Source organism: Mastigoproctus giganteus, chromosome 6, assembly GCF_048544385.1.
Source record: "Mastigoproctus giganteus isolate SK-2022 chromosome 6, ASM4854438v1, whole genome shotgun sequence".
NCBI classification, from domain to species: Eukaryota; Metazoa; Arthropoda; class Arachnida; order Uropygi; family Thelyphonidae; genus Mastigoproctus; species Mastigoproctus giganteus.
In genome coordinates, this window is record NC_143580.1 from 134960183 (window position 1) to 135032271 (window position 72089).

Genomic DNA, 72089 nt, shown 5'->3' on the forward strand with positions numbered 1-72089 from the left:
GCTGCATACATTGCGTCCCTTTTGCGTAGGGAGAAGGAGAGGAGGGTCGCTTATCTAAATATTTGAAAGCAGAGCATGCGCGTAGACTGCTTCAGGGAGAAGACCTGCCAACATTTTTAGCTTCAAACATGTTTAGATGGCTTTAAAGTTGATTTTTAAGCTAACGGTTTTATATAGGAATTATGCTGAACCAATCGACGAAACAAATACCACTCAACCCCCTCAAACATGGTTTACTTCTAAGAAATTCCGCTAGAGGGTTTCTAAACTTGTGTAATAGAAAAAATAATCGCAGCAAATCATAACGGAACACTCGCAGGTCTAACGATAACACAACTCGAGACTCCTAGTTTAGATTAACGATCCAGCGCCCTCTAGCGAATGCTTTCTTTTAGAAAATAAATTCGTGGTTGTAGGAGTGAGATTTTTTTTTCGAATTTGCACACCTGTTGCCACGAGATTACTCTTAAGTCATTGAACATTACAATAGCCCTACATTAACGACTGGTGAGAAGTTATGCATACGTATAAGTCAAGTGCCCGGATGAATAAAGCAAATGAGATGATGGAATCCCAAAACACTGAGTGGCTACACAACCACGCTGTCAGGACTGCAAAATTTTCAGTTACCACATCATTGCATGCAATATTCTATGACACGGTCAAATGAATAGTTCCTGATTGTTAATACACGTGACTGCAGACCAATATTTCTGTACAAAACAATGCTTTCATACGTGCTGTCTATACATGCCGAGACTCGTTGCACAGCAACGTGTGTTTGTGCAAGTGTGACATCATCTGGAGCCATGGCACCGGTGTAACAAACAACACATCGCCTACTTCTGCCGTGTTTGTTTCTGCGGTCCAACTTTTTTTCTTTTGACCTCTCCTCGCACATTCTCCTCTGCGGCACATACGAGACACGATCTGCGCATATCGTCATCGCGACAGAAATCGATACCGCAAGAGCAAAAGGGAAGGCGGGAATTCGTGTATTTTCCAATAAGCGCATGGCGCGTGTGGCAGAGTTAAAGCCGCTTGGCTGTTACAGTTAAGAAAATGACAGTATAACATGGGTTTTCTTGTGTCTTTGCAGTGTTCAGAAGCCGTCCATCGACTACCTCATCGCCAAGGTTATTCTCCACAGAAGTCTGCCATCATCAGTCATCTGTAACTTATGGCAACCAGCAACGGCACTCGAACAAATGAACCGATTCGGACAATGAGGATGCCCCCGTTGGATATGTCCGATGTCTATGCCAGGAGGTTGGTGCCTCCGCCTATACGGCCGCCTGTTACAAATGGATTCAAAGAATCCTATAAGCAGCCGATACCGTCTGAAACTGCCTCCCACGCCAAGGACGACGAACTGCAACCCCTCGACTTCTCGAAAAAGAAGATCAGCGCTCCGGAACTCATCATGCCAGAGCCGACTTACACCCCCTCCCCAACTCCTCCAGAGCCTTCTCATCTCATGAGGAACTTTATGACCCCCGAAAGAAGTCTCGTGCACGGGACACCTGGAACAACTATTCTGCCATCGCCACCTTCGGAAATCAACGGTGGCTTAATGGCATCTCCGACATCTAGTTCTCATCTTCCTGTAGATGGTATTCCATCCATTCCCCTGCCAAGTTCGGGGGTTACACTACAGCCATTTAACCTCGGATTTCCAAGCATGGATTTAAATATGAACGGCGGAGTGGACAACTTCGCACAGGGTCTCCTGGCTACAGTGCCGACAATGAATTCCCTTTCACTGGAGCCCCGCAAGTCCACCAAGTACACGAGACCCTTCAAGGCCTACCCAAGAGATCCCCTCAGTGTGCCTGTTGGCTATTACGGAATGCCTGTGCAACTTCCGCTTAATACCGTCGATGCTGTGAACAATCGCAGTCTGATGATATCGCTGCATTCCGACCCCGCCTACACTCGGTTCAGGGAGCAGATGTTGGCCACGCGACGAAACACTGCGGAGCAGCGGAAAAGCAGTCCCCCCAAATCCCAAGGGGAGGAGCAACTCAAGTTTCAACTGTGCGACACCGGATGCGTGCCCTCAACGGAGAAGATGTCCCACACGAATGTGCACTCGAACGGCACGGTACCCGACGCTGTTTCGCCAGACTCAAACGGCAGTACGGACGGCGAAGCTAGTTCTGCTGGTAGCGGGATGGCAGCAGATAACGAGAACTCTTCTCCTTCGTCTTCCGCACAGGGCGTTACGGCTGCCATGAGAAAACGGGGACGATCACTCCCGGAAGAACTGAAAGACGAAGCTTACTGGGAGAGGAGGAGGAAGAACAACGAAGCCGCGAAGCGTTCCAGAGATGCCCGCCGAGCCAAAGAGGACGAGATTGCCATCCGGGCTGCGTACCTGGAACAGGAAAATATACGCCTCCGTGTCGAACTATCGGCCCTGAAAAACGAAACTGTGAAATTGCGATGTCTGTTGTATAACAGCTGATAGAAGATACCAGAATCCACGAGTTTGCGTGGCGTGCGTCCGTGAAGAAGTTTGCGTCCCTCATCCCTTTGCCTCGTGGATTCCATGTTGCAGCACGTCTCCCACCACCACCTGTATACGGAATGTCTGCTTCACAACATCCCCCAGTCACTCCTTCGTTTTCTTCTTGCACACGCAGTCGTGTAAGCATTGATCATTCAGTGAAAACCTTTGGAGAAGTTTAATCCATCCACACTGGGGAAGATGAACTTCCCGTTTCCATAGCAACGTAGTGGGCAGAACCGTCCCAAACGAATGCAGCAGCATCCCTGAGCATCGCCAGATGACAGTACCTGTTGCCTCGTGGTAGGAGCACTATCATTATTTTCTGCACAGGCCACTGGAGCCTTAATTTAACCCCAGGGGGGTTAACTCTACTCAATGCAGTCTTCTTCACAAATATTTTATCTTAAACTACAAACAATATCAGGGCTTATTTTAACTGTTTGGGTGGAAGCTTATACAGCTGAGTGGTCACCCTCATCACGCAAACAGATTCGACGCCTGTGAGCCACGAGTTGGTGATTATTTTCGAAGCAAGGATGAATGTTTGCTGAGGGCCAGCGGCGAGTAACAGATTTCCACTGATTTACATTTGTTATTTACACTCATCGTTAATTATTGTAAACATTGAGTCAGATACGTGAAAGTAATGGAGTTTTGCAGCAGTAATGCAGGCTAATTACACGAAGTCAAATCCTAAATTATAAAATTTCCTAAATTCCTTTAAAAAGCCATAATTCATCCGTTTGTCTAATTTCACCAAAACATTTTTAAATTTATTTTTAAAACAATCCCTTTCCTGTAGTTTGACGCACTTAGTGCTCACTGCACGCTATGCTCCCTCCCCCCACTTAGTAAAACTAAGCATTTAATACTGGAATCTTTGAATCGGATCTTAGCTAGTACATGGCTTAAACTACGGTTTCGATTCCAGGAGACTCGAGGCAGTGCCTTGTCCCTATCCAGTATAAATTACAGAAAGATTGGAGATTATCTAGCAGAAAAAGCGGTTTGTTACTGACGACCGCAGCTTCCAATCAAGGATACACCTCTTGCACGAAAGGGGGAGGAAAGAGTTTTCAAAAGGCTCCATTACGTTTCACTATTTGATCTAGCGCATTTAAGGCCCTGTTACTCTTTTATTTTGTTGTATGTTATTGTGAGCACCACAAATGCATGTTTTTAAGGTATATGGGTGATGAAATTAAATCTCAACCGGACATTGCCATATTACGAGGTGCCATCTGAAATCAAGATTGTCCCATCGCTGCAGCAAACGAGAGAACAGTAAGCAGTCTACAATCTTTCCCGTTTGACATCATGTAAAGAACGCCCTGTTCAACTTTTGAAGTCGCTCTTCTGAATTAGTAAAACCAGTCGTTGGGAAGTGACAAATGTATGAATTTCAGTATCGATTAACAACATCCCGTAATATTCCTTTAAGCTTTTGGAGTTCACATTGCGATGTATTCATGACTGCGGCATGTGTCCCCATGGACTGGAAGGAAAGCGATTCAACGCAATTCTTTGATATTGAAATTCATAGCGAATCTTCCAACTCTTGAGCCACTATCAGTTGAATGATACGCAGTTGTTTAGACCGCACACCATTTGGATTCAAGCGTTGTAGATCAGCTACTGTTCTCTCGTTGCTGCAGCGAGGAAGCTGAAATGAAGTGATTTGCATCTTGTAAATGGTGATACCCATGATGTCCTTGCCACATTTGCTTAGCCAAAGTTCAGTATACTAATTTGGTCCGTACAGTTAATTAAACATTCGGGAATGATCACACGTGAAGGAAGCTAGAGGTATTGACCTCCAGTCCATTTTTTTTCGAGTTTAATTGCTGTTTTACATTTAGCGTCTTAGGAACTGCTCTTTAGCTGGTAAATGTCCAAGGCTATTAACGATGGTAAAATTTGTGGTGTTGTCCTAAAAAAAAAAATTAAATTTACAAGAGTGATTTACTAATTAAGAAAACTAATACAAAAACGTATTGGGTAATTACATAAAGCATTAATTCACGAATTGAGTTAAATTTTGGTGATTGAAGAATTAAGTACTCAGATCATGTACTTAATTAATGCAAGCTTTTATAAATGAGTTTGAACATGTTACGAACGCCAGTTTTAAACTGTACTGGTACATTATTTTAATAAGTTTTAAAATTGATGGTTGTTTAAATCACATTTTCATTTACAAGAAAATAATGGCATTATTGGGAGAAAAAAAAATGTTAGACATCGGTTGCTTAAGAAGACCGATGCTCTGAAAAGCTACTTTACTACTTACTGTAGTAAACTGTATATATAATTTTTAAATGTGTTTTTAGAACTGTTGGTATTACTTTTTAGGGATGAAATTTCATGGTTTTAATGAGGAACAAAACTTGGAGAAAGCTGAGTGAAATTTATCAAACCTTTACCTTCATTTGTATTCTTTTCCTACTAGAGGAATTTTAATCCCTATCAACTACAAAAATAGGATACTGTATATAACACAGGCCCATGTAACTCTCTCTTAGAACTTTCTTCAGAATACTAAGAAGAAATTGGGATGGAAAGCGAGTATAACTGTCGCAGGAGGCATCAGGAAATAAATTCTTAAAAGTTAATACAATAGAGGTTTAACAAATCCGACTTTCTCTTTTAGGTTTTTTCTTAATGATTTTATTTCTCCTAATTTAATAATGAGAACTCTGCTCTGTATATAAAAAGAAAAATGCAACCATTTCGTTTCAACACTCCACCTCTTAAGATACCAGCGATTCATCGTATTCCAAATCGCAATAAGACACTGTATAATACTATTCCAGATATGCATGTCATAAATTAACTAACTTTTTCTAAACAAACGATAATAGCTGGATCGGTTATAAGAAAGTCATTTAGATGACAACCTTATAGAAGTTTTTCCGTTAATACGAAAATCTGGAAGATAATGAAACCTCAATGCTTTCTGAGTTTTCAGGACACTGATCTGATGTCCCAAACGTATGCATTTCATTTTTCTTGACATTCCCGGTATACATCTCCGACAACATTCAAGTTTGGCTTAACGAAGAAGAAATTGTTTCTTTATTCTATTCTTATTTCTTGTTAATTGGATGCTTATGTTGGTGCAACAACTCCATCAGACTCGATCCCAACAACGACCGAAGTTTGAGGCATTTTCTAGTCAATTTTGAGGTGGTTTAGCGAAACCAAACAGTACGTGTGTAACATTCAAGCCTCAGCATGAGTGAGTTTGGCGGGCCTCTTTATTTAGTGTTTAACTCCTGGGAATTTCACATTTGAAAGATTTTTCAGATTCTTGTAGAGCACCAACTTTATTGTACATAATGTTTATCGAGGAAAGTTTTTGTACATAACTGCGCAGAATGGTTAAAATTATACAAGGTATGTATTTAAATTCTTTCACCCCTTGCCACTCTGCATCAAGATAGCGGTCTACTTGACAAATGGTATTAATACCCGCTTTTAGATTTAAGTTCGTTGTCTTTTTATATATTGGAGTGCTTGGTGCCTTATCCAGAAGAGATATTTTTTATATTAGTCTACACTGTTTAATTGCTAGATCTGTGCATTGCTATCAGATATGGGACGAAGTATTTCTGTGTCAGGGCAGCTATTCAGAAGTGCGCTGCAACCAACCAAAAGTCCTTGATAGTGCCTCCTCGTCCATGCTCTTTCGAATTTTATTCTCAATTGTTTTGAGCTGACCTTCAGTTCATTGTATATATTGTACAAAACTACATTGACGATGTTAACTCGGAGTTTGTAGGCTACTTATGCATACCGACAGGATCAGATCAGTGTTCATTAAGGGCAACCATCAATTCTGGATTCGTAATAGCGGGTTGCTTAAGTTTCTATTGATGCTAGCAGAAATCTACCAAGCGCAAACGAGGTTTAGAGAATGAACGAATTTTAAAATGGAACTAGAAATCCTCAATCTTAGTTTCTTTGGGCTAAACTTAAGCAGAATTTAAAATCACTTCTTCAGATCTATTCAGAGTCAATTAGAATACTGATTTAATTAAATATTGTGACACAAAAGTTGTACGCTGTTAATGTCTTTGTTAAAATTAGTTGACTCTTTTAAATAGCTGTGATAGAAATCATTGAACTTCATACCGTCTGTTTATAACATTAATTTTTTTAAAATTAAGTGGTCTCTTTTTATGTTTATACGAAGAACAGTTGAGAAAGATGTTATTTATTTTACTAAAATAAATATTTTTATTTAAATTAAAGCTTAGTAGAAATTACTATTTGTGGTAACTGTAATGTCATTTTAATAAACTTACCGAGTTTCGAAGTGGAGAATACAGTTAGGAAAGCAGACTGAACTGCAATAAAGGTAGCTTGCAGATAATGTCTCTTCTGTAAACCCCCCCCCCCCAGTAGTGGAAAAGAATCGTTTGCTATGTTGATGTGGATTAACTGTAAGCAAGTGTACTGCAAAGCTGGTTTCCACTCTTTACTCTGGCCTTAATAATATATTCAAATGAATTCTGATACCAACAGCTGGAGGTATTTTATTACTTGTATATTTTACTAAGTTATTGTTAATAATGCTAAAAAAATGTATAGTATTCATTTTCTTTTTATTCGATGAAATGTAATGTTTACTGCAACATTAAAATGTATATATATGCTGGAAGTTTATTGTCCCACTTACTATTACTTGATGATCAGGTCTTATGTTTAGTAACAAACACTGAAAAGCATGAAATTCTATATTCCAATCTAAGAATTATACCACTTTAAAAAGGAAAAACATTCGCAATCAGCATAATAGTATGGTCATTTCGATATTATGTGAAACAAGTCACTAGAAACAGATTACATTAAATAATTATGTTGTATACTGGTGTCAATGTCCTTAATTTCTCTGCTAAAATAAAACTGCATTATGAAGGCTCGGTGTGCCAAGGAACTCATTACATCAAGTGTTCATAGCTAAAGGTTTTACAGTAGAGTTCCAGAAGTGTGCAGAAAATTCTGCATACTTTGGAAACTCGCATTTTAGACTTCGTTTGCTTAAAGGTAATATCTAAAGGTTAAACTCCAGAATAAGACCCACCGACCGGGCTAGCCGGGTGGGTAAAATGCCTATGTGGCAACCCAAAGGTCGCGGGTTCGGATCAAAGTACTGCAAAAACCTTGGGAGGTGCATTATGGTCACAGAAGCCTATGCACCAACAACTACCAAAAAAAGAATAAGACCCATCGATCTTTGCAACACGGCACAATGGATAAATTTAGCTCTTCCTACTTTGCAGTGATTGCACGGTCTATTCTTTCGTGTAATTTTGTTTCCCGAATTAAAACCAGTGGTAAAGAGGGGACCCTAACTCGTTTGTTGGGGAACGACTTTCTTTCCCTTTCGGCGCTGGTTTAAAATCGGGAAACGATTCCCTCCCTTTACCGCCAAGAGCATCCATTGCTCCGTATCGCAAAGATGGATGGATAAGTCTTTATTCTGAAGATTAACCAATTTAAATATTTGGTTAGAAAACACGTGTGAGTACACACATTCTATCCTTAAACAGTGAAGGTCTCTGAAGGACACAATGTAACATTCACAAAACCTTGCAGGGAGATGTGATTTTCGCACGTCAGTGAGTGAAGACGTTGTAAATGATCCGGTTAACCGTACCGGAACGTACGGTTAAAGATATTTATTATATGGTGATGTGGATTCAGTTCAGGAAGTAAGCTCACAAAGCTGTCATTACCTATGAATTCAAATATTGGAAAAAATTATAGAAGTGCTGTTTGTGATAATGCTGTAAAAAGAAAAAAAAAGCTTAAGTTATTTGTCAACTGAATTAAAATGTTTGGCCAATGACTTCAGAATTCCCGCTGTTTCTAACAGATGTTGGTTACTGTAAAAGCATACCAAAAATTTGTTTAGAAAACACGTGTGCACTTTTTTTTCTAAAAATTTGTTTAAAAAACAAACAAAACCAGCTGATTCTATTCCTCTGCATTGCTAAAAGTAGTCCTTAGAAACGTTATTAAGAACTGCACAGTAGGAAGTAGTTGCTAATCTTCAGAAAGGCGAATTAATAGTCAGTAAGGGTGAATAGAGGATTTGGAAAGTGAGGTAGGGGGGAAAACGTGTCAGTGACATCACACAAGAAGAATGTTTTAGGGTTGGTAAAGGAAGTGTCAGAAACTAAGCAAGAAGTGCAGACTGTGTCGAATCATGTTATCGGCCATTCTGAATAGTATCCACATTTTAAATATTCTCTTAATTATTCTGCAATACTAAAGTGTCCTATTTTCACTTAGATATAATCAGATAAGATTAACTGTCGTGATTTTTTTTCTAATTAGTTGCAAAGAGAACAAATTCCATTTGCGCTTAAATATAAACTAATAACACCCAGTAGAATACAAGGCAGTACTTAAATCGTCATATAATCACAGAAATATGATATGCTAGTAACCGCCGACGCAAAGCTGCTCTGTACAAAGTCCTATCGTTTAATTATAAACAAGAGATACAGAACTCATCTACTGCATTTTACTATCAGGATATTTAATGCAACAGAAATTAATAGCTTACTTACCCTTAAACGGACCTTGCATTTGCGAATAAGTTTTATTAGCACTAATCGGAAAGGACAATCCACCAACGGAGAAGAAAATTGGAGGAATGAAGTTGTACGGCAAACACTTTCCACCCACTGAATGTCTGCTATTCCAATCTCCACTAGAACATCGGGGCTAATCCGTAACCCGCCTTTATTTAGCATTTTGGTCCACTACTGGGAGTTAGAGGGGGTAGCAGGTATTATATCGCGAATGATTGGTGCGGAGTAGGCTCGAATCTGGGGGTGCATAATCCGCTGTTGGTGAGGTGAAAGTTTATGGACGTGCATTTTTAATGAGAATGCTTATAGTTAGTAATTCAATCCAGCAAAAAGTAAGTCGATCACAGTTCCGGCATTCTGTGGGGAAAAAAAAGCCCAATTCAGGTAGTTTATGGGCCCTAGTGCACGTATTTTTATCGGTCCCTTTTTAGTGTTTGCTATGTGCACAAGCTCGCAAAGTATTTTAATATGAATCGGATGCAGGAGAATATAAATAAACATTTAAGCGAAAAGAGCAGCGTTTTTAATAATTGCAGAAAATGAAATGCAATTAAAAGCAAAAACAAACCTCACCCCTTACAGTAACTTTATTCTCCCATGGTCCTTGGGGCCCCCCCTGGAGCAAATGCTCCACTGAATTTTGCTAAATCCGGTCTTTACTGGGGAGGTCTGCAAGCAATATTAAAAACGACCTCAACCTCGGGTGTTTATTAATCTAAAAATATAAAAAACAGCGTTTAGAAAAGTATGTTATTCTTTGTATCAACGAAGGCGATAATACAACTTATTGCTAGACTGGTTATAACACAGTTGAGCACTTATAGCGAATTTACGAGTATAACGACTGAGTTTCATTTTCTCGTTATTTAGAGCTTAAATGTGTGTTAAAAACGGTTGCCAAATGTCTGTTAAAAGTCCTTTTTTCCTTGTAATGTGCTCTATCCGGAAGGTATTTTAAATTTCAATCACTTGGCTTTTCACTCTCCGATCACCATTCACTAGATACGGTTTTGGCTTTGTTAGGGTTGTCACGAAAACCTTATCAATAAGACAAAGATAAAGCGAAGTTAATATTTTTGGCAAAATATTAATTGTACAATATAAATTCAGAAAGCAAAAGTTAATATTTTAATTAAATATCTCAGTATTTCAATTAATTAAATATTTTAATTAAGCAGTACAGAAATCAGTTGAAGCAGTGAATGAACAGCATAATAAACTTAAATATAATTGAAAGCAAATTACATGATTTATAACATATTACATTACAGCATATAAAATTACATGAATAATCACCTTCCTTCCCACACCAGGTGGAAAATACCTGAGCTCAAATCCCGTCAATGATATGAGCAATTTTTGTCTTTTTTCCCCACAACGTGGCTGAGTTAGTCGGTGTCAGGGTTTTTTCTCCCAGATTGTTTTAAAAAACATTAGATACTGAAACTTAACGAATCTTTTTTTAAAAGCCTTCTTAGGCGCAATGCTAATGGTGAAAAAAAAAAAAAAAAAACAATTACTGACTCAAGAGTATAATCCTAACTCAGTATTTTACGAAAGACGCCTTGAGCATACTTTCTCCCATATTATCTTCAGAACAAAGTTTCCTGAAAAAGATAACTTCAACAGAAAGAAAAACATGAAAACCGGGGAGTTATTTTGCGTAAGAACTTTAAATTAAATAAAATTTAATAAAATAAAATCCTATGTTCGTTTCTGACGTCCTTTTAAATCACTGATGTCTGATAGTACTAGTTAAAAGTATTATCTTAACTAACTACTGGAAATAGCACCTACTACCATAGCGAAAAATTTTAAGGAACTTTGCAATTTTTGGTTAACCCTTTGCTAATCATGTTTTAATTGTTTCTCAAAAACGTAATCTTCTGTTTGACAAAAAAGGCAGCAATTTGAACAGATGCCAAAAATAAAATTATATATATATATAAAAATGATATCGAAAAGAACACGGAATTAAAAACAGAACTCAAATTCTTCCTGAAATCTAAAGAAGCTGGAAGGAGAAAGAAGAACCGCTTGTATCCTGTTATTCAAGGGGCCCTTTTTAAAAGGACTAATTCCAAGCCATAGCTCGCGAACTGTGGTAAATCTCAGGTCGTGAAAATTGAACTAGAAACTCGCTAACTGCAGCGATTCAAAGCATGACACAACATATATTGCAAACCTATGACTGGTGTATCAGATGAATCCAGTGCATCTTAAGTGGTTATCCCTTAGCAGACATCTTAGTCTGACGAAATTGGACTGATTATTAGATGTTGCATTCTGAGATTGTAGTTCCGAGGTATGAAAAGGATAAAGCAAGCAAGGAAACAACGCGTCACGGTTCTTCTTTGGTTCATATGGACGCCAGCGACAAAAGAAAATCGTCCATAAATAAGCATATCTGTAATACCTCTTTGTTTTAAGAGCACAAAATACACTTGATTGGACTTTGCTACGTAATGGCGCAACACATTCAGTCAATGGCTATCAGGAAAAAAGGTTTCGTTGATGCTTGACAAATTCACAGCACCTTGTGTTCCCTCTCTTCACTTTAACTGCAGTCCTTTGTGACACCTTAGTCGGCACGCTACATCGCAAGCTGTCACTCGTTTGGACAGTTCTAGGTTCGATAACTGGAGGAATTTCTGAAATTGAAATTCTCTTTAAGGAGGTAGTTAGCCGATCTCAGGGAGATGGAATAGTTTTTTTTCCCCGTGAGCTATATATTTCAGGTTTTGAAGCCCACCCAAATTGCAAATTGGACCGTGAATGTACACTTCTACAGACAACTATGGATATGAATAACAAGCTCCGGTTGCTTAAAAGAATAATTTTTCTAAATTTACTTTACGTAGAGTGAAATTAGACATTTTTTTTTCACCAAATATTACTTCAAAGATTCAGTTGCTACACCAAAGCATAATTACAAGTTTTAAATGCTATTTAAACCGGAGGAATAGAGCTACCACTTCTAATTCTGAACAAAGGCATGTACCTGAAGACTAATGTGAAAATGCCCATTGAGTTCGTGCGTAAAGAATGGAACTTTGTCAAAACAGTTTTGACTTTGTGAAAAACTTATATTTACGCAAATGCTATGCTAATGAAAATGTATACTCGTTTTTCCATGACAAAATAATACATTTTATGAGATTTTATAATCATCTGATCATTCTGAATGTCATTTACTGACCAAACTACAATTAACTAAAATAAGGATGGTTGTTTGTTCGTTGTAGGGCTAAGTTACTAATGCGCTTAAAGCGCATTAGTAACTTAGGCCACATTGCGTCGTATATAATATGTTTGAAAATTGCATGTGTTCCATGGTGTTTGCTGGATGAAAAACCCTGGTTTCCGAGAGAAAAAATCATGCTACCCTCGCCTGAGACAGACTAACTCAGCCATATGAAAAAGGTCCATAAAAATTCCTCGCTTCATTGACGGGATTCGAACTCAGGTATTTGCCACCCAGTGTGGGGGGAGAGAGGGTGATAATACCACCTGTACTGCCCACGAGGGCCTAAAAGAAGGAATTTGAATGCAATTAAGGTTAATTTGAATTAAACTTTTTTTTTTGCTCTTTCACATTCCGTAGAATCCAAGTTCTGCTCTGTACTAACTAACTATACAACCCACACATTTTACAATTTAATATACTGACGTTTATTTTCTATTACCAAATAAATTTTAAATCTCCACATGAAATTGGAAACTGTTTGACCTTTCATTTCGAGGGGAATTCAAAGCCGAGGTGAAGTCATAACGAAACTGGTCGATTATTTAGTTAAAAATTAAATAACGAAAAATGCACTTTTCTTCCTGGTACATTTTCAACAGCAAGTTCTGTACAAAACATACAAAAGCTGCACGTGGAAGTATCCATTCACGATTTAATGTCAACTTCTATAAACGCATCCAAATTTATTTCAGTTTCCTAAGGTTTTTAAAAATTTTCCAGTCCAGCGATTATACGAAAGGAGCGATCACTAGATTTAAATTTGTTCAACGTATCACATTTATATAGATTTAGTTAACTGCACATGCACAGTATTTTTGATTTTTTGAAAAATTCTTAATGAATTCTGTTGGACTTTTAAGTATAAAATGCTAAAGTCAAAACCTGAGGCCTGTTTTGTTTCATTACATTATTATAAAAGGGATATTTTTTCCTGTTACTTTTTACCACATGGTATGGAACGACAGCGATTGTAACCACTCCATTATCCGCGAGAACTCAAAATATGCAAATGAACAGGTGAACAAACATAATACAAGACAATCCATATGAAGAGTGCGGCATCATCCTGCAGGGGGCTTCCAAGGGAACGTGGGGCCCGGGTACAAATCGCAATTTGGCGTCCCCCTGTAAAATCTTCTTCATATATGTTTCAGGTTTTCAGGAGCCCCTTGAACGTTGGCGCCCAGGTGCAGTGCACCCCTGCACACTCAGGACCAGTGCCGGACGAAGGTCCGGCACTGGTCCTGAGAATTTCTACACCCTGAGCAGAATGATTTTTCGGCGCCCTTTACTAAGGATATATTTTTTACCCTGTTCTTCTTTTGTTTTTGGCGCCCCTTAAAGAATGGCGCCTAGGGCAAGGGCCCTGCTAGCCCGTACCTTAATCCGGCACTGCTCGGGACGGCCAGCATCACAGGATGCCAGGGGCAAGCGGTACAGTTTCAAGAAGACCCTTGAACTCGTTGGGGAAGGAATAAAATAAGGAAGCTACAAAAAAAAAAATAATAATAATTACGTTGCACCAGCGTCTAATCTAGTTTTGATACGCCACTGCATGAACTGGCACACTAAGATAACGTGCCGAAGAATCAGCACTTCAAAATAAAAACAACGAAAATTTCAAAGTTTGTACGTCTGGTAAGTGGCGCCATCTTCTGTTAAACTACAGATATAATATTTCAAAAAATCCCACCAGCACTCACCACGGACACCAAATGTGCTATTCTTTATAAGAAAAATTTAAAAAAAAAGAAAAGAAATGGGCCTGTTGTACTAGATTCCAATGCATAAAGAGATAAATACTGTATGGCGTGAAGCTTTCAGGATTAAACGGGCCCCTTCATCAGCAAATTCTAACGGGATAAAATAAATTTTAGTGAATACATAAAAATAAATACAGATTATAAGAAGTCTTTCACATCTCTGCTTATCTGGAATACGTGTTTAGATGGTTCCCAATTTGTCTAGGCATCCTTAATTCGTCAGATCCCTTGGCAACTGGCCCTGGATCTATTGCGTTAATCTGATTATATTTTGAAATTAAATATTGGTAAGCAGTTGCCAAAGTACGTTCTACAGTGATTATGCAGTTTAATTTTTAATTAAATAAAATTTGCCTCCTGTTAATGTTTCAAGAATCATTATTTGAAAATTTTTTCTCGGGACTCCCCTATAGGAGTATGTATATTTTGTCGGGGCCGCCAATTTATAAATGCGCTCCTACCTACTCTATGTTTGAATTGAGATTAATTGAGATTGAGATTCAGATTTATCAATATTAAACAATGCTACGCATTGTTTGCTGCACTTAATGCTGCACTTCTGGCAGTTTTTTAAAGGAAAAAACTTAATTTCTAAAAGGAAATCAATTAGGTATTGTTTATTTTCATTTAGTTTTGTTGGATTATGAAAGTTTTTGAAGTGGTGAATTTTTGCGTTAGAACCAACCCCTTTTTTAATGGACGTTCAATTAAAAAAATGCGGTATTTAAAATACTAACTATTAAAGGTAAGGATTGAGTACAGTTTTTTTTTTAACTTTTGATAACTTAAGAAAGCTAAAAAAGCTTCGCCCCCGGGTGGGCTCGAACCACCAACCTTTCGGTTAACAGCCGAACGCGCTAGCCGATTGCGCCACGGAGGCCTTGAAGAAAAAACTTCTTATTCATCACTTTCCGGATTACTCACTGACCACTGGTTCAAGTTTTTTCTGTTTTAGTGAGGCTGATATGTTGCCTATAAAGTAAAAGCCATTCCAACAGCCAAAAGGGATTGAGATGAACGTACAGGTTAAGAGAAATCTCTAAAGGGAAACAACTTATTAAATTATTAATGAATTACATTTCCAATAGACGAAACTCATAAACCATTTTACAGAAATAAAACATTTTCCCATAAAACATGAAAGATTATGACATTATACATAATCGTATTTCATCTGTTTCTCCATATGAATCATGTTAAATCCAAACTCGACGAATTTAGGGCAAAAGGCCTTATGTATTGGAAAACAATTGTACAAGTAGGACATAGCCTCAATCTTTACTTAGCACTGAATAAACTAAGATTGCTTCTACTTAGAAGCAGACTACACTGTAGACGTTTTCATTAAGAGGTACTCCGGTATTGCACTACTCCGATGGAGAAGTATAGTGCCATTCATTTAAAATGTATGCGTAGGGAAACCACAGCATGGGGAGGATATACATTTTAAATAAATAACTATACTTTACCATTTGAGCGTTTGCTTTTTTTATTGTTTTATTTATTGCAATAATTTACTAAACACGTTAATTTTTGTTAAAATATCATGGCAAATCACTACGGAACATATAAACTTGTATGATTTTATTTTTAGTAATAAAGACAGCTAAATTTTTTGCATCATTATTACTAGAAGTATTATTAACTAGAATATATAGAGCATCATAAATTACATCCAAATTATATCTCAATACTTTTTATTGCATCGATCCTACTTACCCACAATGTTAGAAACTATTTTTTTTTAAATTTTGGCAACTGTATGTCGATGCCAAAAATAAAACATATATTTCTTGAAAAATTCTGAAAAAGTTTGCAATTTCTAGAGACACTTGTTGCCTCATTCACGACCAAATTTAGGCTATGAAAATGTTCTCTAATTTAAATTTTTTTGTATTGTTATTTAAATGTACAAATCGTACATTTAGTTACTTGTTCTCCGTGATTTAAACTGAGAGTACAGTTCAACATAATTGCACAATATTTGCTTGATTTCAACTATCTATAATTATATTTTTATGTTTTCGACAATTACAGAAATAACTTCGTTCTGCATTTTATCGCCTAAATAATATGGTTTTATTATTGTTATTCTGAATACGGTTAACATGTTCAGCCATGATATCATCGAATTGAGCAATTTTTCTATCAATTTTTTTAAAAAAATTGTATCATTTTCCCAAATTCAATTTACTGTCTTTGAGCAGTTTATTATAACGATCTCTCAACACTAAACTTTTCCCTGCCAATATTGAATTGCATATTTTTTCAATTACTGATCTTCACCTCTTTCTCCTCCCCCCAATTTTATTAAATTTTCATTGATCGCAATTTTATTAAATTTTCATTGATCGCAATTTTATTAAATTTTCATTGATCGCATCAACCATTTTATCATTTTTATAGATTTATTTAGCTTAATTACTTATGATTTAAAACTTTTAAAATGTTCACCTTTTTTCGTGTCTTTCTATATATCTTGATAACTATTTCTAATCGTCAAAAGCGTTAATATTATTATTAAAAATTTTAAAACAAAAACAATATAAAGAATTTTTTGACTTTGGATATACTAACCAACTCTATGAATTTTTTCTCTACTATTTGTGAAAATACGCTGAAGAAAATGATCTGTTATTTTATCCAAAGGAAAACTAGAATTTGAATTGGGCTTGTTTCATTTAAAGACATTGTAATTTTATCCTTTAATATTTTAGGCCAAAAGCTTGGATCATGAAAATTGTTTTCATGATGTTCGCTATCTCAAGTTTTCACTTATGTTAAGGGTACGTTCCGCTACACTATCTTTAGATGTAGGTGAATGAACCACCACACTGTGCGATGGTGTTTCCAAAGAAAAACCTTTTGAAGATACAGAACGTTGACTGACCTCATCCTATTTTTCATCACTGATATTTGATAGTTTTGACAATTTTTCTGTAGACCTTGTTGCATTACGTGTACTTGTCTGAAGGTGCCGGCTCAAAAAACTTTGCAATTGACCTAGTTGAGTTTTTAACGTTTTCTTGTTTTTCGATATGCAGCCACCGATAATCTTTTTCTTCCATCAGACATCTAATAATCTAATTCATGCTTTCTGGAACCTGCCGCCCGGGTGCTGTGCACCCCTTACACCACAGTTTGGCGCGTCCCCGAATATGCCCAACCTGTAGAATAATGTTAAATTCAAATATATTTCCGAGAATAATCCCCAGACCACCTTTCCTACTTGGGCTTTACTAAGTATCAAATACCATGGCAATAAGAAGACTACAGGAAAGAGTTCTAGCAAATGGTGTCTAAAGTAGAAGCAAAATTCAGGCTTGCCTTGGGCGAAAAGATATGCATATTTAAAGATGATTTTAAGATGCATAGCCGTGGTTGACCATACATCTCTACATTATATGCATAAGTTATAAATCTACAACTACAGACTTCTTGTAGGACTATGTTATTAATAAAAATTATAAAAGGGGCCCAGTGCTGATCATTGTGGAACACCATGGTCTCATTTAAGCAATGGGTAAACTCATCGTTATATTTAATATATTGAGAGCTTTATTCCCTATCAAGCTGTGTAACCAATTGAAAGTAGATCGGAACACTACAAACTGTGTGAGCTTCTTCAGTAGCAGATCCATGTTGACGATCAAAAGACTTTATTAGATTAAAATATAAAACATAATCCTATAGTTCTTGATTGGATCATACAAAAGATAACACATTACCCAACCCCAACTGGTGGTGACGCTAAGGCTGGAACTATCTCCTATTAAACAAAAATTTACACTGTAGTGTTTCTGGATTTGCTGAAAAGGTCCAGCACCCCAGCTGCTATGCAGAGGTAGAAACAAATAGTGAAACTCCATGAAGACAATCCACTCACCAGGTTTGCCTCTCAAAGAAAGGCTCTGAGAACAGTTCTTCTTGCAAAAACAGCAGCTGAAAACTCCTGAAATGAATTAAAACAGTCATGATTTGCAATAAGTAAATGCACTGTATCAAATGATAAGTCAGGAATATGTGCCATCAAGATCTGCCGTTGGTCTTCATACTCCCGACATAAAAAAATTACATGCTTGCAAGTCTCCTGTTCGCCACATATACAGAAAGGATCTGTCTCCAATACCCTCTCATAATCAAGGATCTGTCTCTCAATCCTCTCTCATAAGTTTTGCACGCTGGTGTGCAAACTTAAGAACCAACACTATTTCTGAAGGCAACAACCACAAAATCAAACGAAACAGCCTGTGGCGATTTGCATAACTGTGGCCGTTCAATAGAAAGCTGGTGCACATGCAAAAATTTGAATCGTGGTGAGAGGACTCACATAAACAGATAAAAGCAGCAATTCAGCAGTTATGTGCAAATTACCGAATGGTGAGCACGATCGTTACAGACGTTCGATTGGTTTCATATAGCGCTACAGACAACGAAATGGCCAGTAGACAACATCTGGATGACTTTACCTGGGGTCGAATAATTGGGAAGCTCGAGGAAGGTCGAAGTGCGAGGAGTGTAGTTGCAGAGTGCGGTATCGCCCATAGCATCGTCTCACGTGCATGGTCGGCCTTCAGAACGACAGGTACAGCTGTTCGAAGAACCAGCGGTGGTCGTCCACGAAAAAAAACAACGCCCAATGATGACCGCTGTATACTCCTACAGGCCAAGGGGGACCGACACCAGACAGCGTGATTCATTGCAAACCAGTTGCACAGGAGCACAGGACGCAGGATATCGCGGTTTACTGTGGTCAGGCGACTCCACAAAGGTGGACTGTTTGTCCGACGGCCAGTACGCTGTGTCCCTTTGTCACCTGCCCATCGGAGACACCGTTTGCAGTGGGGCATCGAACACAAGGACTGGACAGCAGCGCAATTGGGTAAGGCACTCTTTACTGACGAAAGTAGATTCAGTCTCAGCAATGATTCTGGACGTCAGCTAATCTGGCGAGAAGTTGGCCCACGGTACCACCCTGCAAACATCACTGAAAGGGATCGATATGACGGTCGAAGTGTTCTCGTCTGGGGAGGCGTTATCTTGGATGGACGTACGCAACTCCAGATACTGGATGTCTGTACTGTAACCGGTGCACGCTACTGTACTGAAGTAATCCTTCCCCATATGCGTCTGTTCTGAATTGCCATTGGCCCCGAGTTCGTGTTTATGGATGATAACGCCACACCCCATCGCACTGCAGCTGTTGATATGCTTTTGGAAAGTGAGGACATTGTTCGTATGTATTGGCCTGCCCGTTTCTGCCGATCTAAATCCTCGAACACATATGGGACGCTCTGGGGAGATGCTTAGCGGCACGTCCACACCCAACAGAAAATGTTCAGCAGCTGAAGATGACGCTGACAGAGGAATGGACGATGTTACCGCAGGAACTTATAAACAACATTGTTCTAAGTATGGACAGGCGGTGCAAAGCTTGCATCGACATTAGGGGTGGCCATATCTCCTACTGAGGACCACCTCTTCCCTTTGTTCCATCTTTGGCAGTGATGCCTTTGTATCATGGCAGCCAGTGCTATGTTGCCATTTTTGAATAAAGTCCCTCTGTACCGTTTTGTTTCCGCTGTTGTGTCGGTGTTGTTTCTTTCATCATTTCTGTACCTCACGAGATTCCTTTGGTATGCTTTTCCCATATCCAGGCCACTCCTATGAGAAGCTACAGGTGAAAATCTGACTGGTCCTTAAGTTTTGCACACCAGTGCATGAATTAACATATCCAGTAAGGGTAATTTGTTTATTTCTCCATTTATTAAAAATATCTTCAAAGTTTGCCACTAGATGGCAGCGGTGCAGAACCATCCGTGACCAGCAGATGAGTGGAATGTGGGCCAGACGACAAAATAGCAAGCTGCTAGCCGGGGGCAACATAAACATCCCTTGTCCAGTAATTTCGATGTGTCAGATGTTTGGGCGAATTCTTGCGAAGCGCGAGCATGTAATTTGCTGGATGTCTCGTTTAGGTGAGTTTGATGTTATGTATTTTATTTAGTGTAGGTAGTCAGACATTCAGAAGCCCCTTTGGTTGTGTTCATGAAAGAGACAACAAACAATGAACTGAAATGCAACCGATCCTATTGGAGATTTTAGAGCTGCTATGACATTAACATTGGATTGCAATTTCTAGCTAATCTTAAATTATTGTTTTTGTTTCTATGACAGAACTACCGTGTCTGGGGGTTTAACCGAACTACTTTGTAACTTGACGTGTCTGACGAGCCGCGTGACCGTAAGTGTTCTCTTTTTAATTCATTTTATAGCGCGAGATGTGTGTGTGCGTGTAACCGCGTGAGTGTACGCGCACATAATATTTGAGAGTGATTAATTACGGTTTTTTAGAAATTATGTTTTTAATAAATTATCTGACATATATTTTGCTGAAGCTATTCATGTAGTATGAAGTTTTATTTTCGTTGTTAACAGTTGACCTTAATTCAAATGAATCTCTTCTGCAAATTCTGATGCTAATGTTCCAAACGTTCTTTGTATAACTGCTACTAAAACAAATAAAAAATAAAATCATAATAAATACGTAATGACTTGAATTAATTATGAATTAATAATGTAAAAAAAGTAAGTATAATATTCGTCACCGGTACCATCTTTTCAGAAGGGATGGTTTATATTTCACGACTCACAAACTATTCGTTGGAACACAACACATTTAGACTCGTTGAATTCAAACTTTCTTTTGTCAGTCGGGTTAACGTCTCATTTTACATTATTTTGGCAAATTTACGGTCGCTTAGAGAGCCTGCGTAATAAAAATAATATACCACATGACAGTAACACAAGTCTGGATGTATGCAATTTTTTTGAGCTGACCTACATACCTGATTACCTGCCATTCCTTTCATTCTAATCCAGGTCTATATTTCTCTGCAGGCTCTGCTCCTCCTCCTTCTACAAGGAAGAAGCCATAGTTGAGGTGTTTATCGGAATGAAACAACAGCGATCAACTTTGTTATTTAAATAAGTTTTTCTGTTTACGCGTATACTCCAGAATGATCCCCGCATTGGAGGATTTTGCAAGATGAGACTAAAAATAGTAGCATCATGATAGTTACAACGAGAATTAACCTTCACATGATAAAAGGATATATTCTTCCCTTTCTTCAAAGCGAATAGTTTTTTTTTTTCTTTCTCTACTTCTGATACAGCGTTAAAGAGAAGTTGGTCTCTACGAAACCATTAACTTTTTATTGGGATTCATATTTTTGTGATCGCCTGAACCTGTTTTTCGTGAATCGCTTTACAAGGATGAGCAGACTTCGATACCTCAGTCAGTAATGTAGCAAGGAATTTTTGCGCCTGGGGCAAAGCAAAAAATGCAATCTTCTTGTGGCAAAGCTTGTTGCACTAGTAAGCAAGACGTCCCTACTTGACTTTGTTGTCCAGGATGAACTATCCCCATCTTACTACTTGGCTAAACACGGTAAATGGGTACTCACGATCCTATATCCTTTGAAAATCGACAAAGCAGCATAATGAATTATAATGTTCCTTGAACATAATTGGTTATAATTGTACCTGAGGTTATCACCATTTCAAAATAAAAGCACATGACCAAATTTTAGGGACAGGAAGGGGGCTTCTCTTCACTGGATTTTGGAGTCAAAGGAGTGTGATATTTTAGTAATTCAAGAGTCTTCATAACGGAAACTAAAAACAATCGCTGGGCATAATCAAAGAAGCTACCTTTTTTGGAATGAGAATAAGAGTCAGCCATTGTGATGTAGATGAATAAGTAATTCTGTGTAGGAAGGGTAATTATGTTTCACATCAACGTGTTTTACGTCCGCAGAATTAAACTACAGAAGTACTGAAGTACAAGTAGTTCACCTTTATTTTCTCCATGAATAGTCGTGAACTTAACAGCTGCAAACATCACTTCATTATTTTGAATATGCGAGGGTCAGGATCCATGTTTCAGGACATTTCACATTAGCAAACACTTGAAATTCACTTTCAATTAGCTCTATTGAAATTGAATTTCAAGTGTCTGTCAAGAAACTGTATCTGCTTTACTGTTCATTATACGAGACATTGTTTAATAGAAGACCTTTTGTGGTATCTTGTATAAGAGAAAATTTCATCTTTCGTTTGGATTAAGCACTCGAATCTCATGCCTAGATAATAATAATAACAATGATACTTTCTATTTGCGTTTGGCAGAAACAAATACAAATACTCATCGTGACAAAGATATCAGGATTTTGATATGGAAGTTAAAATGTGCAATGCTAGTAGTACCACTGTATCTTAAATAATTATTAGAAGAATCAAGATTTTTGCATATACACGTTCATCCTTGAAGAATACAGAATATCCAGGGACACGTGGTGGAGTCCGAGATGTAGTAGCGAATGAATGTTATCGAGGATTCTTCTGTAAGGATTCTCTTGACGAAAGGGTGCAGGATGGCATCAAGGTTTTCACTACCTGTAGAATCTAAGAAAGAAAAAAATCTATCTAACCTGTGAAGGTGGGGAATGACGTAGAGTGCTTAATAAGAAACTATATATTGCTAAAGTTTCCAGATGCCTGGAGGATTTATTTCACTGATCAGTATTTGATGGTGGTAACTAACCTTGTTGAATCGACTCAAGCTTAAATTCTTTTATAGTTCATTTGGGGAAAAGCTAATGTTTATACTTCCCACACCCATTCGAAGAGCAAGTATTCATCTGTTGTGATGATTTGAAGATTTTTATCAGTGTATTAATATATTTTCTGGTTGTATCGTTCCAGACTATAAAATGGAAATTTATTGCATTCCATGCTGTTCTCACGTTATTTCCCAGGTTTCTCATAAAATGGAAGAAAACTCGCCTAATCTGTCCTTCCATTCAAGTTGAGATAGAATATCCGAAGAAGTGGTTTTATGTTATCACGGCTTCTGTTTAATACACCCAATCATATATATACTGTATATGTATTATTATTTTTTTCTGAATTTTCATTTGTGATTCTGCCCATTTCATCCAAACTAGTTCGAACACGTGAATCAACATTCATTTACAGTTCAGTTCTCAACTCACCGAACTAAATTTTCTTCTGATGGTGCAGTTCTGTCTTCCTAACCAAGTACAAAAATGGCATAAAGTAGAAATAGACACGGATCCATAACGTTTTGTTTCATTTATCCCTTCTACTTCTCTTCTTTGAAAGAGCTTTCTATCACATGTATTTCCTAAAAATTTCAGTCTACAGAAACTCAACTCCAGTTGCAGGTACCTTCCCAAGCATCTTCGCCCATCTCAACCCTAAACCCCATACATGGTAAATGCATATTTTTTTTTACTTTTGCTTAGTCAGCAAGAACCTGTTCCTCCTGAACAGAAATGTCCTGGATTCAAATCCCTTCGATGAATCGTTTTTCGTCCCATAAAGAAAAATATAACTTATAGAATTTATATCCATAGTACATAAGACATAGCATGGACTTATTTTCCCTTGTAGAAACCTAATCAATCCGCGTTTGAAGTCACTTATCCATTGCAGACGTAAGAGATAACAAGCGTCAGAAACAGTCTAAGCTTTTTGATGGGTTTTGTGAAAATAGGGAAATAGTTGTAGCTGTTCATGACCAGTGTCTCTATTATCCACTTCTAATTAGTCACTAGTTTCTTGCATATATAACGTATATGAATCTATGTTTTCCCAAAGAACTTTTGCATGTGCTAAACGCGATGTGAACAAAGTGTATTGCATATAAAAAAAGAAACTATCTTTTTGTTGTTGTTGTTGTAGTGTTTTATGCACATCAGCGACTTATCCCATATTGCGCCGTATATATTATGTCTGTAAATGACGTGTTTTCTGTTGTCGATTTTCTTGTTTGCTCGACGAAGAACTTGAGTTCGAGGATAGAAGAACCACTCTCCTCAGACCGACTAACTCAGCCACGTTGTGAAAAAGGCCCATAAAAATTCTTCGCATCATTGATGGAATAAGAACGCGGGTCTTTTCCACCCAGTGTGGGCGAGGACGGCGATTCACCAACTGTGCTACCCACAAGGGCATTCATTAAAAAGATCCTTGACACGGTTGATAGATGGTGTGTCCCTAACAGAAAAAGCAGTAGAATGTGCATCTCTAAAGAAGGCTATTCTAGGAAATAATGACAGTGTTACCATGGGGGCCACCAAAGTGGAAGATGCAGAGAAAAACCAATTTATAACATCAAGTCAGTTACTTTACATAGATATGCATTTATTAAGAAAATTAGTTTCACAAGTAGTTACCAGATGACCGGTTTTCGTAGTCATAAATATTATAAGAGCGTATAAAAACAAATATGTAGAATTAAATTGTCTATCCGTTTTATAATCACAATTTTCGCAGCTATATGGAATTTCACAATGCAGCGGATTATTTCTTATTTCCACAAGAAGCAAAGGAAGATGATATATATGCAAGCAAGTAAAAAATAAGTATTTTTAATAAATGATATATTTTTTTATTTCTGTGAAGTTCGTTAATTGTAGTCGAATGCATGTGGTTAGCGATATTCGATGAATATATAACAAGCAATCAAATTACTAAAAGAAGGTGAAAAAACTTGTTTTGTGGCTTAGATAAACGTGATAGAGTAATAATTTGTATAATAATGTGACAGGTATTTGTCAGCAAGGTTTAAAGCACCAATTTAAATGTATTGTGTACACATGCGATCAATTAGGTTTTAATAAACTGGGCTATAATTTAAAGAATAAAATAATATTAATGCTTCAGTTCTCTTCAGTCTAAAAGTTTAAGCGAAAGTATAATTAAGGTTACAACCCGTCCTGTATTTTCGTAAAAATTCTATTTCCTAAGAAGATCATACAGACAGCACTTGTTTCATATTTTCACTGGGGGGAGGGGATAGGTAATTTCTGAATGCATTAAGAAAAACAAAATCATATTTCTTATAGTTTCTCGCTCTCGAGGTAGAATCACCGTCCTCCCCCACATCGGCTAGAAGAGACCTGAATTCGAGGAATTTTTATGGACCTTTTTTTACAACGTGGCTGAGTTAGTCAGTCCCGGGTGAGGGTAGCATGGTTTTTCTCCCATAAATTGGGGTTTTTCATCCATAAAACAGAATATAGCCTTAGTTGCTAATGGCCTACTACTTCTTAATGAATGGAATTTTTGTCTTAGTTAATGGTGGGAAACCAGTCTCTTACGTTAATTAATCATAGAGAAAAAAAAATAAGTCGCTTCCATCTTAGGACTGAGTAAAACTATTTTAATCTTACTGCACTATCTAAAGTGTCCTAGAAAATTCTAGTGAATAATTAGAACTGATTATTTAAATGGATTTTTTGAAAGTGGAGTTTTTTATTTTATTTTATTTTTTAAATCTTCTCACAACAGTCTTTTACATAAAATTTATAAACATAAACCTTCAGGATAGGTCCCACAGTGGGCACCTGCAGCAGTACCAGACCAAAGTATTTCTGCGCCTCGGGCAGAATGATTTTTCGGTGCCCTTTACTAAGGATATAGATATTTTTGCCTCATTGTTCTTCTGTTTTTGGCGCCCCTTAAAAAATGGCGTCCCGGACAAAGGCCCTGCTAGACTGTACCTTAATCCGACATTGATATTCAGGTATATAGACACTTTTCTTAGTACCTTGAGAAACATATTAAAGAGACACCAACTTCGCGATGTGCTTTTGATAAATAACTGAAACCAATGATTATTTTATTTAGTTGCATTAGCTAAATGAAAATCTGTAATAATATTTTCATAATAATCTTTTCAAAGTGTTCAATTAGAACAACTCACGAAAATAGTTTCCAAATTCCGGTCATGACCGTCTCAAAGCAACAGTTAAGGGAAAATAATATAAAGAATACTTTTATATATTGCACGCCAGATTAAATTACTGTATATTTGTTAATAAATATCATTATACATCTGTAAAACTTTAATAGTTAGTTAATACTTTTATCGACTTTTTTCATATTTAAAACAGCCATTTTATTTTAAATAAAGGTATAATGATGTCCAGTTTAAATAGACACTGCTCTTTCAAAACAGTTTCGTTATCTAAGGATCATCCATCCCATCCTTGTATTTCGTAAACGGAAATGTTTCGCTGCCGTAAAAAGTTGTAAATATCTTCGCAACATCGACAGTTGTTCATGACGACATTTATTCTCTAAGGTCGTTTGGATATTTTGGCCTTCGGACGTTAAGATTTGTATTTATTAAGAGTTAGACGAGAATATTGCATGGAACACTGCGTGGTTGCATTTGGTGGTATAATTAGCTAAAACGAACAGATATTTTTATAACCCTAAAAATGAGATAATCCGATTTTGAAAGTGAAAAACCAAGACCCAGTGAGAAAAGAGGCCAGCAAAAGAAACTCTTGCAACTTTTGTCCATTGATACTGAAAACTGCATCATGAATGAAGAAGAAAAGAATTCATATAACTGGAGGACAGTTGTAATTGAAAATCACGATTATGCTAAGTTCAGCAGTTGCTTGATCGTTTACCAAACCAACACACGAGCATTAGAAAATTTCATTCCACAAATATCAAACTGTTCTTCCTGTTCGTTTTTAAGTCTTTTTTTTTTTATTATTAATAAAACTTAACATTTTCTGTAAATCAGTATTGAATTTAAACTGCCTTTTTGGGGAGTCAAAAATTTTGGGCCACCCCTTTAAATTATAGCCTCACTCGCTCTAAAGTTAAAAAAACTTTAACTGACAATTGGCTGCCGAGCATGAGTAAAAGGATGCGTCCCATGGTCCAGAGTAGTAGTCAAAATTCATTCTTTAGTTTTATCCTCCTTGTATTTAAAATATTCATTATAAAACCGTACTCTATTCTATGCCTATAGGTAATAAAGATTTTATAAACGCGATCAGATTTTTTTAAAGAGTGCAAGTACCATTTTGAGTTCTTCCGTCGTCATACGACTAAACGGGTACAAATGTGATGTTTTGCTAAGTCTTCCGGGACACCAGAACAAGGTCTCTGAAATCGGATTGTCCTGGTCAAACCGGTACTTACAGTCACTTTAATTTTGACTGTGCTTTCTTTTTTTGAATCTGAAGCCTCAAAGCCGCTTGAATCTTTCCATCCAATTATTTGGTGCTTTGAAGTTCTTTATAATTTCAAATTCGCGTTCCACAATTTTCTCTTCACTGAGGTTTGGATTCAAATCCCGTTAGGGACTGCATTCAGTCTCTGTGAGACTAGTCCCTCTCGAGCAGAAGGCGTAAGATTCTTACCCCGTGAGTTTTTCTTGGTTTTTCATCCCAAACAACATACAAATCCGAACACATACATCTTTACAGACATACTTATAATATACTGGCATGGTTTTAATGCTGATCGTTGTTTAGCAGCACCAGTCCTCCTTCACCATAGTGTCACTCAGCACGCATGTACCGTTAATGAGATGGTATCAGCATATCAAATGACAGCACCAGGCTGACGAAAAGGAAAATATTTAGTTTATAGCAAAAACTTAGTAACTAGTTATATTATCACCCCTAAAACGCAAATAGCATCATAAAAATCTGGTAAACATATCAAAGGAATGTAATATATGGAAGAATTAAAAAAAAACGCATGAGTATTTTTGCCAATCTGTGAAAAAAAAAACAAAAAAAAAAACACCAATATAAAAACGCGATGATATGAAAGGACCTTGTACCGCGTGTATGTATTACGTGCACCATCTCCGCCATATTGTTATATTGTTCGCAGGTCCTCCGCAAGTGGGTAGGCGATGCAGACGTCGCCTCCATAGGCGTCACCGAAATGAACGTACAGTACGTTAAATAAATGCTATTCTGACAGTCAGTGGGTCAATCTGGGAGAGGGAGGAGACGATAGTTGAATCTTGACCATCTTAACTCAATATGATCATCATATACCGTCATCATCAGTACCATCTTGACTCAATATAGGAGAACCTAATAACACGAATGAATACCTCATTGTTGTTATGAAAGACGCCAAACATAATACAGTACAAAAGTTTAAAAATAAATTTACGCAGTCGTTTATTTTATTGCAGGATACAATACATTACTGTTCAATTTCCGATACATTTTCACGATTTTTGTAATTTCATAAAAAAAGAAAAAGAAAAAAACTGCAGGATAAAAATTATTTTAAAGATAATTGGATGTTAATTCAGTGTTGATATAATAGATGCATTTGGTGGCTAGATAGCGAGTGGTCAGGAGCGAGGATACAAGTAGCACACGCTCTTTGAGTGGACTGGGGTTCGAGCCCGTAACTATAAATACGATTAACGTTTGTATTGATGATTTATTGTAAACTCCAATGACCTGGTGGTCGTGCCGGAATATAAACAAGAACATCACTAACAGCAATAAATATTGGTACACTGGCGTGCAAAATTTAAGGACCAGTCAGGTTTTCACCTGTAGCTCCTCATAGGAGTGGCCTAGATATGGAAAAAGCATACCAAAGGAACCTCGTGACGTACAGAAATGATGAAAGAAACAACAACGGAAACAAAACGGTGCAGAGGGACTTTATTCAAAAATGGCAACATAGCACTGGCTGCCATGATACAGATGCATCACTTCCAAAGATGGAACAAAGGGAAGAGGTGGTCCTCAGTAGGAGATATGGCCACCCCTAATGTCGATGCAGGCTTTGCACCGCCTGGGCACTGATTAGACCGGGATTCGAGCCCGTGACCACCAAATACGGAGGATGCGGAAAGGTCAGGGAATGACCACCGCATATCCCCGGAGCAATGTGGCCTTAGTTGCTAATGCTCCTAAAAACCAAATAACAACAGCACCGCCTGTCCATACTTAGAACAATGTTGTTGATAAGTTCTTGCGGTAACATCGTCCATTCCTCTGTCAGCGCCATCTTCAGCTGGCGAACATTTTCTGGTGGGTGTGGACGTGCCGCTATGCGTTTCCCCAGAGTGTCCCATATGTGTTCGATGGGATTTAGATCGGAAGAAACGGGCAGGCCAATCCATACGAACAATGTCCTTACTTTCCAAAAGCATATCAGCAGCTGCAGTGCGATGGGATGTGGCGTTATCATCCATAAACACGAACTCGGGGCCAATGGCACCTCGGAACAGACGCACATGGGGAAGGATTATCTTAGTACAGTAGCGTGCACCGGTTACAGTACCGCCTTCCAGTATCTTAAGTTGTGTACGTCCATCTAAGATGGACGTTCTTGGATGGACGTCCATTCGAGAACACCTCGATCGCCATATCCATCCTTTTCAGTGATGTTTGCGGGGTGATACCGTGTGCCAACCTCCCGCCAGCCTAGCTGACCTCCAAATCGCTGCTGAGACTCAATCTACTCTCATCAGTAAAGAGTACCTTAGCCCATTGCGCTGCTGTTCAGTCCTTGTATTTGATGTACCGCTGTAAACGGTGTCTCCGATGGGCAGTTGTTAAAGGGACACAGCGTACTGGGCATTGGGCAAACAGTCCACCTTTTTGGAGTCGCCTGGCCACATTAAACCGCGATATCCTGCGTCCTGTGCAGCTGGTTTGCAATGGATCCCGCTGTCTGGTGTCGGTCCCTCTTGGCCTGTAGGAGTATACAGAGGTCATCACTGGGCGTTGTTTTTCGTGGACGACCACCACTGGTCCTTCGAACAGCTGTACCTGTCGTTCTGATGGCAGACCACGCACGTGGGACGATGCTAGGGGCGATACCGAACTCTTCAGTCACACTCCTCGCACTTTGACCTTCCCAATTATTCGACCCCGGGTAAAGTCATCCAGATGTTGTCTACTGGCCATTTCGTTGTCTGTAGCACTGTACGAAACCAATCGAACGTCTGTAACGATCGTGCTCACCATTCGGTAATTTTGCACATAACTGCTGAACTGCTGCTTTTATATGTTTCTGTGAGCGCTCTCATCACGATTCAATTTTTTATCATGTGCACCAGCTTTCTGCTGAACGGCCACAGTTATGAAAATCACCACAGGCTGTTTCGATTGATTTTATGGTTGTAACCTTTAGAAATAGTGTTGGTCCTTAAGTTTTGCACACCAGTGTACTAACGGCCCCTACAAGTGTGTGTGTGTGTGTGTGTGTGTGTGTGTGTGTGTGTGTGTGTGTGTGTGTTAACTGATCTATTTGCATGTTGTGGTAGATTAAAACCGCAATAACGTATGATGGGCTTTACACTGTCTACCCGAGATCAGCTAACTAAGGCTCCGAATTAAGGGAACTTTAGAAATTCCTCCAGTCGTGGACGAGAATCGAACCCGGATCTCCTCAAAGGTATAGCAGACGGCGATGCATCGTGCTGACTAGGCCACGGAAAGTTATTGCTACTAACAATACGAAATTTGTGATGATCACAGTGCCCTTAAATATTAAAAACTATAAAACTTTACTTTTTACAGTAATTGTGTTGATCCACCCTCTCCCACGCAACCTTGGGGCAGTGGAGCAAGTGCGCCATTGCACTCTGCAAAATCCAGTCTTGGCTTTCGGGCTTCCATATTAACACGACCCTGGTTGGTCTTACTAGAAGATGGAGGGACAGAGGAATAGATGATTACAAAAAGCGGCTGAGAAAAGCTCGATGTTTTTTTAGGACACGAGGAAGGGGGAGGCCGCAGTCAAGTTTCTCACGAAGCACCGAGTGCAAAATAGGTCGTTATCTCTCGTTGACATACAAAGAGTAGTGCGCCATAATCATCGTTGTATTATGGGATACTGTATTTGTAAAACAAAGGTGCTTAGTAAACATTTTCTTTTTAAAAAATGTAAATGTAAAATTAGAGATCCTTTATGGTATCCGTTCTGCTGGTTGATCCATTATGGATTTTATAGGAATTTCATACCAGTTGGTGCTTAAGCCTGTTTTTATAAGTAATAATAAAGTTTTTAGTATTGTTATTAGCATTAGTAGTTGCAAATGAAGCAAGATTATCTTTGTCTTTATCATAACTTTATCTTTGTTAAGCTGAATATTTAATAAGATGATTTTATAAGGTCAGATGATTAAGATGATATTTAATTAGATGATTACGAATTCATTCCACTTGATGTGGAATAATAGCGATCTTAATCAGTGCTTAAGCAGGTCCTGCGTCCACCTGCCCACTCGGCTAAGGTGGACGCAGGACCACCTTAGCCGAGTGGGCAGGAGCGGGAGTGCAGTAACACACGCTCTTTGAGTAGACCGGGGTTCAAGCCCCTGACTGCTGAATACGGTCGATCTGCCAACCAGCACTGGACCAGCGTGGCAGATTATGGTCCATTTCCCTCAGCATGAATTGTTGAGGAGGCTTCCATCCTGCAGTGGGTTGATAATGGCTGCACTTTACTTTTTTTTTTGATCAGTGCTAACCACTGGAATATAATTTCAGTAGATCTAATCCTCAGGATGCCTGGCATCTATAAGTTTTTTTCTGAAATTTTATTGCAAAATCCTCAAACAATTTGTTTTTTTTATGTTTGTACATGAATTTAAGTTTATGAGGATTTAATGAATTCAGGGCAGCAGAATCTGTAATAAAACCGAATATATATTTGGTGAATATTAAAGGAATGCGTGGCTAAAAATACAAATGAGAAAATAGGATAGAATTGAAACATTTGTTCCTTGCTGTCTTAGAATATAAGAGAGTAAACAGTGCGCGTGCTCCTTATATGTTGGATCACCATCAGGAAAGAAACTCGCCTATTTATTTTTTGGTATTCACAAATGTTAGAACTCAAAAAAAGTAACATTACAAAGAGAAAGGAAAGTTTAGCAAGTTTAAAGAGCCATCAACACGCGCTGTTGTTTATTGAAAAACATAACCGTCCTTCATCACACCTGTCTGAGCATCTACACGACCTTAGCATGTGTAATGCGTTCTCTATATGATAAACGTCCTTGAACATTTATTACTAGTCACACGGCTGACCTTACGGGAAATGTATAAGGATGTATACAGCTAAACAGGTAGTGTACAGCTTTGACCTTATTACCTTCTCTCCCCTCTAGTTAGGTGAAAAATATTTTCTAAACAAGGATACAGCTGGCAAACTCCCAGAACTGGAGCTTCATAAGTGAAGAGTGATATAAAGCTGGACTCCAGAAGTGTTTGCTTAAAGATTTCTTTTGGACATAATACCTACCAGACGATAAGTTCAGAGGTTAGCAGAATCTCACTGACGCATTGTTATTACAGAATTCAATCCAGGACTGCTTCTGAGAACTATTTTCGGAAAACCTCGAATCCAAATTGTAAGCATCTATTTGCTTAAGTTTTCATTCAACACGTACCATTTTCTCCTTTTGTTTGTCTGAATAATGTTGGTTTCTCATCGGGTCTTCTATCATAGCCACTTCCCTCTGGATATCCCTCAAGTATAGTGCAGAGCCCGTGTGCGAAAAGATTATGCTTTCGATCTGTACCTGAAAAACTACTCAACAAGCAAAGTACATAACAAGAAAAGCTTGAGAGGAAATTTTTTGGAATTTGAATGAAAACAAACATAAAGCAAATGGAAAAATTTGTTTAAATCAGCCCAATAATTTATTATTGGACTGATTTAAACGAAAAGTTGGAAAACCTACGAAAACGGGAAGCTATTTGCGCAAACAAAAAAGGTAAAAAATGACACGCTCTATGGAAAAGATTCGCCATCACTGCCCTAGGAATAGGACATTGGTTTTCCAGGGTTAAAACCTATGTTACTATGACTAAGTTCCACGAGGTTTCCAATAAGAAATAGATGATTTTACAATCTTCATTATGTCTGTTTGTGCGTTGAATGAATGAGGGCAGATAACGTATGAAATGAGAATTTCTGAAAGATTCAAATTTCAAAACTGTCTAAGTAATGGTTTGCAAAGTATGTTCCGCAAAACCCTGGCGTTTTAAAAAGAGATCCTAGAGGTTCTGCAAATGTTCCGTTAATTTTTCATCATTTATTTTTTAAATTTAGTTTCTGCACATGCATTACTGTTTTTAATTTATTGGGTTTCATGGAGATTTCGATTTACAAAAGATTCGCGGCCAAAAGAAATTTGAAAAGCGCTGCCCTAAGGATTTCCACAGCATATTTTAGGAAACACTGCCATAAGAGAATGTGTTACAGGCGTTGGTGTCAATGCATTCTGCATGCAATGTTATTATGAGGTTGGCCTTAGGCAACTGACATGGTTAAACTAACTCCACCCTCTGGTAGAAAGAACGCAATGGGTGTAACGGACATCCAGAAGGCGTCTTAAATATAACATTACTGGTTTCCTTTAGACAACTGATTGATTGAGATCATAACGTCCAGCTTAAGATGAGTTGACGAACAATATTTTTGTTCTTCTCTGGTTAACTTCTGTGTCGTTCGATGTATTCTGTAATGCACTGCTGAGAGAAACTCCTCGCAGATATTATTATTTTAAATTTCGATATACATTTTCCTATTAACGTTCCACTGCTCGTATTTCATGGATTTTATGTTCCAAGTCTTGCTGCGTAGTTTTATGCTTCAACTGTCTCTCAGTCAGTAAGGCATCACAGATTTCACTCAGTGCGATGTGGCAGTAAGCTATTTAATTTCACCCACGTTTACCTTAGAAAACTAAGTGGGTCTTATTTGCCGGTTGCATGGCTATGTGTAACCAGCCAATTATCCTTTTATATATTTTTAAAAACTTCCCTTTTTTCGTAACGCTGTGATTTTTTGTTTCTATAAAGCGTAAAATTATTAATAATTACTAAGTTATTAATAATTCAAAGTTATTATTAATTCATATTGAAATTATTAATTTTCTAAAAATCAGTGATTTTGCAGGCTGAACTGTATCAAATGTGTTTTCTATTTATACGACTCAATAAAATTTAAGATTAATAAGAGGGAAGTAAAAGACTACAACTTCAGCAGTTAACGGAAGAGCTCTTAAATGTCAAAAGGCTATGCATTTATTTTTATTTATTATTATTTTATTTTATTTTATTTTATTTTTTTTTGATACGGCGCGTGGATTCTAGCTGGTAGTGTGAGTACTTGACACTTATGTTTACCTTGGACCACAGCCAACTCTAAAAACATTATTATTAAAATTACGAGGAATACTTCCTCTTTTTATATATCTTCTTATAACTTATATAAACTCCTCTTATATAAACCTCTTGTATTTAAAGACTAAATGCACAAGGCATAATTCCAGTTTAAATTAACTATACAGTATGTATATTGAGTTTAAATTAACTATACAGTATATAATACCGATATTGTATAGTTAATTTAAACCCATATGGAATTATGCCTTGTGCATTTAGTCTTTAAATACAGTATCATTCTGTTCACCATTTGGCCTCTCTCATATTGTGGGATTAACTTCGCAACTGTGATGGCATGTTTGCATTACCAGAGTACCTGCCCACCCACCGACGGTAGGCCAACAAGCCTTGAAACGGTGAATGGGTCAGGGCCGACTTAAGGCACGATCGAGTAGTTCCCTCGAACACGGCGTCAGAATTTAGGGGGCACAAAATATCTCGAAAATTCACTGATTTGCGGTAAATTTCAAGTCGGCGAGGGCGCACCAAAAACTCTCGGACAGGGTGCTGATAGACCTGGGGCCGCTTCTGGTGTCGGTGGTGGTGCCCACTGAGAATAAGTAACAGTAGTCCTCTCTACTAGAGAAGCGTTACTTATTCGAAGTAGTGCAATATCTGGTATCTCGTTGTGAAAGTAACCACAATATGAGATACAATTAAAACGATGCCTTTGCACTACGTACGTAGTTTAATTTTATGGTGTAGCTACACCGATATTATATAAACCTCTTGTATAAAGTACTATAGTTACCTTCTGCATGCAACACCTAGAAAATGATTTTGCTAAGAAATTGCTGGAAGAGTTATGTATTTCGATTTTATTTCACTCCCACCCATTTTCTTGAAGTTAGGCACTGAATATAGTCTTGACACACTATGTACTATACGTGTTAATCCAGACAGGGACAAAAAGTGTCATATGAGGGCCATCCAAGAGCTATCTTATCTGCCCATGTAGTAGTAGTAGTAGTAGTAGTGGCATGTGATGCAAGAAAGCAAGTGTATGAGCTTATGCAGCATCAGCCAAAAAAAAAAAAAAAAATAATAATTAAAAAATTACACCATTCCCTCCAAATGCCTGTCCAGTTCCTCCTTAAATTTATTCAACCTATCAACTTCCACAACGACAGATGGAAATTTGTTCCAGCAATTAACCACCCGCTGGCTAAAGGCAAATTTCCGCACATCTATTCTACATCCGTCTTTTCTTAATTTGAATTTATCAGATAACCGCGCAGGTGCCTCGTCTCCAGCCACTGCAATTTGCAGAACTTAAGCCTCTCTTGGTAAGAGGATCCCTTCATTCCCCTCACCAATCTTGTTGCCCTTCTCTGTACACGTTCAAGTAAATCTACATCCTTCCTAAAATGAGGCCTCCAGACCTGTACGCAGTACTCAAGGCGTGGCCTGACCATTGCCTTATACAGAGGGATAATCACCTCCTTTTCCCTGCTAGCAAAATTCCTATATATCATTGACAAAACCCCATGACCTGCCCTGGCAGCCTGTCTCCATTGCTCAGAAAACTTCATATCTGCCTGCACAATTACTCCCAGGTCTTTTTCATTTTCTACCACCTTAAGTGTAGTACCACACAGTTGGTACGTTTCTCTGGGGTTACTTCTACCCATATGCAGTACTTTGCATTTGTCAAGGTTAAACTTCAGTTGCCACTTCTTAGCCCATCTGCCCAAATTATCTAGATCCTGTTGCAGTAGCACACTGCCATTACTGTCATTAACAACCCTGCCAACCTTTGTATCATCTGCAAACGTCGACACTAAGCCTGATATACCTTCATCAATATCATTGATAAATATACAAAACAACAGAGGACCCAACACCGAACTCTGTGGGACTCCACTAATAACATTAGTCCACGAAGAGCAGCACCCATTAATTACCACCCTCCGTCTTCTCCCACTTAACCATCCTTTTATCCATTGTAGCAACTTACCCTTAATACCATTCTGCTCCAATTTGTACAATAGTCTTCCATACGCAACAATGTCAAAAGCTTTCCTGAAATCCAAGTATATGATATCAAAATTATTTTTTGCATCCAGTTCCTTTGTAACCACATCATAATATTCTATCAAATTTGTCAGACAACACTTTCCCTTAACAAACCCATGCTGTGTCTGAATTATTGCTGCAGTCTTGTCTAGATGATCCTGCAATGAATCTTTAACCAGTGACTATTATTTTATCCGGAACAGAAGTTAAACTAACTGGTCTGTAATTACTCATGTCACCCTTCGATCCCCCTTGAATTCGGAATACATTTGCACATCTCCAGTCCGTGGGGACCTCCCCTGAGTCCAAGGGGTCTCTCATAATTATGGCTAAGGGATATAGTGGACATGTGTTCACTATATCCTTTAACCATAGTGGACATAGTGGACATGTGTCCACTATGTCCGTTAATTGCGTGCGTTCTCTGGTGGATTTGTTTTTCTGGGCGAAAAACTCAAGTTTCTGGGGTAATAAACCTTGCTGTCTACTTTTGAGGCCGATTAACTCAGCCACGGAGTGAAAAAACTCCGTGAAAGTTTCTCGGGTCATTGATGGGATTCGAACTCTGGCCTTTTCCAGCCAGTGTGTGGAAGATGGTGAGTAAAACCATTGTGCTATCCACGTGGATTCAAGACAAGGACATTGGAAGTCTCGAGTACATAATCACATAAGCTAGCTACATTGTGCTTTACCTAAGGCATATCGTTAAGTAGACATTTCGCTAACAGCCATTTTGATCCAAGTAAAAGGTTGGATCAACTTGCCATTACCAACTCATATACCTGATAATAAGAATACAACCTGCGTTTCAGAAAAAGGCTCAGTGTGTTGTACCTCGACATCAAAATTAGAATTTCACAAAATGAGTCGTAAATAAATGTTAAAATTACTAAATGGTTAGTAACTGTCCTGATCATACCAAAAATATTTTGAAATCAAAAGATTTAAACGAATCCAAAGGCGCATGAGGGGGGGTGCAATTCAGCCTGGGTGTTGTTCCTGTAACAGTAATTCATATGCATGATACCCAATTTTACCAAAGTGTGAGCTAGTGGGGGTGTGTTGTGCATCTTTTTGAAGATGACAATATGAAGGAATCAAGCCCTTAAGAAAAGAGCCAATGCTGGGAAGTCTAATTTTACCCCATTGTTGTCATGTGCCCTGTGTGTGTGTGGTGAGAGTTTGATGGTGACAATTTAGATAAACTGTGTCAATCTGCAACGTGGTATATCACAATGCATTACTTTCAGTTTTTAATGTTTAACTTCAAAAACGAATGCAAACCTTGGGCAATAAATGTAATCTAACAATTGTTAACCAGCTAATGTTATGTTTTTTTTCGCTGAAGACGGAAGTGATACCCTGAAATTACTCATCCACACCATGATATGATTTTACCTCGACTTAAAAGAAATAATGAATTTATCCTTTTAATTTATTTTGTTAAGATAATATTAAAACTAACAGTTCGTCTCTTTCTCTCTCATCCTTCTCTCTATTGCCCGCTCTGTTTTCTCTTTCACTCTCTATTTGTTGGAATAAAATTTACATTACAATCAAAACATCAGAATTGAGCAATAGTTTCTAAAAAGACAAATTTCTCTTTTTTTCCCCAAAAGGTTCGCAAATGCAACTCAATCAACTGGCCAAACCACATACAATGGTCAATGTTTTATTTGCATAATGAGTAATTATCCATCTCTAAAGACTTCAGCTAAACGCTCAGCGAAAGGTCAGATGATCAACCAAAAGTAAATACCAGTTCAGCAGCTACCGTTTCGGTTACTGTGTTTGAAAATCGTCTTCAAAACAGTTTTAATTAATACTCCATTCAGTGCAAACGGAAACGCTGGAGCCTAGAAGCGAATACAGTCAAAGGATATGCAACGATGTGAATTCATTCGTCCATTAAAAAGACCTTGACCTTTGAATATTGTAATCATATGCTCCTCTTTGCTTGTTTTACAAGCGGATAAGCACTGGTGGGCATTTATAGCATATTGAAATTAAAATGATCCATTCCGGCTTTGTTTTGTGTAGAGTTTGAAATGTTTTTTGTACACTCAACACTTTAAAGCGTTTTTTTCCACAGTTTTTGATTATGTTACAAGCATTAGTAGTATATGTCCAGTTGGTGTATGGTCAGGGAGAAAATCTCCTGGTGAAGGAGGGAAGTGCAAGTTCCATGAAAGTTCATCATGCTATATTTCTTTCACCTTATACGGTACGGAGACTTTTGCCTAGAACGACAGCCCCGATAAATCCGAAAATGTTTAATTTTCACATTTATTAAAATTACTGTTCTCATTTTCCTAGCAGAATAATAAAAGCCTACTTTTTTGTGTTGTTTCTAATGTTACTTGAAACAACATGAAGGTGGTAGGCTAGTAGCACTGAACACCACAAAATATTATCCGTTCGTGCTTTTCTTAGCAACGCAATTTCTTCCAAGAGATTAGCACACCTATATTTCAAAAATCGAACGCAATTAGTAATTAAAAAACATGCAACTTTGAACTCATCGTTATGAAAAAATCTTGCGTTGATGGATCCCTTCACAGTTACAGAGATAGAATGCTAAGAGTGTTTCGTGTACTTTTTTCCGCCGCAGTTTTTTCGCCCAAATTTATCAGTCACGGGCTTGAACTCCGGTCACTCAAAGCAAGCGTACGTCACGTGTACCCTTTTGTTTGACCACCCTCATTTGGCGTCACCGCTGGTGGCGTCCAATGAGGGTGGAAAAAAGCGTTCGTATGACCAGGAAATCTACTATGCTTGTTTCAAGATTACCCTCACAATACCATTTACATCCAAAAGTCTTTCTTACAGATTCCTTCCTACACTACAAATATCACCACTCAACTGCCTCAAGAAATCCACAGGGACAACTTTCTGAAGCAGGTTTTGTAGAAGAATTCCAACCACTCTTGAAATCTAGCTCCGGCATCTCTACAAATGCCGATGACCTAGAACTTTCATCTCTAATAAGGCCAACGTATTTGCAAGATCATTCTTCAAGAAAATCATCTCGTGGATGAAATCAGTGGCGGCTCGTGACTCTGATGTACAGGGGTGCTGCTCCTTAAAGTTACATTAAATTACCTTGGTTATAAGACATGTAGACGTCGATGGTAATAATAACAAGCAAGTTAAAAATACTACAGAACATTAACTGGACACTTACCATTAACACACTGGGGTATCTCGAAAACTAATAAATTTTCAAGTTTGGTGCACTATTCAAATTGGCACTGCTCGGTCCGGAGTTCCTTTGACTCGTTTTATCACCTCTAAAAATCGTATTGGCGACCTGCCAACTAGGCATTGATTGACTCAACTCAACCACTGAGGCCTAAATGTGAACTGCGTAGCGCACAGTTCCACCAGCGGTTAAACTTCAAAGTTAAAAACGATTTCGTGTTTTTATTCGTTTATTATTGAAATGATTATTGGAAATAGAGGATGAGTATATTATATGGGTGTAAATAAAAATGTTCATTGCATTGCATTGTTCTTCACAAAATTTCATATAACTCCGTTGACTGTATATTTAGATTTAAAAAGCTGGGGGGGTGTTGCAGTTCCGCAGCGCCTACCAACAAGCCACCCCTGGATGATATGATCATATATCTTTATTCCCTACTCCTTACTTAAAATGTCCATTAAAATTGCTACGAGAATCCAAAGTACCTCAGCCTCAAATGAACTCTCAAACATATTTCGATAATTGTACTTCACAAGAATATCTCCTTTAACTAAGTTTCCTTTCTCTTAAATCTAAATGAAAGTGGCTTGTCAAGCAGAAAATAACTGCTATCCAAAACAAACCAATAATAAAAAAGATATACAGAGATGCGTTCGCAGCTCCAAGAGAAGCATTAAAAAAATTTTAATGCTTCTCATACGCTCAGATATTTTAAGATGAGATCTTTGCTTATGTAGATCCAGAACCTAAATACATGACCACCTGAATTAGATCCTTATACCTCCAGAAAAGAAAGCAAATATTACATGAATTTTCCAACGCGTTATATCAGTAATTAAGTCTTCTGATCTCACAATAATCATTATTGTAATATCAGCCAGGTATAATTCAAAAACACAAGCGCCTTTTTAAATTTAACAGTCCATTGGTGGCCAAACTATTCTCAGCGGCCGAACCCGACCATCGAAAAAATTTGGAAAAATTTAAGAATTTTAAAATCCTAATGGCAGAATATGGAACTACAGCGTCTCACGCCATCAGTTAAATTCAAGGCTGTTCAGATAAAAAAAAAAAAAAAATGTATAAAAAAAAAAGTACCACTATGGTCTCATATACACTGAGTGATCACTGAATTATGACTACTCCTATGAAAATTGAATGCGACCCGTTGACCACGTGAGGTACGAGAGTGCGGAGTTAGTCGACCTACGTAGCATAGATAAGGTGTCAGTGGTTCAGTAGGTAGTAAAATTCTGAGCGTGATGGGTAAAAGGAAGGACTTATCGAACTTTGATAAAGAACAGATTGTGGGAGCTCGACGAGCTGGTGCCTCGATTTCCCAAACGGCTGAACTGGTGGGGTGTTCGAGAGCCGCCATAGTTAAAGTGTACCAGGATTGGCGTCAAAATGGCCAAATAACGACCCGACGGCAAAACTGCAAAGGTCAGCGAAAGGTTGATGTTAGAGGTGAGCGCCGGTTCGATGACTAGTACAGGCGAACAGGCGCAGCAGTGTTGAAGAGTGTCGCACGTATGGGCTATACCAGCAGACGACCCCCACGGCATCCTCTCTTAACAAGGTTATCGGCGTAAAAGACTCGCCTGGTGCAAAGCATGCAAGTTGGACGTTAGAAGACTGGATGGTGCGCTGGTTATTTACTCCACACCGTGGATGGTCGTGTACGGATTTGGCGTCAACAACATGAGGCTCTTCATCCATCATGCATGGTATCAAAAGTGCAGGCCAGTGGAGGTGGGACATGTTTCACTGGCAGGAAACTGGACCCCTGGTGCATGTGGAACAACGTATCAGTGGTCTCCGCTATCGTCTAACTCCTTGCTGACTGTGTACACCCCGCTGTTACACTTTTTCCAGTGATGGTGTCTTCCAAGATGACAATGCGCCGAGCCATCTGGCACTTGTTGTGCAGGAATGGTTTGAGGAACACAGTTCTGACTTCCAGCATATCGATTGGCCTCCGAACTCCACCGATATCAATCCCATAGAGCACTTGTGGGACACTATGGAAAGGCATATCAGGTGTCTGGATGCACCAATCACCTCCATACTTGCACTGCTGACCGCATTACGCACCGTTTGGTTGGCCATACCTCCCGAACGCTTCCGACATCTTGTTGAATCAATACCACATCTGATAGCTGCTGTACTGAGGGAAAAAGGAGGACCTACGAAATATTAACCATACAATTAACATGGAAATCTCAAAAACAATGCGAATTGCTCTGCTTATGACTTCTTATTGCAATCATTTTTGTAACGTAATAAGTACTTACACCGATGAGCCAAAACATTATGACCACCTACCTAATATGATGTTGGTCCTCCACGTGCAAACAAAACAGCTCGTACCCGGTGTGGCATGGGCGCTACAAGATTTCTAAACGTGTCTTGTGGTATCTGGTATCAACACATAACCAGCAGATCGTTTAACACCTGTAAGGTCCGTGGTTGAGACGCCGCAGATCGGAGTTGCTGTTCCACCACAAACCACAGATGCTCGATGGGATTGATGTCTGGGGAATTTGGAGGCCACGGCAATACCTGGAAGTCTTCCTCATGTTCCGCGAACCAGTCTCGAACAATCCGGGTGGTGTGGCCTGGCGCATTATCCTGGTGAAAGACGGTACCGCCAGAAGGGAAGACCGTTGCCACGAAAGGGTGTACCTGGTCAGCAATGATGTTTAGGTGTTGTGTTTGTGTGTTTGGGTTGCCTGAGCGGAGCCCGGAGTTTCCCCCATTAGCCGCTTCATGTCTTCTCGTTTATAAGACTTCTTTCTAACCGGCAACTTAGCGAGTGGGGATAGAGACACGAGATATCCGCCCCTCACTCTTACCACGAGGAGGCGTGCCGGTCTATTAGCATTTGGCTGAGTGTCCCTGAGAGATTCAGGGGCACTCAATTTAGGGGGACTTAAGTGATAGAAAGGGGGTAAATCCAAGAGTAGGACTGCCCTAAGAAGAAGTGATGAGAGTATTAGTAAGGATAAAATATCTCTCACTCAGGGAGAGAGAGAGAGAGAGAGAGAGAGAGAGAGAGAGAGAGAGAGAGAGAGAGAGAGAGAGAGAGAGGAAAGTTTGTTGTCTTCGGTCAGGTTCAAGGTTGGTAGTTATTTGTCAAATCCGGTTATCCTCTCTCCTAATGGCCTTTCTTCTCTTAAAAGCCTTAATCGTGATGTTTAGGTAGGTGGTAGACATCAGAGTGCCCAGCACATGGATGGCTGAACCCATGGTATCCCAGTAGAACATCGCCCAAAGCATGACACCGCCGCCACTGTCTTGTTTTCGTCCCACGGTACATCTAGGCGTGAACTTCCCCACGTAAACGACGCACACGTATTCGGCTATCCATATGGTGCAACAGGAAACGTGATTCATCGGACCAAAAACCCTTTTTCCATTCACTCAAGATCCAATTTCGATGCTCGCGTGCCCATTGTAAGCACGCAATATACAGACCATCGAGTATTGCTGCTTAATCAGGTTCCAGGTCTAGCTGAGGACAACGTGAAAATACTAGTTGAGAACAAAACAAACTTTGAGACTTTCCAGACCTTTGCAGAATTGATCTTTAAGAAAAGACTTCAACTAAGAACTCAAATCCAAAATCGAGTATAAATCTGACAGCTGAGCAGTTAATATAAATGTTGGTATCCCATTAAATATAAATAGGATGACTTGTCAGATATGTAAATTGAATTGTATTACTAGGATTTAGAGTCAAAATTTTATTATCTTTTGTACATATGTAAATATTTACTTCGTTTTTTTTTTTTTTTTTTTTTTTGCTGGTTTCCAGGTTTGGGCAACCTGGGGATGGGATTGCTGGCACCCACCGGTATTGCACTATCTCCGGTGGGTGTGGGATTTGTGCCCATGGCACTAAAGGTAATAGTAGACCCAGGCTTGGCTGCTTGTGCCTGGGGGCAGGCAGCGGCTGCCTGGGTGTTGGCTGCTCCCTGGTGGCAAGGTGGACATACACAAGCGATAAAAAGCTTGCTGAGTTTCTGCACCACCACAGACGTGCAAGGTGGAGATGGGCTAAGGCCTAGGAGCCACCCTTGATACAGGTAATACACACACACACACACACACACACACACACACACACACACACACACACACACACACACACACACACACACGTGTTCATATATAATATAGTATATATATAGGTATAATGAGAATGATAATGCTAATGTATATAAAATTGTATATATATATTCTCTGTAAGTTCTTGTATATAAAATGTAAAGAATTGTGTGTACAAATAAATGGAAATGGAATGGAAATGCCCATTGTAAGCGCTGTCCCGGTGAACCGTGGTTAGCGTGGGCACTCAGAGCGGCCTGCGACTATTCACTCCCATTTTCAGCAGGGTTCGATGTACTGTGTGTTGCGACACATTACTCCCGTCACCAGCATTCCAATTACCGGCGAGTTGCGCCACAGTCGCCCTTCTGTTGCCATGTACCATCTGAGAGAGCCTTTGCTCACCTTGAGCATCGATGAGCCGTGGTCGTCGCAACACTTCGCTGGAGATTCGTGAGTTTCCCCTCCTCGGACCACTTTCGGTAGGTACTAACCACGGCTGACCGTGAGCATCCCACCAGCCGTGCCGTTTCGGATATGCTCTGACCCAGTCGTCTGGCCATTACAATTTGGCCTTTGTGAAACTTGCTTAAGTCTGCTGCCTTTCCCATCTGATTAACAGAGCTCAGTATCAGGTGTTTGTTTTTTATACCTTGTCCAGACCCGCGCACGCACCGTAGTTCACCTGCAGTTGCTTCGATTTGCATAACGACTCGCTGGTCATAATGTTTTGGCTCATCGGTGTAAAATGTTTCACTGTAATGAAATATTTTCTTCCCTGGCCATATGCATATCGCTACAACCTTCTCCTTCCAACAGTTGTAATTTAGGAAACAATATGACAGAGGTGCACCTAACGGAGGGGTCTTAAGGGGCCAAACCCCCCCAAAAGCATTGTTTTATCTCATATAATTGTACTGTCACGTACTAATCTTGTAAAAGTTGCTAATGCTTTACAAGCGTGAAAGACCAATGATCAAATTAATTCGACAAAGGCTAAAGATGAAAACACTTCCATCAGTTGCTGAAATACCTTAATTCTCTCCCCCCTTGTTTTCTTAGAAATACCTCTTGCGTGACTGCAGTTTCTGCCCACTTAATGCAAGTGGCGCCCATGAGGTCATGGCCATCATGAAATACACACACACACAACGCACAGGAGAGTTTCTTGGAGAAGGCAAGATGACATTTCGAACTGTAATAAACCGGTTAGATAAGTAGCCGTAGAGTAATTAGTGACACAATACTTCTCCTAACTTCACCAAGCCCAGAAAACATGCACGCATGGTATGTTGTGTTCCCAGTGACGCAATATCATCGTCACTCACCTAATACACAAAAGCAGGAAAAGTACAGAACTGTAAGGAAGATACAACGTAGGAATACCTGAATATTACAGGTAAGAAGACTTACATTTATATTTCTGATCACTATCAGGACATTGTATCTGGCTTCAACCTGAAAAATAAAACTTTATTTTTAAATAAGAAAGTGGCAAAAGAAAATACGTGTTTTTCTAAAGTATTCTTAACGTCATAATATAAATAAATTTTCTGTTTATGCTCCCGGACAGCTACGAATGGCTGGAGGAGTTAACAAAATACAGTAGAGTTAATACAAGAACATCACAGTATTCAGCAATCGCATGAATAGTACGCGTGTACTACTGCACCACTGGGCGAGATCACTCGGCTGCAGCTGAAGATTTAAAATTTTAGAAACAGATATCGGGAATAAAGGTTAAGAACTTTTATCAAACTTTCCAGCAGAAAGTGCAAGTGTGGGGAAAAAGCTGAACTGAAACAAGAGGGATGTACGGATATCGAGCAAATTATCCACACTGTGTTCACACAATGATAGAGCACTCTAAATGAGGGCAGAAAAAATAAATTGACTGAAGGGTTTGCTGGAAAATGGCTTGTTCGTCCGTATAATCACATTGAACTGACACCTTTCCAGAACCGGTTATGACAGTTTGTAAAGAATGACTGACAGTTCGTTTCCCAAAATAGAAGCACTGTTATTTCTATCTCATTTCCTCGCCACATAACTTTCCTCGCATCAGTTTCTTCGCACGTATTGTCATGCACGTGAGACATCAGCTGCTGAGTAATAACTACCGAAGCTTTGCCCCTGAAGGAAACGTACACGGTACTTTTGTGTGGCCTTTCCATCAACACGTGGACTACAGAAAGTAAATAGCTCAAGAGAGAGAGAGAACAACGACACTGATTACAAGAACTGTAGTTATAAATAATGGGTTGCTCGCATCGGTTGAACAGACATCCTGTTAAAGATACTCAGAAAAGATACTTTGAAGTAATTGCAGTTGACTGTTCCCATGCAGATTAACGAGGTTTTCCACTTTGTTTTTCTTTCTACTGGTTGAAACTTATGTAAAACTAGTCCAACAAGTGTTTTTTAAAATTCTATCCTTATTGTTTCATCACTATTTCAGTACCATTTTCAGCCTCTGAATTTAGCCCAAAAAAAAGTCAACCAAGGTTCTTTCAAACTAGTAACACAAAGCCTGAAGTTCAAGAAGACGCCACCTTGATCGACACTACAGTAGTGTCCTTATAGTACAAAATACAGACTGCTGTTCTCTTCTTAACAAGGCTGAACAGATTCCTAAACTTCCATGTGCAAAATTCACAGTTCGTGTCACGCAAAAAAAACTACCAAATTTCATCTTTATGTCTTCCCATTTTTCGGATTGCACTGTGTCGCGTGGTGTCTATGACAAATGGGTTGAAGAGAATCCTGGGAAATATAAAATAGTAATTTTCCGTTTATTAATCTATAACTTGTAATAAAAGACGGTAATGTACTCATCGTCATCAAGATAATCATTACGATAATAAACCACAATAATAGAGAGAGAGAACTGAGAACATCGCAGTTGCATTATCTGAACTCTGCAATAAATGGAAGTTTATTTACAGTTTGGGATTTAAGTGGAACTTTAGGAAAAACAGTGATCCAGTTATTAAGGGAGTTTACACACTCAGTTTGTTTCCTATTCTCCACACATAAGAGTTAGAGTGTTAAATGTGTCACGAAGACCTGTCTTGCTGTTGCTTCCTCACAGGAAGATTTTTGCATAAACGTTGAGGCGTCATAAAGACACAGAGCGCACCAATTTTTCTTTGAACTTACTGATGCCACAAGAAGGGCTGTCTACAGGATTCAAGAACCAGATCTCTATGCAAGACGAACTGCAGTTTATCTTTCTTTATCCCCATAAAAGTATCTGTACTGGAATAACAGCAGATGATCAAGTGCTCTTCGCAGAAGATGCAAGATTCAATCAAAAAACTAACTCCTAAGAAATCTTCATGTGGAGAGACGGAAGAGATCTCTATAACTCGTACTGTAATACGAAAAGGGACATTGCTTCTCTAATCTTCACCATTTTAATTCGGCGTTATTATTAAGTTAGTGATGGCTGAATTTTTTTCACCTTGTAGTTTTGGCTGGAAACGTAAATCAGGTTTCTTATTTTTATTTTTTGCTGATAGATCAAGAAAATTACTGTAAGTACAAATAATATTGTTGCTTTGAACCTAAAAGGAACAGTTCAAGAACACAGGATTTAGAAGTTGGAATTATTGAAATACTGTAGTTGTTTTTACTAATACATTTGGAAGTTGCTTATTTAATACTACTAATATTAATCTACTTGTGAGTTTTTGATATTAAAGAATTATGGAAGATAGAAATCCTAATGGTAAACGATCTTTAGACAGATCCAGCGGGGAGGGAGAGGATACTTCACCCCTACTCCCACCTAAAATTCATTCCTCAATCTCATGGCGATATACGAAGGTTAGGTGAGTTTGTATATTCTAAAAGTATTGGTCACGAGCAGTTAAGACCCGCGGCTCAGTTAGTACGAGAGCAGAGCACAGGTGGTGAGTTAATTGAAGTGGAGGGGATTGGGTCTATTCCCACCCAATTTTGAATACTGATTCAAGTACAGTGACTGATGAATGTGAAAATTATGCGAGTTCAATAACTGATGAGTGTGATAATATTCAAGATGCGTCCTCTGTATATAAGGTGACTAAAAAAAAATGGGGATATCATTATGGACAAATGGTATAATTTGGAGACCGTAACTACTGCGCTATTGATAGAAAATGAGAGATTAAAAGCTATTAATGAGGAAATTGATAAAAGAGCCCAATTGCTACAAACAGTGTTACAAACTTTATCTGTGGTCTCTGGTAAACACATTGAACAGGATGAAGGGAAGGACATACCAAAGTCAGATGTAGATACAGATGAGTTTCTGACGGATAGGTTACATATACAAGAGCCTGTGCGTACCTATGCTGATACTGTGAGGGGTACTATTGAAAGGGTGTTTCTTCTAGTGATGTTATTAAATCGTCTAATAATGTTCTAATAATTAGAGTTCAGATACTAGTGACTTGAAAACAAGTTCTGATATGAAAAATGTAGTTACTACAACTCTTAAAAATGATTTGAAGAATGTAAAAGTGAAATCTTTGCGACTTGTTCGTAATCGAGGAGTAGTTGTGGAAACAGCTACGAAATCAGATTTGGACTGCTTAACTTCTACGGCGGCGTTTTCCGAAGCTGGAGTGATCACTGGCGTTCCTCGCAAAGGTAATCCATCAGTCATAATTTATGATGTCCCACGGAATCTTTCAAAGGACGATATTGTGGATAATCTTTATAACAAGAACTTGATAGATTACGGTTTCACATTGAAAGAAGTGAAGCAACAAGCAGTTTTTCGTTTTACTACTCAGGCCAGGTCGTCATCGCTAGTTCATTGGGTTGTTAGCTTCTCACCTAAAATTTATAAATATGTGTGCTCCCTGGACAGGTTGTTTTTGACTCGGAGTTCTCATAAGTACCGTCCTTATACGATAGTCACTAAATGTTATCTGTGTCTTGGGTATGGACATACTACCCAATATTGTTCGCATGAGTCCCCGTCTTGTGGACATTGTGCTCGTAGTGGGCACGTATTTAATGAGTGTCCATTTAAGGAAGAGCCACCTAGTTGTATCAACTGTAACAGACGTAGGAAGGAATATCATCACTCGGTAAGGGACGGCACATGTCCCGAGTACTTACGGGCATTACAGACGGCACGATTAAGGACCACCAATGAGTAACAGTTATAATAATACCAATACAAGTTTTATTCCCTGAAATGGAGCTGTTATTAGAGCTAATGATGTTTTTGTTGATTCTCCTGCGTCTTTGCTTGCTGGTATTAGGATTATGCAGATTAACGGTCAGCGTTCTAGAGCAGTATCGGACGAAATTCGAGTGTCTGCTGAGCAAAATGCTATTAATATTATTGCTATTCAAGAGCCTCATACTGTTAAAGTGCAACCTGGATATACTCCAAAGGTAACGGTATTTCCACTCACTGCCCGTATAATTCAATCGGTCTCTGAGGAACTTAAAACATGTATTGTAGTGTTAAATAATTAGCTTGATATCACTATAATCAATGGTTTATGCAATAGAACGGCTACTTGTATTTTGGTTACATATTTGAATTTGAATTTTTATTTAATTTCTCTATATTGTCCTCCCGCAGAAGATTTTAATTTATCCTTGAATTATCTAGAAACAACTTTAAATTTCTTGGGTCCATAGAACGTCTTAATAACTTCTGACGTAAATGCTAAATCTCCACTCTGGTTCAGTAATGGAAGTGATCGTCGTGGTCATATGTTTGAGGAATTTATTATTAATAACAGCTTAAATGTAATAAACCTACCTCAAGTAGTAACAACCTTTTCCAGCTCTGTTGGAGAATCAAATATTGATGTGACTTTAACTAATTTTCATTTTAAAGAAAAAATTGAGTGAAAAAATTTTCATTTTTTCACTCAAACAACGTTATGTAAAGGCTATTGCCACACGTAAGCGGGAAACATGGAAAGAGTTTGTTCACAGTGCTGGTAATGATAATCCTTGGGGTCTTATTTATAAGATAGCTCGTAAGGAAGAAGATTTCCTGGAGACTACTGATTGGATGAATACAGTTAATGTTATTCTTGACAGACTATTCCCGGTGGATGATCTAACTACTGATTCTGTTGTACATTCAAATATTCGAGTTGCAAATTCGCTTTATACCACCAATATTCAGACAGAAGAATTTACCATTGATGAGTTAACCTCTGTTGCTAAAAAGATTAATATTAAGAAATATCCAGGGATAGACCTGGTTGAAAATACATTTATTTTGCGATTTTTCAAATTGCGTCCACAAGTAGAGTACTGCTTTTACTTTTTAACAAATGTCTCCAAGAAGGTCTCTTTCCTGATATGTGGAAAATTGCGCTTTTAAAACTGATTAAAAAACCAGATAAACCAGCATTAAATCCTAGATCTTATAGGCCTATTGCACTTTTGCCAAATCTTGGGAAGTTGCTAGAGCGTCTAATGACTCTGCGTGTTACTGATCTTCTTCAGTCGAAAAATGTGGTGTCCTCTAATCAATACGGGTTCTGTGTAGAGAAGTCCTGTGAAGATGCACTCGTTGAATTTGCTCGCAGCATTGAGAGTTCAACATCAAAGTACACGTTAGCTACCTTTGTTGATTTCGAGGGCGCTTTTGACTCTCTATGGTGCAGAGTGCTCTCGAACGGTTACGATCAGCTGGATGCTCTCAGCAACTATACCACCTGTTCACAAGCTATTTCAGTAATCGTCACATTTTAGTGAAATATAAATTTCAGGAGGTGTCTAGAGAAGTTTCACGAGAGTGTCCCCAGGGGTCTATCTTAGGGCCTCTTAAATGGAATATGGTATTACAGGATTGGATTTCCCGTTTTTTCAGTAGTACTAAATCATCGCTTATGCCGATGAGCTTACTATCTTAATTCATGGTTCATCTAGATCTGCTATCGAAAGTAATGCCAATGATGTCTTAAAAAATTTATTTCAATGGACAGTGGATAATAAACTGACAATAAGTTCGTCTAAGACTAAAATAATGATCTTTGGATCACATTTAAACCTTCAACGACTTCCTTTAGTGAAGATTAATAATAACAGGATTCCACTTGTCTCTGAAACTAAATTACTTGGGATTACAATCGACTCAAAGCTTAATTTTGTCTCTCATTTAAAGAAAGTAACAACAAAGATCAGAAGATTCACTGGTGCTATTGTAAAAATTTCTCGTTCAGACTGGAGACTTTCTAGACGTACCATGAGAATCTATTATAACGCCGTATTCTTTCCTATGGCTACTTATGCTTCAGGTGTATGGTTTCACAGGCTTAGAACTGTTAAATTTCGATTGAAGTTGGCTACTATGCAACGTACAATATTATTATGTATGTTAAGAGCTTGTTGTATTGTTTCAATTTCTTCACTGCAGGTTCTTGCAGGTGTATTGCCATTGGACCTTCACGTAGCTTACAGTGATCTTTGTTATAGGTTAAAAAACCAACTATCAACTGAATTTATGGGTTTGGTTCTGAATATTAATTCAGATATTAAGCAAGAACGTAATCGTTTGTGGAATGAAATGATAAATCTATGGCAGACACGCTGGGATACGTCATCTGTCGGATCTGTTACTAGGACTTTTTTCCCTGAGGTGACCTTTTGTGTAAAGCAGAAACCTGTTTGGTTCTCTTTAGACTTATATACATCCTTCCTCTTAACGGGACATGGATCTCTTAACGAAAAACTATGTCGTTTTGGTCTTTCTAGAACGGAAGCTTGTCAATGCGAGGAAAATGAAAATTGGAACCACATTTTATTTGAATGTTCGCTGTATAATGACTTTAGAGATGTTCTTTGTTCATCAGTTTCTACACTCTCTCATGGGTACGAAACTTTGCTGGTGGGAGACAAGAATTCTTATGTTGCTCTTCACAAAAACACATGTCCACATGTAATAGTGTTAGGTTTTAATCTTAAATAAATGAATGTCGAGGGTACACGTCAATATCAGTCGATGAAGAAGAAAAGTAGGAAAGCTCTTTTCCTCACGTCTATTTTTGTGGCCACCATGACCTAAACTGCCTAGTCAGTGCAATGGTCTTAATGCTCATACAGAACAAGCTTTGTCTTATCCACAAATTGCTTAACTGCTTTCAAATAAATGGCATCACCAAAAGGTTAATTTTCCATTTATTTCAAAAAACAAGAAGAGACGCTGCAACACGCCAGATTTCGGAAATTGTAACCAGTGGCGGCTCGTTACTTTGATGTACGGAGGTGATGCTCTTTAAAGTTACATTAAATTGCCTTGGTTATAAGACATGTAGACATAGATGGTAATAATAATAAGCGAGTTAAAAATACTACAGAACATTAACTGGACACTTACCATTAACACACTTGGGTAAACTCGAAAATTAATTAACTTTTTCATTCGAGTTTGGTGCTCTGTTCAAATCGGCACTTTTCGCACTGCAGTTCCTTTGACTCAACCACTGGGGCCAAAATGTTTCCCCCTTGCGGTTAAACTTCAAAGTTGAAAATGATTTCGTGTTTTATTCGTTTATTATTGAAATGATTATTGGAAATAGAGGATGAGTATAGTATATGCCGGACCTGTTAATAAAAGTATTCATTGCGTTGCACTGTTCTTCAAAAAATATCATATAACTCCGTTGACTGTATATTTAGATTTAAAAAGCTGGGGGTGCTCAGTTCCGCAATGCCTACCAACGAGCCGTCCCTGGTTGTAACCTACCTCAAAGAAGCTACTGGCTTAGAGTTAGATCACAGCAAGTCCGCCAAGATCACCTTTTCAAATAAAACGAACAAAAATAACATCACAGTCCTACTAGATGGCCTCTCTGTCGAAAGAGTCACGCATCACACAGATTTAGGAGTCACCTGGGATGAAAACACTGAAAAAAAGACTCTGGAGAACAAAGCAAGAACTAACTGGTGTTTACCATCTTAGTCACATAACGCAATATGTCCAGAGCTCTGTCTTCCCGGTTGCCCTCTACGCGTCTGTCATTTGGTCTCCAGCATCTTTTGCTCAAATGCTTCCTTCAATAGGGCACCGAGAAAACCTTTCACAATCTCATTCTCAACAACCATCACACTGGCAAAACTGCTTATATTCAGAATAGCCAAAGGATACGGAACCGAGGCAATGCCGGTTCCGGTAATTGCCGGTGCGCCATTGGTATGCCGCAGCGCTCCAAATATGACCATCTCGGAATCCTACAACGAATATTCTCGTCCAATACGGAAAATCTTGCGAACCGGGTGGACATAGATTTCACGCAAATGTGGGCCAATAAAACCTAGAGAACGGCTATTTTTCGGCAAACTTATCAGCTGATGGAGAACCTCTTGACAGCTCTGTGTGCCGTAACTCCCGCAATCGTCATTTTATATAGTATTTTTATATTATATTATAATAAAGTACATAGTATATTATGTACTTAATTTAATTTTTTGTATATATTCCATCTTGCTGTGTACTCTTTATTCAGGCGTTATTTCTTATTTTTATCTACCCTACTATCGGGGTGAAGTTGTATACTTCAAATAGAGTAAATAAATAAAAATACTATTACTACACTCATTTTTATTCTATTATGTTCTGAGAACTAAGATCGCTAGATTTAAAGTACCTGTAGTTTAAATTCACTGGCCAAAAACGCATGAGGGGACAATGTAGCCCCTACTTTTCTTCCTTATTTATTTTTCGTTTATAGGAATAATTGATTAATACTTCATCGCCTATTCACCCTATTGCCAACGCAGAACAGGAACATTCCAAACATCTGATCCCAACCCAACTGGTCAACCGATCTTAACCTGGATATGATTAACTGGCCCACGGGCCACCTGATTCACCAGTGGCGACTTACACGCAGCTCTCTTGCTGTGTCTTATTTATCCTCCTCCCCGGGTTCCCCTTTCACTTGATGGCGCTTATTGCTCCATTGATAACCTGGGAGGATGCCTTCGCCTACATCCTTCATATTTCTAGCTGTACCCTCCTTTCTTGCGTACACTCTAAACTTCCCCGACTCTTTTTTTTTTTGTCTCCGTCCAGGGAGCTCTGGAGACCCTGGCGGAGATAAGCCAGAGAATAATGGGCAGCCCGGCTACCTCCTAGTAGCGTGTGCCGGCAACGTGGAGTCTCACCAGGGGCCCTGCAGCCAAATGCCAGGACACACAGCAGAACCCAACATAATGCGATGTCTTCAACACACAACACTTTTCTGGCATTTACAGTGTTCTGTATTTCTTCACAGTGTACATATGGTGCAGATGTGGGAACCACAGGTGGCACCTGATCCTAATACTATGCACACCATGCACACTTCATCTTAGTGAGGTATTAATCAATTAATCAAGCTGGTTTTTGAAAAGGTTGACCTTGTTGTTCTATAATGCTTAAAATATTGTATTTTTGTTAATTTTATTTCTAGCATTTCTCTCCCTCACTCCATTTTAATGCAAACTAAGTATTTTTTTCACAAGAAACCCAAAGCCAAGCTCGCTTTTCAAAATATCATTTGAAAATTTTCCAGTTTTGTGGTTGAATTCGATGGAATCTATTCGCGTGTGAAAAATTCATATTTTTATTAATATGTTTTAGTATTTTACGTCTTAAAGGTGTTTGAGTATTCATTAAATTAGACAAAGAGTGAGAGAGGCAGAAGTTTTTCCTTAAATGTATTGAAATATATTTTAATATGTTTAAATTTTTCGATGTGGCGACACCTACTAAATTTTTCCGACTGAAATAAAACCAATTGGTAACGAAAACGCGTGACGGAAGTGACGCTAATGACGCTAACTCAGTCACTAACGTTGATTCGGTAAAGCAGCGGGACATGAACATAAAACGTTATATCGTTCATAACTGATCTAGCTGTTGGATTTTAAAATTTTAAACGGTTTTGATTTTTGTCAAAGATGTTTTCACATAAAATAAAACACCTTCCGTGCTTACAAGGGTGCACACGTGGTTTTTTTTCGTATAGAGTTGCTCGCTTGATGTTATAAAACTTAACCCGGTGAATTTTAATTGATAACGTTAGAGATCCCCGCAGTGCAGCTGTATTCCAAAATCTTATTCCTCTGTGTAAACTTGTATTCCAGATTGGGGTCCTTTTCATTAGTTGCCAGTGTTGTTCTCAACGTTATTATAAGAAAATATACTTTTAAAATTGAATATTCCCTTTGCAGTCTTTTTTTTTATTTCGGTTTTTTTTGTTCAGCCCGTTTTAACGTTCTTTTAACTCCAATCCGAACGGTTTCTGTCTTTGTTCTTCTTATGTTAAGAAATCCGAAGAAAGTGTGGTAACCACTGCAATGTATTCTTGGTGTAAGTTCAAGCTGAGCTGAACAGCATTTCTGACTTAAGTAATCAGCATAATGATTCACGCAATCTTTTATTTTATTATTATTTTTATCATCAGTTTATTTCTCTTAGGAGAACACCCGGTTACAGCCACTAGCCAGGGGGTGATGGTACATATACAACTATGTTACATAACGTAATACAAAATACATGAAATACATGTTATCTGATTTATAAGTACATCTTATCTGAAATATAAAATACTTGAGTTATTAATTACCCGCTAAGCCTTTTACAATTTAACTGAGTATAAACTGGTAAGAACTTAATACCGTGACAATTGAAGCATACCTTCTGCTTAAACACACACAAGTGGGAATTTCACCATATTTACATAAACACAAATATTTACAGCCGAACAGCGTACAGCATATGAAACCACGTCACAACAGGAATGACCGCGATACAATATAATGCAATGCAAAATAAAAATTTGAAAGTTCTATTTACTGTTTCCAGCAGTCGGGTTCTTCTGTGGGGATTACAGTTGGGTGGGTAGATCAATCCTGACATCTATTTCTTGATGAGGTCGGGTTTTCTGAAGCCGATGAAATGTGAAGTGGAATGAAATGCAAGTTACAGTTTAGAGAAGTATAGTTAGGCAATTAAAGTTTTATTTGTTTGGTTTAAGACCATGGTCTCATCTCTTCAACAAAGCACTAGTGAGGTACAAAACAATACACAAACAACAAGTTATGTAGATTATGGACGTTAAAAATCTATTTGCTTTAACGATACTGTATCAGTTTGTTGATAATTAAACTTAAAATTATAATACAGAATTGTCTCAGTGATTCATAAAACTGTATTATTTACTTTAAATTTAAATTACCGATATGCGCAAGTTTTTATTGCAAAATTACAGGAACAACATCTGATTCCATCAGAACAACTCGGCCTATAGCGAGGTTCTTCAACACGCAGCCTACTTGTCTTACTGTAAAGCTTCGGTCCACGCATAAGTCGTAAGTTAAAGAGATTAGATAGGGTACAGCTCACGGCCTCGTCTTAAAAAGTTGAAGATCCCTGGTTCTTGGCTCCATACATACTAGTCCGAAAGTTTCAATAAGCACCTCATTTGCAAAAGGTTGGATTTCACTGATCAAGATGACAGAAAACAATGTGCTTATTAATTATGCAAAATACAGGGTATTCGAAAAGTCGAGGCAGGCTGAAATGTAAAATATTTTGTTTCGTTTAATTATTTATTAATTTATCTAAAACAAGCATGTTCTTAAACTAGGAAAGACAGTTACTTTTGGGCCATCGTGTATATATCAAGTACATGCTTTTATGATGTGTACTAATACAACCACACACAAGAGCCCAACTCGCAATGTACCTACAGAAGTATCTGTCTTTCATAATTTAAGAATATGCTTCGGCCAATAAAAAAAGACAGCTTTGTATAATATTATTTGTAGGTTCTCAAAGTTCTTTTTCTCTCCCTACTGTCTCTTCGCAGGCTTCCAAGAGACTCAGGATAATCAAGTCATCATTACTGTCCTGAGGACGAAGAGGAGAGGGTGAATCATGTGTTATCAACATATAACCTCTGACAGTCTGTCAGAAGGTTGATGGGTTCATGACGAAGATGCGAGGATAATAAATGCAGGTGATTATGCATACAAATAATAACTACTCTATTAAAAATAACAAACGTCTTTTCATAAACAACTAGCTTTTTCACAATGCCGTTGCAACGAGTTGTCTCAATGATACATTCAGATAAATAGTATTTATAAGTGAAATAGAATGCTAGTTAATTGTTATGTAACGCCCCCCAACCAACGGTTTTCATAAATATTGCTTTTGATAAATACAAGATGCCAAAAGGTAAACAAACATATTTTCACGTTTTTTCGTAAAAATATGTTCACGAAGTATTTTCGCATTTTTATATTTTTCGTAATCACACAAAATGTCCTAAACTTGATTATGACAAGTACACGAAACCTACCAAATTAGAAACAAAACGTAAGGAATACTTAAGAAAAAATAGTCTTCCTTATGTTTAAAATATTTATAATCATAACAAAATTAATTATTTCCAGTTTTTTTTAGTTTATTTATTTATTATTATTATTTTTTTTTGTGCAGGCTAGTCTTTGATGAAGAGAGACTTTTCTCAACCATGAGACGATGGCTACTAGGCTGGAGGCGATATACCAAGTACATCATTTCTGTACTGATAGGTGGCATCCTCACCGTTTTCTACTGTCTTCAGGCATGGGCAGATTCGCCAGTCCTCGTAGAAAGGGACGTGTCATCAGACTTGAGACAAGGAGTATTTCGGGAACTACTCAGCGACAGTAACAGGGACCTAATTGCTGTTTTTAACGAAAGCGATCTCTTTGGGGTATCCCTCCCAATGAAACCTAATCGGAAAGGGGGTTGGATGTTACTTCCAGGAAATGTAACAGTACACATAGGAAAGGAATATAATCCGCATAATTACTCCTACATTATCAATCCAGAACACATGTGTTATAGCAACCAAAACATCGACCTGCTCATATTTGTCGAGTCCGACATTAGAAATGGTGACCGGCGACAAGCAATCAGGGACACCTGGGGTATGTTGTCCCTACAACGTGCTCTTAAATTTCGGTTAGTTTTCCTGCTGGGTGCTGCAGAAACTGCAAAGCTGCAAGATCGTATTCTGCAGGAAAGTTTCCGATACGGAGATCTCGTGCAGGAGGATTTTAAAGAGTCATTCAAGCACTTGACCCTGAAGTCAGTAATGGGGTTAAAATGGGCCACTTCTTTCTGTAAGAATGCAAACTTTGTCATGAAGACCGACGACGATCTTTTTATCCATGTGCCAAATCTATTAAGCATGTTGAATGGCGCTACTGATGAACAGAAATCAGGTCTTATGTGCCATGAAAATCGTGTCCGTCGGATTTTACGAAAAGATCTGTTGAAAAACGTACCCGAGACGTACATAAAATACGCGGTTCAAGAGCACGATCTACCGGGTCTTTATTTTCCTCAGTACTGTGCTGGATTGGGTTACGTATTTTCATGGCGAGTAGCCCAACTGTTGTACGAAGCGGCGCTGGTAACGCCTTATTTCTTTATAGAGGATGTGTACATCACTGGATTCTGCAGGCAGAAGGCAGGTTTAGCACTTACAAATCATCCAGCAATTACCCTTAGACCAGTTATTCTACCACATCAAGCAAGCTGTGCATTTCGTGATGGCCGCATTACTTCCCAAGAGATTACAGCCTCAGAGATGAGAGCCTTGTGGGCAGAGGTGAACACACAAGGTTTCTTTTGCCCTCAAGTTCTTGGATACATAACTTGACGTTTAAAAGACCAAATTAACGAAAGCTAAAGTTACCGTTCATAGCCAGAGCAAGTGAAAACTTTTGCAAGGTATGCGTATTTCAGAAGCCATGATCTTTGAACTCCAGGGGGAAAAAGAAAAAAACAAACAAAAAGAAACAAACATAAAATACAGTTATGTAAAATTAGTGAATACCTTGAAGGACAGCATATTATTCAATATTATAGTATAGTGCATCATTTACGTTACAGTGTATAGTCTTTTCCTACAATTGGTTTGATAGTTCTGAAGTTCATATGTCTTTTGAAATGATTCAAGTTGAGCCAGTCAAGCTAAACTGGTGCGAGGTGCCCAGAGCACTGCATCAAGTACATTGTATCTTTTTTACCCCTGTCATTTTGGTTCTGGTCACCACACACACACATACTCTTAGAATATAACATTGTCTAACTTACATTAATTCAGACAAGAGTCATCAGGCTGATTCAACTGACTCCTGCAACAGAATGGTTTCAGAGATAAAGAGCTGTTAAAAGTTCCTCTTTTAACAATCTTTTATTCTGCTATACTTGGTAAAAATGGGTGACAACATGGAGAATTCATCGCCACAAATCGTTTCTTATTTATTAGCAACATGTTCTACATATAACAGAGCGTTTGTTAGAAGAATATTAATATTGAATTCACCTCTTCCTTTATTCTCTTTCTGTCTCTCGCATTGACTTAGTAGCGGAATGATTTCCAATGTATATGTTACACTAGTAGGTGAGTGAGTGAACTGGGGAAATTTCTAAAGGTTCAGAGATGCCTATCAGAAGCAGATTTATTTTTTTAGATGATTCCAATGCATTGATTTTTCAATAGTGTGTATTTTCATTAATAAAATGCTTGAAAATTTTGTTGTGATAGCTTTATGTTACTTCATATATAAAATGTAACAGGTACAGTATAAATATGACTGTCACTCAGAGGCTATTTAAAGTAAAGTGGATGTGGATACATTACTGTCCAAGAAGAAAGTTTAGAAGAATTTATTTTTCAATAAATAAAACAATGGTATTTTTATTATAAAATAAAAATGAAAACAAAAAATCTAGCAGGCTAAACATTTTAGAATACATACGTTAAAAGGTTTTATTTTCATAGATTCATTATAATACTCTTCTGTCCTTCATTTGGTAAATTGCAAGAATTACAACGCCCAAAGAATAGCTTATGCTGTTGTAGTGTGCTTAGGCGCATTAGCAAATTAGGCCATATTCCGCCGTATATAATATGTTTATAAACTGCATGTGTTCTGTGGTCGTTTTTTGTTTGCTGGATAATAAACCCAAGTTTCCAGGAGAAAAATCCATGATACCTTCGCCTGAGACCGACTAACGCAGCCACGTTGTGAAAAAGACCACAAAATATTCTGGTGCCATTGATAGGATTAGAACTCAAGTATTTTTCAACCGGTGGGGGGAAGATGGTGATTATATCAACTGTGGTACCCACGAGAGGCAATGGCTTCTGCATGTAGAATGACTAGACGTCCAATTTTCCAGGGATTATCCCCATTTTGGGCGTAATGTCTCGGTGTCCTGCAAAACATTGTGGGGCACTGTCTTGCTCCGTTATGTATTTAATAATACAACATTCTATTAATTTAGCGTAGCGATTAAGATTGCCTTAATAAATAGCAACACATATATTTTATGCCTAACATAGTCGAAGCACGAGTACGTTGTAAGAAAGCATCGATACAAACTATCTATCGTATATTTTACATACTGACATCACGTTGCGCTGTTTTCAGGTAAAATAATCACAACAAATAAAAATCCTTTATAATTATTGATAAATAGAGTATCAAATATTTTATTATCTTCGCATTTAGTAAAGTTTCTGTGCGTAAATGAATGTATAACCAAAACTGTTCGAAGGAATGGACCTTTTACAAAAACGATCGCCTTGATAATGAAGTGAACGTACCTCTGACTCATCTGTTTTCTTCTTCAAAATCAGTCGTGTTTTTTTTTTTTAACAGAAGAGTATTCCATTGAAAAATTAAAATAAAGTGCTGCCAATTTATCTTGCGCATTTTTCATACCTATTTTTCTGAGCATTGCTAAGGAAGGTGCGCTTTAAAAAATGCCATTAAGTAGAACAGTATTCAAAAGTCTTGAAATTGTATCAATACCCTTTTTTTATTTAACTTCGTTTACGCTAATGTTCAAATCAATTAAAATAAATTAAATTAAATCAAAAATGTATATAAATAAAACAAGATCAAGTGACAAACACGACAAGAAAGAAATTTCAATCGCCGCATCGTGAGAAATGAAATTCTGGGATCAAAGGTGGTACAACTATGAGCACGTGCTTCTTTCCTCCTCCACTCTACTCTCTCGTTATCTAGCGAATACTATATTACTATAATCTAACTCCCATTGGTATGCCAATATTTTCTTCACTATTGAAAACATAATGATTGAACCATTATGTGTGCCCCTTCCTTCCCAAATTGTGGATCTACTTTTGTCTGGGATGAGCCTCGCATTCACTACTTTCAACCGGAATCCAAACAGGCATGGTACCTGGAAGCATCCTGGTTCATCCCCGACGAAATTTAAGGCTGCACTGGTGATTGTTTTCTAGGATTGTTGTAGTGTTCTACATTTTCAAAAGTCTGAAGTTACCCTAAATGCTGCATCGTATTGCATACTTCTGAAATAATTAGTCATTAAATTTGCAAAACTGTGACTAAATTCAGAAAATGGACTGAGCTATTCGAGAAGTGGGGTCTGCATGAAACACAAACTCGGATAAAAAGAATGCGATACAAGAGACCATTAATGAGTTAGGGTGGGAACTCCTCAGTCATCCTTCCTTACAGCCCTGATCTCGCGATTTTCACTTGTTTGGCCCACTTAAATAACAGCTTAGTGGCAAATTGTTTCCAACGATGCCGAGATTGAAATTATGTATGCCACTGTCACAATCGACGTCTTTTAAGCAGCAATTTTCAAAATTTGAAAGAACTACAGGACAAGCATATGTTTTTATTCTTACTTTTGCGAGTTACCGATTCTCCTTCATAAAATGTATTTTTTTTTTATTTATAAAAACGTAATTGTACTTTGAATGTTATTTTGTGTTCCTACGGTTAATTAACTTAAAATTTTAGTTAAAGAAAAAACAAAATTATGAGGAAGGGGTTTAAAAAAGATATCTATTCACTCAGAAGTAGTTGTGATAGAAGGTTGAAACAAACATGCATTACACTTTGTCAACATAGTCAACAGACAAAATGACACATTTTTTATACATCTCAGTACATTCTCACAGGCTAGTTTTGTAGAAGTCTTCTGACTCTCCTTCAAACTACGATTGGGCAGCAGAAATCGCCTCATCATCAGCAGCAGAAAAGTGTTTTCCGCGATGAAAGGTATTCAGAGCAGGAAAGGTCCGAGGGTCGGTGGAAGCAGGGTGGGACAATATTTCAAACACACATTCGTGGGCACACCTCACTGCAACATGCGAGGAATGCGCTGGCATTATCGTGGGTGCACAGGCAAACCTTTTAACCGCTCTCCTCCTGTCTTTTTTCTTTCATAGCAGCAAGTAGCTTCATGAGGAGGTTTGAAAAATACTTCGCCGTCAAAGTTTGGGATGACCGCAGGTTTTATTTTAGCGTCTTGCCAGCACTTTGTTGGACCTTTGCCTTTTGGGAATGGTGATTCTGCATGCTTCCATTATTTTGACATTTGTTTAGTTTCGGGATCACAGTGATGGATCCAATTTGCATCATGTTGACTGGCCATGAAAAGAAAACTCCTCTTGCTTTTCCTGGCACATTGACAACATTTCATGCGTGCATTGCACCCTTTCCTTCTTTTGGTAAGAGGTCAGAAGTCTGAGCACCCAACTAGCATACACTTTACTCATATGCAACTGTTAATGGATGATGTTCTTCACAGACCCTACATTAATTTGGCACTCTGCAGCTCATTCTTTAAAGCTAATACGGCAATCTTCCAGGAAGAAACCCCATGACGCTAAGAATCAGAAGTTTCTGGGCATCCTGAGATTTCTTCATTATGCAATGAGATTCTTCCTTCCCCTTTTGAATTATTTATACCAATGTGTAATACCACTGTAACCTGGGTAGTATTCTCCATAAACAGCACCCATTTCTTCGTGGATTGTTTGGGTGTTTTCCCTTGTAGAAAGAGGAACCGAATCACTGATCTGTATTCCGCTTTATCAACTGTGACACTTCACTTCATTCAGCCTTGCAAAGGGAAAAAAAAAAAAAAAATAGATAAAATTTTCAGATCGAAACCAAAACGTGATTCCTATACAGATTTCAAAGTATCAAACAAAAAAAAAAAAAAAAAAAAGAAAAAGAAAAAGAAAAAGAAAAAAATTTCATCTTTCTATCAAACTACTGGGTAAATAAAATTCTTTTTTGAACTCCTATGTATACCTATTTGTGCAACTTTTGTGAAATAACATTAGCGTTTCTAATATTAGGATGCGGTTGGCAAGTCAAGAAGATAGCAATTACATTGGTTGGTTTTTATAGTTTGCTTCTAGAAATATCCCGATTTTTTTGTTTTGGAGGGGACGTTATTCCCAGTTTTCATCCTTGAAAATTTGGTAACTCCATCTGCAATTCTTTAATATAAAGCAATGTACAGTCGCTCTTTTGTAAATGCGGAACATCTATAATCTAATTATTATTATTTATTCAAGTAAAGGAAAAGTTAGATCCATCCCTAGATAGCAAACATTTTCTAGGAGGAATGATTACAGCAGGCTAAGACAAATATGTTCAAGTTAAATGTTCTAAATAAATTCAGCCTCCTTCCAAGCATGTTACGGTAGTGCCGGCAAGTTGTAGAAGGCTGTACGGAACAGGAGAGGGAGAGCGCGCAGGTTATCTTCAAACACAAAAGCTTATGGAGGGCGGAGGAGAATTGAGACATCTAAAATTGCAAAATTAACATTGCATAGGTATCAGCAAAGACTTTGGATCTGTACATCTTGTCCACGCAAATTGCCTCGGGGTTAATAATTATGCCGTTCAGGAGTCCAATTGTGTTTGCTGGAAATATGACTGAGCGAGCTGATTTAGTTGCGGGCAGGTCGGATCTTAGAAGTTTGGTGGTTGGTTGTTCTTCTGTCATCCCTGGGTAGGATGATGAGGCTATCGATGTTCGGAGCATCTAATCTACCGGAAATGAGCTTGGAGAGGGTAATGATATTGCGAGTAGTGATGCTTTGTTTCTAAGAGGTCATTCCAAGCAGTGTATGTAGTATACCCCTGGAGATAATAAGAGAATGTCCTGAAGTCCTGTTTAGGGATCGCAGAAGCCAATACTCAACCTCCAAGAACTGCTGTAGATAGGTTGGAGGAGAGGAGGATTTCCGATGTACAGAGAGCCACCGGTACAACACAAGTTTGGACAAATCTAGTTATCAGCTTGTTATAGCTGTAACAAACCAGTACCTGTTGAGCAGACCAAAGGGCTGCATAGAATATTTTTCTTGCTTCCTTGAAGTGCTCCAGAAATGACAGGTTCGAATCCCAGACCAAACCAAGGTCCGTGTAGGAGATGACAATTTGATTTGATGTCCATTTATAGAGACATGCATTGGGTTTATTCTTTTCCTCTTTGTGAACGTCATCCGGGCTGATTTTTCGGCATTTAGTTGGAGTCCAATGTAATGCAGAAAGGCGTTAATCTCAGATATTCGTTTTGTTGTAGCTCTTTGGACTGAGAACGACTTGTTCTGGCTGATCCGAATGAATGAAGAGTTTCAGATCATTGGCGTACGAGATCATGTTCGAAAATTTGCCAGCAGAGTTTCCAAAGCAGCTGCAAACAGTGCTGCTGACAAAACGCCACCCTGAGGAACCCCTCTGAAAACAGTAAAGGATTGAGAGAGACCATTGTGCTCTACAAGGACCCATCTTTCTTGCAAAAGTTTATTGAGTAAGGCGAGGTTAGTGGAGATCCTGAAGCAGTTCTTCAGGATGTTAAGTAAAGACGCAAGGGAAATCCTATTATATGCAGATTTAACGTCAAGAAAAATTATGTTGAGCTGTGTTCAAGAATTCAAAGCTTCCTGTATACAAAAGAGAGTCTGAAGGAGATTGGTGGTAGTAGATCTCCCAGGGACCATGGTGTGAAGGTGGAAAGGTCTGTGATGGAAACAGTGCTTGATAAGTAGAGTTAGGATTGCCTTTTCGAAAACGTTTTAACGAGCAAAGAGCCCACTGAGATCGGATGAAAATCCTTCGCAGTGTTCGGCCTCGAATTCTTCGGAAAATGAGTTTTAAGCCGTAGTGTCCAAATGTGGAGTACCTCCTACGTTACATTTCATTGAAGAGTGCAAAAGAGCATGCACAATGAAGACACAGGATATTTTAATGATAAACAAGGGAAATCCATCAGACCTGACAGTAGCCTTGTTTGGTAACTCGTTTATTATTTTCATCAGATTTTCCTTAGAGATGTTGTGTAGACAGTGGAGTCAAATCATGTAATGGGATAGAGATGGGGGGGGATTCGATTCTTTCTTTATGTGACCCTCACCAAAAAGTATTATTGGCCCACTGAATGAAAAGGCTTGCATCCATCTGAATATCTTTGTAATGCTTTGCAAATGGCTACTTTGAACATGCTAACCTATTAGCTATGTATCTATTGTTGGAATGTCGTTTTTGCTTCAGAAAAAATGCATGTTTCTTTTTAAAGCCAGTGAAATCACTTGAGTAACCAGTACTCTTCCATTTCCTGAAGGCATGTTGCTTATCCAAAGTGGGCTTCGGGTCTCTTGAGAACCATGGTTTTGTCCATTTAGAGATTCTGATGGTTTTTGAAGCTCCTTTGCCATTGCCATCAGGAGGGAAGCAACACCAATACTGGCTTCTTTGATTGATAAGGTGGAAAGTGCTTCCCAGTTGGTTGAGGTGAGAAAACTTATTATGACATCTTGCGTGATGAAATTGACTGAGAAAATGGTTTTGGTTATTACGACTTCATCATCCTTAGGATGCATCGATGGGAACGTAAAAGCAAATGTGAGTGGTTTGTGGTCCGAATTAAAAGTGAAAGTCTGTATTATGGGCATGAAATCTGAAGTCCGACGAAATACTAGGTCTAACGCTTGTTCGCCACTTGTAAGCTGTCACTCAAGGAAATCCAACCCTAAATTTTCAACGAAAGTAATGAAGTCTAGTTTCCGAGCATCTTGGAGTTGACATATTGAATTCTTGTGTGAGAAAGGTAGGTTTATCAAATGTGAGGTGGGTGCCAAGCCATGACTGCAATTCATCCTTCGAGTTTTGTGTATGATCAGTTGGGAGATAAATTAGATAAATTTGGATCAGGTGATTTCTGCACGAAACATTGCCACACAGCTTCAAAGCAATCAGAACTGCTGGTCCTCAGGCAGGAAAGTGAAAAATTATGATGGCAAATAATCATAACGCCTCTTCTTCTTCCCTTATGATCATTAGTAGCTGCATGATGAGTTTTTGACGTGTCAAGCTGTTTATTGGATGACATCTAGGTCTCTGTAAGGCAAATAATCCCAAATTCCTCAAGGAACAAGAGTGATTGCAGGGAGTGGAGCTTATTGCAGATGCTCCTGACGTTTTGAGTAAAAATCGAGCACAGTCTGTGGATTCCAACGTTCTCTGATCCCTTTAGTTTCTAGCGATGATTTCTGGAGAAAGCGATTCGAGAATTTTCCCAAAATTTCCTGACCCTTGAGCCAAGCAGCCACAAGTGAGGGTTAAGAATAGCATCTAAATCAGAGGGTTAACAAGCCACATCGAAGATGCATAAGACGGGTTATTTGTACGCATTTTATGGACGTTGGTGTGCCGTCCAGCTTGCTTAATATCAAATTCCAAATGTCTTTTGAGTGTGTATCACGGTCATGCCATATTACAAAAACAGGCACTAATCCTGGAGCAGATTTAACTTCAGAAGAGCTGCTACACCCATGGATGAAACCATCATGAGCAGTTATAGTCTCTACTCTGTTGTCAGTGCTGGATGTGGATATAACTTCCACGTTGGGCATCAAGGAGAATTTGGCATCGTCATTAGGTGGTGGTGGGAGAGAATGGTCACACCTGTTCATTGGAGGGAGATTCACCTCGACACAATTCAGGACTGTTTGTAGCAGATTCCTCTGATTGGTGAGAAGGGATGGCTGATTTGCTGGAGATTGAGGAGCAGTAGCCGGGAACACATAGATTGTGGAGGAAGTGCTGCAATTTGAGCCAAGTGCCATGAGGCATATGGATAGGTAGTGGGCCTGTAGGACAGCAGGCCAGAGGGAGCTGCACTCCCATCCACAGCAGAGGGTCTTCATATTGGAAGAGCATCCAGATGTTTGGCTGTAGCAGAAGACTGCTTGGTACAAGAGACAGGAGAAGTGCTGGTAGGGACGGTTGGCACGTGGGGTGCACTGACTCGATCGGGCTCTATTATGTGGGGCCGATCACTTATTCCCTTTGAATGGGACTTTTTATATACTTGTTGTGATTGCAAAGAATTTTTATCCAGGGAACAGATATAATCTAATGCTTCACGCAGCTGCATCATCAGGTCCATCATTGCTTTATCAATGTGGCATCCTTTCTCTAAAGACTTTTTGTTTCATCAGGGAGTGATTCTAGGGCGCTTTCATTTACACAAGAATCCCTAATGGGACTATCTAAAATTTCCTTGATAGAGGTGCTAGTTACTAGTCCCGACTTGGTGGATTCTGCCTGAGTCACATTTAATTTCTTGGTTAGACCAAGGTCATGACAGCTAATAGGTTGTCTGATAAATTCCCTGTATTGTGCCCTCGATTCTACGGAGATGCCTGTATCTTGCTCAAGTGATGCGTTGTGTTTTCTCCTAACATCCTCCTGAACTGTCTGTAGTTGCATAAATTCTTTTTCGAGTACATTTTTTCGTCAAGACAAATTCATTTAGTTAGGATGTATGCGATTTTGGTGGCAATCTGATCGCATGGGTATGGCTGAGAGGAGAAAGTTTATTATCATTTAGGAGTGGGGAGGGAACAATCTTGCTTTTTGCTGATGCCTTGCTGCAGGCTTTTTCAGGCTTACATCTTACTCATTCGTTTGGTACAATTTGCTGTCCGTTTAGTGATGAGATTATTCCGCGAAGCTATTGCATATTGATGACAGGAAATAGTTTTCTTCACTTTGTTAGAATTGCACCTGCCCCCAGGCAGATCAGCAAAACTGTGCCCAGGTGTGTTTACAATGGAATTATCCGGACTTTTCGCTGCATTCCTCATAATGAGTAAGTAGATTTGTGATAGAACTAAGAATTAGTCACGGCTGAACAGTAACCCTGAAGGTAAAATGCACTGAGCTCTTGTGGCTTTCGAGAAGTGATACTACGCAGCGTTCAGCAGTTCAAACAACCTGAGTAGGGATTAAGCAGGAGGGGAACAATGCTGCACATAGCAGACTTCAGTTATATAGGAAGATTAATATAAAAATCAAAATTTTCTATCTACCTCCGACTTCCACAACTGATCCGGTTAGAAATCCACAGACAACCTGATTCTGAGTCTAATGATGTGAAAGTAGCTGCAATATTGAACCATAGCACTGTATAATTACACATTAATTGAGAAGCAAAGTCAGAAAGTCTACACAAAAACTTCATGGATACTTGTTTTTTTTTAACAACTCATCCTCTTGTTTTGTGTTAGCTGTGGTCACTGGCAATGTTTATTTCTGACAAAAATGTTCTAGTAATTTGTTAAAAAAAATATATATAATTTAAAGTTGTATTCCTCTGAAAGAAAAACAATTTAAATTCTGAAAACCAATTCAGTAAAAGAGGATCATATATCGTGCAGATTATCCCACTTTGCAATCTCATTAATTCGTATAGTAAGTTTAAAATAGGTGCAGCATAAGTGTTAATAATTAGTCAGACCATTATCTTATTTGTTTGAATCTAAAAATTACATATACAGTGTGCCAATTAAATAATGAGACTGATGCTACGACAAAAAAAAAAAAAAAAAAAAAAAAAGAATAACACTAACGGCAAAGTAAGGTTATATAATCACCTCCGATGTGTACACATTGTTTACATCTTTTATACAAGTTTTGAAAACACTTCTGGAACTCCTTTTCTGGTACCGCTTTCAGTTGGTCAATCACTGCAGCCTACATGTCCCCTATCGTCTCTTTGACGACTGTTTTGATTTTTGGGAACAAAAAGTAAACTGCGGTAACTAACTTTGGTGGATTGGGATGTTCGATAACTGGAATCGACTTTTTTTTTTTTTTTTGCCAAAAATTGCTTGATGAATTCCTGGACAACTGTTCACACAGCGGTCAGCCAGTTAAGGGATCATCCTCTAACGACTCATCTTTTACGAAAACCATTCAAATACTTGGTCAAGACAAACACATATGGCCATAAACTTTTTTTAAATTGTCAAAAGTTTCCGTAGTACTTTTTCCTAATTTACAATGAAATTTGATAAACGTTCTTAAACCACTTTCAATTTTCTGACGATATGCACAAAACTAATACTCTTTCTGCATAAATCATGAACTACTGAAATGACAGGCCGACCAGGCTAGCCAGGTGGGTAAAGTGCCTACCTGGCAACCCAAAGGTCGCGGGTTCGATTCCCGCCTCGGGCTTGGATCAAAGTACTGCAAAAACCTTGGGAGGTGCATTATGGCCACAGAAGCCTATGCGCCAACAACTACCAAAAAAAAAAAAAAAAAAAAAAAACTGAAATGACAAGTTTCAACTTTCTTGTTGGAAAGAACACTCTAGCGGATCCAATTATGTAATATTCTGGCCTCTTACATTAATACTAAGCGCAGAGTGCACAGTCTCGTTATTTAATTCTACACTGTGTGTGTATATATATATATATACACACACAAATAAATAAATATATATATACATACAATGGTAGACAAAAGAAAACTGCACCTTAAAAAAAAGTACTCGTAGTGCAATGTTTGATTACAGTCATTTTGTCGCAAAGAAAAGGTAGTGCGTCAGACAGGGTTGCCAGATTTCAAATTAGGTCTCGCGGGACAAAAATGAAAAAAAAAAAAATGCGGCAATTTTTGTCAAGAAAATTTTTTCACAATTAACGATTTTGACATATCATTTTTAATTTCTAAACTTCATTTTGGCCATTTAAAAATGTATCTAATAAAAAAAACAACAAAAATAATCGAGTTAAAATTTTTATTTATACTATAATCCTAAAAATTATTCAATATTTATCACTTGATTTCACTTCATTAAGAATGACTAAACCTTGATTTTTTAAAAAAAATTGTAATTCCGAACAATTCATTCCGAAATTCTGTTTTATCATCAACTCGGCCTCCAAATTTTTTAGAATCAACCTATTTCTATCTTTACGCCAAGCACTCGTCATTAAACTAAAAATTAAAATTTTTAATTTAATAAGACAAATTTAGACAAAAATTAAATTTCAGACAATTATCTTATATAGGTAAATTTCAAACAATTTCCACAGCAGCTGAACTGATTAGACAGATATCAAAATAATTTTTATTCTTTTTATAATGAAAGATAAACACACACTCGAGATACACCTAGCATAAACCACCAGACAGCACTGACACGTTGATCGCGCTATTTACGCAGACGCTTACGTCTAAAAATCCCTGAACGGCTCGAGGGGATTCCCTGACATCTAATGCGTCCCATGACCATTAGCGTGCAACTCACCCGCCAATGTCCGAAATCCATACATATTAGGAAAGAAATATATTTCATAACAGCATCCATCACTTTTTATGGCATTATTTTAGTCAAAATCTGTTAATTTTTTACCTGTGGGACAAATCACTCTTGTGCGGGACGTCTGGCGTCAGATAATGCTTCTATTACATCAGACAGTAATTACAAGGTATTTATAGAAGCGATTGATTGCATCAGCCATTTCTACAAATACAGCGTTGGAAGGGTATACACGCTCATTAATACCCACCGGTCAGATGATCTGGTGATGCAAAGTAAGTTTATTAACGGCACAGTGAATGCAGAAACCTACACTGCGATCTTGGAGTGCCCAAAACGGGATCACCACACAGATGTGTCCAAAACTGCATTTTTCAACAGGACTCACTTCTTGCCACAGAAAAATTGGTAAGTTTTAGGCTATTTAGATTTAATGATCAGTTTGTCTTCTTGTCCCACAAGGCTTAAAAAAACACGCCAATGTTTTCCCTTGTTTTTGTCCCTTAAGGTACAGTCATACTTCAGAAATGCTGGTATTAGTGTTGGACTGGTCCGGAAACAGTTCAGATTTGAACTCTATTGAAAATTGCGGGTACATAACGTCTAAAATTGCTCACAAGCCAACATGTAAGATTCAGCTGCAGGAGAGCATTGTAAGGGTGTGGCACCACGAAATTGGGCAACTGTATATCCAGAAGTTGATTAACTCTATGCCATATCGTTGCAAGGCTGTAATTGCAACTTGAGGAACAACAAAATATTGAGGACTTATTTTGCTGATTTTCAGTACATAATTACATAATACTATTATGTTAACTTGTCATTCCAATTTGTACACGTAAATACAATAAAATGTGTTTGGTTGTCATGATTGCCATTTGCATAATTTCTCATATTTCCATTAATTTCACTCTTTGTGAAACGCATTTCACTCTGTGAAAATATTTATGGCTAGGTATATCGGGTGGAGTATTTTTATTGGGATTCATTCACAGAGATATATCCCATCGCAAAACACATTATTTGCAAAATTGACAAGTGATGCAGTTTTTTTTTTTTTGCCTGCCACTGTAGATACTACTACATACCAATTGTGACATATGCATCTGAAACATGGACTATGAGGAAAACGGATGAATACAGAAATGAGATTTGGGAGCATAGGTGGAAAGACAAGATGTGGCAAAATCAGGAATAACACAATTAGAGGAAGAATTCCGGTAGAAAAGCCCCCGAGTAGAAGTGAAAGATCCTGTTTGAGATGGTTCAGACATGTCGAGAAGTGTTTGCCGAGGTATGAATTGCAACTAAAGGACAAAAGACCAAGAACGAGGTGACAGGATACCATAAAGACTGATATCATTAAGAGAGGAGGAAAGTGGAGTGAAATCAACAAGAGAGTACATAGACCGGACATGGTGGCAGGGCTTCTTATGTTGTCCCGTGGAACGATGGTATACACTGAGTGGACAGAAATCATGGAATACCTATGTAGTAACGGGTAGGTCCACTTTTCTCCCAGTTAAGGGCAGTGACATGGCTAGGCATTGAGTCCACTAGTTCACGAAACTGTTCCACAGGTATTTCCATCCTTGCTTGCTACCCTGCTGTCCATAATTCTGTCACATTCCTGGGTGGAGGATCCAAAGCTCGAATGGCCTCCCTGTCCGATGAACAGGGAGGTCATTCAATGGTGGTAAAACCTGCAGAATCCTCTTCTAACCATGCTGTAATCACCTTGGTTCTGTGAAGGGGTGGTACAACGTCCTGTTGGAAGAGTCCATTGCCCTGTGGGTGCACAATGACTATGAAGGGATGCAGATGGTCTGCAAGGATGGACACATAACCTGGACAGTTCACAGATGCATCTAGACATACCAGAGGTCCCAATTGAACACACGCCATACCATTACTGACTGTCCACCTGCCCAAACAGTTCCTTGTTGAGAGACGGGTTCATAGCTTCGTGCAGTTTCTGCCAGATACACACCCTTCCACCTGCTTGAAATAACTGGAAATGGGACCCATCTCCAATCGACAAAGGTCCAGTGCCGATGTTCTTTTGTCCAGTTGAGGCCCAGACATGTCGTGGTGTTAGCAATGGGACTCTGGTGGGTTAGCAGCT

The 72089-nt window shown here is 38.4% G+C and overlaps 1 protein-coding gene and 1 non-coding gene across 4 annotated transcripts; one reads left to right on the top strand and one right to left on the bottom strand.

The window, feature by feature from the left end:
* Window positions 1-14933: 14933 nt before the first annotated feature.
* TRNAN-GUU (transfer RNA asparagine (anticodon GUU)) lies at window positions 14934-15007 on the bottom strand. Its single transcript has one exon. It is a non-coding gene; the product is annotated as a tRNA-Asn (tRNA).
* Window positions 15008-19991: 4984 nt separating this feature from the next.
* LOC150084595 (beta-1,3-galactosyltransferase 1-like) lies at window positions 19992-59076 on the top strand. 3 transcript variants are annotated; one of them, XM_090376503.1, is made up of 4 exons: window positions 20016-20105; window positions 20305-20371; window positions 56349-56498; window positions 56984-59076. In XM_090376503.1, exon 4 carries the CDS (start codon window positions 57018-57020, stop codon window positions 58194-58196), a length of 1179 nt encoding a protein of 392 aa, XP_090232629.1. In that variant the 5' UTR covers window positions 20016-20105; window positions 20305-20371; window positions 56349-56498; window positions 56984-57017; the 3' UTR covers window positions 58197-59076. The 3 variants fall into 3 exon arrangements, with proteins under 3 accessions (XP_090232626.1, XP_090232629.1, XP_090232627.1); XM_090376500.1 differs by lacking the exon at window positions 20305-20371 and having other exon boundaries at window positions 19992-20105; XM_090376501.1 differs by lacking the exons at window positions 20016-20105; window positions 20305-20371 and adding an exon at window positions 44786-44923.
* Window positions 59077-72089: the final 13013 nt, after the last annotated feature.

Excerpts from the sequence above, each read along its gene's own strand:
- LOC150084595 (XM_090376500.1), top strand. The coding sequence starts at position 57,018 with ATGAGACGATGGCTACTAGGCTGGAGGCGATATACCAAGTACATCATT.